Genomic DNA, 67,990 nt, shown 5'->3' with positions numbered 1-67,990 from the left:
GCGCTTTATAACAGCAAAGGGGAATAAATCGATATTAACCTTTGAGCAGATTCTGTATTTAGAAAAGCTCGTATTCTTCAGATGTAACGAGTAACACATCTGTAGAATCTGTCCAATCAGTGATAAACTCACACGGAGACCGGTAGCGGCGGGTTCTGGTTGGAGCGTGAAGGGGTGGAGGATGACGGCGTTCTAGACGAGCTCTTTCGGTTTTTGTGAAGCTTCCTTCAGGAGGCGATGTCAGAAAGGTGTTGTGATATCTGCTGTTAGGTGGAAGGAGGATACAGGAATAAACACGTCATCGGCGTAAATAAGAGATGGGGAAAGGTGAAGGAAGGGGAAAGTGCTTAAAGCTTTAAGAGGCTGATTAGAAGAAGGTTGTGAATTTAATTCCCAGAAGCGTAAGCTTTAATTACTGCGCGGCTGTGGTGAAGGGTGAAGGAGAGCTGCGTTTATTTCAGCTGATCATCTGCACATCATCTCATTCCCTCCCGTTCCTGCTGTCTGACCATCTCTGTCACTTCCTGATTCCTATCTTTCATTTCCTCTCTCTCCACTGCTCTCTCATTCACTCTCTCCACTGCTCTCTCATTCACTCTCTCCACTGCTCTCTCATTCACTCACTCTCTCTCTCTCTCTCTCCACTGCTCTCTCATTCACTCACTCTCTCTCCCTCTCTCTCTCCACTGCTCTCTCATTCTCTCTCTCTCTCCACTGCTCTCTCATTCTCTCTCTCTCTCTCCACTGCTCTCTCATTCACTCTCTCCACTGCTCTCTCATTCACTCTCTCCACTGCTCTCTCATTCACTCACTCTCTCTCCCTCTCTCTCTCCACTGCTCTCTCATTCTCTCTCTCTCTCCACTGCTCTCTCATTCTCTCTCTCTCTCTCCACTGCTCTCTCATTCACTCTCTCCACTGCTCTCTCATTCACTCTCTCCACTGCTCTCTCATTCACTCACTCTCTCTCTCTCTCTCTCCACTGCTCTCTCATTCACTCACTCTCTCTCCCTCTCTCTCTTTCTCTCTCTCTCTCCACTGCTCTCTCATTCTCTCTCTCTCTCTCCACTGCTCTCTCATTCACTCTCTCTCTCTACTGCTCTCTCATTCTCTCTCTCTCTCTCCACTGCTCTCTCATTCACTCTCTCTCTCTACTGCTCTCTCATTCTCTCTCTCTCTCTCCACTGCTCTCTCATTCACTCTCTCTCTCTCTCTCTCCACTGCTCTTTCATTCACTCTCTCACTCTCTCTCTCTCCACTGCTCTCATTCACTCTCTCTCTCTCCACTGCTCTCTCATTCACTCTCTCTCTCTCTCCACTGCTCTCTCATTCACTCTCTCTCTCTCTCCACTGCTCTCTCATTCACTCTCTCTCTCTCTCCACTGCTCTCTCATTCACTCTCTCACTCTCTCTCTCATTCACTCTCTCTCTCTCTCTCTCTTTCACTCTCTCTCTCTCTCTCTCCACTGCTCTCTCATTCACTCTCTCTCTCTCTCCACTGCTCTCTCATTCACTCTCTCTCTCTCCACTGCTCTCTCATTCACTCTCACTCTCTCTCTCATTCACTCTCTCTCTCTCTCTTTCACTCTCTCTCTCTCTCTCTACTGCTCTCTCATTCTCTCTCTCTCCACTGCTCTCTCATTCACTCTCTCACTCTCTCTCTCATTCACTCTCTCACTCTCTCTCATTCACTCTCTCTCTCTCTCTCTCTCGCTCCACTGCTCTCTCATTCACTCTCTCTCTCTCTCCACTGCTCTCTCATTCACTCTCACTCTCTCTCTCTCTACTGCTCTCTCATTCACTCTCTCTCTCTCTCCACTGCTCTCTCATTCACTCTCACTCTCTCTCTCTCATTCACTCTCTCTCTCTCTACTGCTCTCTCATTCTCTCTCTCTCTCTCTCTCTCTACTGCTCTCTCATTCTCTCTCTCTCTCTCTCTCCACTGCTCTCTCATTCACTCACTCTCTCCACTGCTCTCTCCTTCATTCTCTCTCTCTCCACTGCTCTCTCATTCACTCTCTCTCTCTACTGCTCTCTCCTTTCTCTCTCTCTCTCTCTCTCTCTCCACTGCTCTCTCATTCACTCTCTCTCTCCACTGCTCTCTTCATTCTCTCTCTCTCCACTGCTCCCTCATTCACTCTCTCCACTGCTCTCTCCTTCATTCTCTCTCTCTCCACTGCTCTCTCATTCACTCTCTCTCTCTACTGCTCTCTCCTTTCTCTCTCTCTCTCTCTCCACTGCTCTCTCATTCACTCTCTCTCTCCACTGCTCTCTTCATTCTCTCTCTCTCCACTGCTCCCTCATTCACTCTCTCCACTGCTCTCTTCATTCTCTCTCTCTCCACTGCTCTCTCATTCACTCTCACTCTCTCTCTCTCATTCACTCTCTCTCTCTCTACTGCTCTCTCATTCTCTCTCTCTCTCTCTCTCTACTGCTCTCTCATTCTCTCTCTCTCTCTCTCTCCACTGCTCTCTCATTCACTCACTCTCTCCACTGCTCTCTCCTTCATTCTCTCTCTCTCCACTGCTCTCTCATTCACTCTCTCTCTCTACTGCTCTCTCCTTTCTCTCTCTCTCTCTCTCTCTCCCCACTGCTCTCTCATTCACTCTCTCTCTCCACTGCTCTCTTCATTCTCTCTCTCTCCACTGCTCCCTCATTCACTCTCTCCACTGCTCTCTCCTTCATTTTCTCTCTCTCTCTCTCTCTCTCCATTCTGTCTGTCTCTCTCTCTCTCTACTGCTCTCTCATTCACTCTCTCTCCACTGCCCTCTCATTCACTCTCTCTCCACTGCTCTCTCCTTCATTTTCTCTCTCTCTCTCTCTCTCTCTCTCTCTCTACTGCTCTCTCCTTCATTTTCTCTCTCTCTCTCTCTCTCTCTCTCCCCTCACACACTTTCCCCTCCTCACACATATCCGGCAGTGCACTTCTTTCTGAAATCGTACCGTGCAGGTATTTGGGAAGTGACACTTCTCTTGTTTCCTCCAGCATGCTGGATTTGAAATAAAACCGTGACCATGAGGTTAAAAATTAAGGCCTGTTGTGATGTCATGGCTTTTTGTGGTCTGCTTTTAGGGAAACAAGTCTGATTTGGTATTCGTCTCGTAGCTGTCCTCGTGTCCTATTTGGATGGTATTACTTTCTCGGGGTGGGGGTGGGGGTGGGGTCGGTCAAAAACTTTAGATTGTGGAGACTTTCCAGCAAAAAAAAAAAACTTGACGTTTCCTGCAAACTTAAATGTTCAGGACCGAGTCGGTGACCACATACCTGCATCACGAACTTATCTGAAATATCCTGTACGTGCGTGTGTGTGTGTGTGTGTGTGTGTGTGTGTGTGTGTGTGTGTGTGTGTGTGTGTGTGTGTGTGTGCGCTTTCCTTCGAATGAACTTTCAAAGAGACAGCTGGAGATAAATTAACAATAAAAATAAACTACATTTAAGATGCTCTTCAAGAACTTCCACCGTTTTACGATTTCAAATCTGCAAGAATATAAAAAAAAACCCCAGGATGAATAAATACAGCACTTTGTAGCAACAAGAAACAAGACCTGCTTATGGAATTAGAGACGTACCGTACGTACTAACGTGACCAACACACTCTTACACCGCCACGGAGTTCAAAAATAAATCAATAAACGAACAAAGGACGGAAATTCCTCACGGATGAAGTGAGGAAAATCACCAAACGGCACCCCGACACTCAAATATGATCTCTAATGAAATAAAAAGATCTTTAATAGAGTTGACGTGATTATGATTTGCTTGTTAGAAATGTAAGACGTTTCTAGGTTTTTGTACTCATTTCGTTACTCGTGTCTTTTCCGCCCTTGAGGAAACCCATTTTTAAAGAGTGTGCATTTTTAAATAAGCAAGAACACACTGTAGAAGAAAACAAGGCGTGAAAAAGTGAATTAGTGAAGTAGAAACCTCAGACTGGCACTGCATCATGGGTAGGAAACCGAAAGGAAGTAATCGGAGTGTGTGAGAGAGCCTCCTTCGCTCTGTGTTTGTGGATGGACAGACTCCATCGTTTCCTTCCTGCGGCTCTGCCCAGAGACCAGAAAAACAGCAGAGTAACGACTTTGACTCGTAGACGGTACGTGTAAGTCAGGCTTCTAGAACATCATGCTCTGTACTAAAGAAGAGGATCTCAGCGTGGGGCCCGAGAAGAACAGCTAGGGGGTCTGAGATATTTTACCCCCGCCCCCACACACACACACACAATAAACCCACCACCACTTCTCACCTTCTCATCAGAGGACAGCAAGAACTTTCTTAGTGCTATAGAAAGTTCCTTTCGTAGTTAAAGGGGTCTGAAGAAAAATAGAAGAAAGACAAAAGAGCAGTCAGAACGTTAACACTAGGACAGTAAGAACTTTCTTAGTGCTATAGAAAGTTTTTTGGACAGTTACAGCCGTAAGAAAGAGAGAGAACAAAAAAGAAAAAAAAAAAACGGGGGCGGGGGGAAGAAAAATTGAACAACAACAACAAAAAACTTTAAGTAAAAAAAGAACAAACAAACAAACAAATAAATGCTATGCAAACGTTCACACGGTTTATCTTTTAAAATTTTGTTCCAGTGGTGAAAATCAGATGTATTTATTAATCATTTCTTATACTTCTCTTCTTAGTCTGTTTGTCTCCAGTCAGAACTGAATGGGTTTAATCCAAGCCATAAAAACAAACAAACTGGAAAACATATGGACAACATGGACCTACATTCAGGATTTAAAAGCTCTACAATATTAATAAATATTCCGAATACTAAATTTCAGTCTGTGCTGAAGAGGTCTGTGGATGAAGTCGTCTCTAATAAAACCACAATGTCTCTTGAAGCAGTCGCATATTACAGGAACGAGGGGTGTCGATGCAAGCCTTCACTCTTTGCGGCGAGTTATGAGCACATGATTTTAGACACACAGATCGGATAGATTGGATTTGCTAGAGCGCAGTCATGCAGAATTCACTCTTTGACGTCATCGTATTCTCATGAGCGGTTTTATCCAGTGGGAATGAAAACCCCCCGAGGCAAGAGCAAGAAAAATCAGATGTCGAGCAGCAGACAGTCAGCTGGCTCACTGTGATGAGAAGCAGGACGACACAAACCCAAACACGGAGCGGAAATTAGCAGAGATCTTTAGCTTTAAAAAAAAAAAAAAAAAAAAAAAACACACAGAAAGAAAGTTCAGGTGAAAAATTGAAGTAACACTTTTCTCCTGCCAAAATGCAGTCAGCCAGCGAAGACGTAATGTCTGATATCTGCTTCTTTAATTCTGCTCTGGAACCATGAGCCAATAACGGAAATACGAGTCTATAATAATGGCAAAGAATTTCAATGCCTAGATGCAGGGACGTTCTCGAAGTAGCTATAAGCAGGTGTTCATGACCCCCGAACCACCAGGGGGCTCTCTAGGAAAGCATGGTTTCTCTCTTCAAAAAAAAAAAAAAAGTCTATAATAATAATAATAATAATAATAATAATAATGTCTTGGATATAAGAGACAGTGATCAGTATTCCAGGACATTACTACTTCCACTGTATTTCTTACAGCTCTTACTAAAACTTATTTACTTACTTTGTATCTACGTCTATAAAGTACAAAACAAAACAAACAATAAATCAAATCCAGCTAGTGCTGTGAATCATGAGACTCCGTCTCAGACAGGTAACCAGTCTACTATGAAAAAAAAGGTTTTTGGGTTTTTTTTTTGGGAGACATCATTTATTAAACATTCGCAAAATCATGCAGGTGTAAAAAGTCAGCGTTTCACTCTGTTATAATGTTTAAAGGCTAAGATCAGAGCAACACGAGCTGGTCCTAGATCTGTAGAAGATGAACGACCTCTAGCTGGACCAACAACAACTTTAGCAAGCAGTAAAAAACAAACAAACAAGTTTACAGCTCTCTCTCTCTCACACACACACACACACACACACACACACACACACACACACACACACTCACTCTCTCTCACACACACACACACATAAATCTCAAGTACTAGGTGAGATTTAACAACAAAGTGCTGCCCTCTAGTGCTGATCATGTATTCATGCCACATTTAGAGAATGATGGTGTGAGCAGGCTGGGAGTCTGGGATCTGATGCTGTTTGAGTTGTAACCTACTCGACTTTCCCGCGTCTCTGTAGAGGTCACTTGCAGGGGGGAAAAAACAAAGTGTGCATCTGGGAACAAATTTTTCCACTAAATACACATGGACACAGAGGTTCAAATAATTTCCCTTAAACTACAACATGTAGAATACTGTCGGCTTGAGGAATAAACTAATCAGATTTCACCAGTCATCACGTATAGATATATCCACGTAGCAGACTAGGAGAGGTCCAATGTGTCTAAATTACATGAAGGTCATGTCCTCCAAATCCGCAACCAGATGTGTTTACTGCCATAGAACAAACAAAATAAACAAAAATCAAGTGCGACATCATCACGAACCATTCGTGTCTAACGTTACACCGCTTCACAGTTCTACCAATGTACAAATAAATACAAAAATTCATTATTATTTTTTTTTAATTATTATTGCATTATTTATTTGTCATTGCAGTTCACCTCCCAGGCAGCAGAGGGCTCTGAAATTACAAACCTCTCCTGTAATACGCACGACTCAATTTGAATACAAACGGCATATCTTTAACGACATAATTTGAAGTCAATTATTAAAGAAAGTCAAGATTAACGCTTGTACTTTAAATTTAGTCACGTACACATTACAAGAGCGGTTTGTAATATCCTCCAGGTGAGAACTCTTACGTGGGGTTCTGCTTGCCTTTGTGTTGTTGTGGGCATGCACAGATATCGACTCTAATCTATTCTTTCCTTTTTCTTTGTTTCCATCCATAGTGTTATATATATATATATATATATAAAGCCTGTAAAAAGATGACACTAAAATCAGAGACCACAGAACCAGAAAACCAAAAAAATCCAGGGTTAAATGGTCAGGAAAATAAGAGCGATTAGATGTTGAAGCAGAGGAAGGGAGTAGCAATGTCAAACACTTATCTGAATAAGATAAAGAAAATAACTGGTAGTGGAATCTAAATTACGAGTAACAGGACCACGTGAAAAGAGCTGTCTTGTACGAGGCGGCCTAAAATGATAAACATGAGTCCCTTGGATGGAATATGTAGAAGTAGTTTATGGGGAAATGAGTGCTTGACCTGGTAGAATGAATGTCAGTTTTGCAGAGAGCTCCGAGTTATAATCAGGATGCTGGTACTGCCACACAGATCAACTGATTAAACAGGTGGAATCAGGTGTGGCTTCCGCTTGATTGGAATGAAAACCTGCACCCACACCGGCCCTTTCCGGATAGAACCGGACACCCCTGCCTTAACCACCAAGTTACCTCTGCGAACCGCCTACAGTAACTCCCGTTATTGCCAAACTACATATGAACTCGCCAGTGACGAACATCCTGCTCTCGTCGTGCTTGTGACGGTGGTTTGGGTTCGGGTCGATCTTCCGATGCATCACTGTCAGACTCGGGCTCAAATCGAAGTTATTCATACCGAGCTGAAATTCGGATGGGGTCCTGGGCGTTTCCTTTCCGACGCACGCTGTAAGCGATAAACCAATCACAACAGACTGGGACATCGGACCAATCAGAGCAGAGTAGACTCTCTGAAAGGAGGAGTTTAGAGTGAACGGAGCGATCCTTGAGCGAATCGTTCGTGACCCTGAGAAAAAGAGGCGATGCTGCGATGAGCACATTAAAGTGATTCTTGACCTTGGATGCATGTAAACCTATCGTATGAGACTTTAAAAACAAAATTAGACACGTTTATATAGGACAATAGGGGCTCTTTAATCACAGTCACATTCAATTGTGCACCTCTAATTGGATCTGTGCTGGTTCCTGCTCCCTCCTCCTCCTCCTCCTCCTCCTTCCTTTCCCATTCTCGTTCAGAGCCATGTTCACCTGTTTGTCTACTTACTTACTTACTGTAGAGTAAGTATTAAACAAATCATTTTTAATTGCTGGGCTGGCTATCAAATATTATATGCTATAACGCGAAAAAGAACTGATGAATAGTCTAGAAGAAAATGATAAAAAAACATTTTTTACATGTGTACTTTGCCCCGTTTACACTCCAAGCTGATGATCATTTTTAAAAAAAAAAAAAAACACAGATTTAGCATAAACTGCTCTAAACGTTGGTGCACGGAGTCGGTCTTATGTTCTACAAATAAATAATAAATCCCTAAAGCCGATTAAGAAAGTGCGCGCCAGTTTCCTGACCCACAATACGACATCCCTAATTTGATTATTCTGATTAACCACAAAAGTGGAACAGCCATTAAGTTATGTAATTCTACCACACAGCCACACAGGGCCTTTGTGAAGAAAGACTGACACCCTGGTGCACTGATTAGAACATTTTAAAAAAAAAAAAAAAAAGAGAGAGAGAGATCATTTCTGTAAAGAGAATCAGTGCCTTTGTGTAAGTAAGTATTCACCCCCCCTTGACCTTTTCACCATTTTTTTTAGTGCCACACAGTGGAAGTAAATTTCATTATAAGTCATGAAGCTACACAAAATCTATATCGTTTGCAAAATTAATTAGAAATAAAAAAAAATAATAAAGTTTTTTTTTTTTTTTACGTTGCTGTGAAACCCCTAAATTAGTCCTGGTGCAGTCAGTCGCCATGAGACGTTATATAACGGTTTGAATGGAGTCACTCTGTGTGCACGTAATGTCACATGATCTCAATGTTTACATTTACAACATTTAGCACGTGCCCTTATCGAATACACCTGTTCCTGGAAGACCTCGGCGTTTGATAGAGAACAAACGCCATCATGAACACCAAGGAGCGATCAAAACAAGTCCAGGGACAAAGTTCTAGAAGAGCAGCGTTCAGGGATTGGTTACAATAAACCTCTCTTTCTAACCTTCGACATTAAATCCATTATTTATGAATTATCCGAAATGTAGTGACCGGGTAAATAGAGGATTAGGCAAAGAAGCAACCGAGAGATGAATGTAAACGCTGAAGTAGCAGGAGAGACCCACAGCTCAGATGGGTGAAGATGCTCACAGGACAACTCTACATGGAAAAAGGCTGTCTGGTTTGATGGGACCAGAATTGAAGTGTTTGGCCTTGCACAATGTTTGGCGGAGACTCATCACTGCTGATCAACCAAGCAGTGAAGCATGGTGGTGGTAGCAGCATCATGCCGAGAGAGTCACCTTTGGCCTCTTGGTTCCTCCTTTGACTTATCCCCCCCTCTTGACCTCGTGGCTGCGTCAGTGTACATGTGACTCCTAATGATCGATTTCCCACCACTGCGAAGCAGGCGCAGGAACAAACATCGACACTTAGCAAAGCTGAACATGAAGTAACAACAGTGCAGAACACACAGAGGAATGGGGCAACCTGCACGTAAAAAAAACACTGAAGTTTTATTTTTTATTTAAATCGGGAAATCAAACAAAAAGGTGCATGTTAAGTTACAAATAGATACTTAATCAGCAATAAAGAACAGGCACATTTGCATGTAAAAAAAAAAAAAAGCGCAAAAAAAAAAAAGAGACAGTGTCTCCTTATGTTGTGATATAACATAGGTTTTGATTAAGTTTGGTTTTTGTGGTACCGTTTTAAAACTGCGTCATGTGTTCGTTTGTTTGTTTTTTAACAGCTACGGAAAACAGACCCGAGTCACCGTATCAAAAGACGCGAGAAACCATCCGAACGGTACAAACACTCGGAGCTGGGATCAAACCGTTTCGCGCAAGCATAATCAGGTCACGTCTGTTATCGGATAATCGTCATACCGTGACTATAAAGAATCAATACAATTTGAATCGAAGTACAATTTGAATCGAAGTACAATTTGAATCGAAGTACAATTTGAATCGAATAACATTGGAAATGTTCGGTCTGTTAAGTGTTTTGCTAAAATAACGAGACCCAGGGATATTATTTAGAGCGTCTAGGGATGTTTAAGGGTTCAGAGAGAAGCAAATATACAAGTCACTCCTGTCCCCGTTGAAATGTGAAAGCGTATAAATCATATGACACGATCGCTGAAGTTGATCAGTATACGGACTCGGCTTCGTCCTGGTTTCGAGAACTGCAAGGTTCCACAGCCAGAACTCCAGTTGGAAAGTCTCACCGGTTCATAAATAATGGCAGATAAACCTATATAGTCTATAAATATAGTCATTTGTTTTAAACCATTTATTTATCTATCCATCTTGACGTGTAAACATTTTCTGTTTATTTTTTTTTAAATTTTTTTTTTATTTACAGCAAGCAGGCACAATGTGCAATATTTTGGTTTGTAGGTTTTCAGCAGTGAAAAACGACACGGCGTTTTAACATTCCACTCGAGCGCCATGCCAAAAGGAAAGAGGAATCCAGTGTCTTGATTAAAAAGGGAAGCAGGGTGTGATTGCAGCACCTGCCCAGCAGGTGTAACTCTAAGATAGATAAGACCTCTGCTTTGCCCTGGTGGTGAAAGAACAGCGAACGGAGCGTCGTGCTCACGCGTCTCTGGCAAAACAAACCCAGAGAGGAAACTATAAACAAAACTACATTGTCCGGTCTGGTTTCATTATCCAGTTGCGTAGGCACAGACAGATGAATACTGACATGGGAAAACGCTCTTTTCTTTTGAAGCTTGCTTCATCAGTGTTTTTGGTGTCGTACAGCAACCCATTCGAAGAGGTGAACGGAAATGATGTTGACGCAGCATGATGCATTTTTGGCTGGACAGACAATAACGTGTCGTCCTGATTAAATTCAAAGCATAAAAACTGACCGTACAAAGGAATAAATAACCTATCAATCATTCAGAGAATTTAATCAGTCATTACATGACCAAGGAAAAGTACACGCCACTTTCCTGACCTACAATACTTATTCTCTGACCTAAATTCAGCTAAACTGATAAGCACAACTGCAGTGAACTTGTTTCATTCTGCCCTGTCTGTGATAAAGCTCTTCGGGGGGGGGGGGGGGGGGGGATTCTTGGGGCAAATCAAACATGAGTGACACAGTGAACCTTGAAAGAAAAAAAAAAAAACCCCAAAAATCACAACTACACAACTAAACCAGCCAACATGTGTGAGAATCAGCACTCCCGGAACAACAGATAAGCCAAACGTTTCACAATACATTAATCACGTGGAGCTGATTACTGCAGGTCCTTTTTTTCCTTTCTTTTTTTAACGCAGTAACGCTTTAGTTTAACCTTCATGATTCAAGCTTTGGGAGGAAAAAAAAAAAAAAAAAGAAGCAGCACAAGCAGTTTTCAACAACACGTACTGTCCTATATCACACAGCCAAAACAAAAATATAAATAATAGAAGATGCTCGACTATAGTGATCGGGGTCCCCCCCCCCCTCCTGCACTGAGTTCAAACCAGCTGAACTTCCCATGATCCTATTGTCTTTAGCATAAACTACACCGGCACATAGATTAACGTAATAGAGCAACGTTTGGTCGATGTGTAAAAACCTGTAACACTATTGGAGATATTCATAAACTTGAAGAAATTTGAAACGTTCATTAGCTTTTGATTCACTTCGGAGACACGATGCACAAACGGGCCTAGCTCACGTCTCACACATGATCATTAATAATAATAATAATAATAATAATCTTAGCTGCCATATACAGACTAGCAACCCTGAGGTTGGTAAGAAGGCCTTGCGTGAAGTTTTACTGACAATTTAAAGTGGGGTCCTTAAGCCACGCCCATATTTTAATCATGTCCTGCGGACTTCTCGGGTGAACCAGCATCAGGCTCTTATAGGCACACGGGTTGTTACGATATTTCTCCTCAATGCCGAAAGTGCGAAACCCCTTGTGCTTCTCCGGGGCGAGTCCCAGCTTCCTCAGGCACATGCCCGTGTAGACGTCATCAATGGGGTACAGCGGCACCCTGTTCATAATCCCATGGAGTCTCTTGGCCACTTTTCCGGAGTAAAGGTACCCTCCACCACCTGCGTACGGTGGATAGCTCCCTACAAAAAAGTTCTCAGGGATGTAGTACTTAACCTTCTTGTCCCGGTGAGGTCCAGCATTCATTATTACATCCCCGACAAACAGGTCCTGCGCCTTGGTAGGGGACAGACCCTTGAGGAAGTCTATAATCAGGACAGTGTTGACGAAGACATCGTCGTCACCTTTGAATATGAAGCTAACATCCGGACAGCGAGTGTTGAACCACTCAAGGAAAAGGACCTCTTTAACAGTCAGGTTAAAAAAGGAGTCCCTGTAGTCCCACTGAAGGATGTCTCCATGCATGGAGCTTTCATACTCCAACATCGGCGATAAGTATGGGAAGTGGTCCACGGCAGTGGCGTTGCCAAGGAGGAATACGGTCACGATGGACTTGTTTGCGACGAGACTGGCTCGACCCCAGGACTCTCGTATCGCCTGACGCCGGTCGAAATGTGATTCCAACGATTTGATGGCCAGCAGCAGGAACGGCTGATCTTTGCATATCTGAGGCTGGTCCACGACCATGCGATAGGACCTGCATCGCATGTACAACAAAAAGTCTTTAAAACGATCTGGAAGCAAGCTGAAATTCCTCACTTGCGTCCTGACCCGAAAGTCCGGCTCGCAGGAGTCCTGAGCAACCGTGTCGTTTAGCCAGTCTGGCAGAAGGCCACCGACTGTGGCGTTTGGTCCGTTCAGGACCGGGTTGTTCAAATGGTCCAGTTTCTGCTGCTGGCGGTTCCAGAAGGCCTCCTTGGGGGACAGTTTGCCCCAGAATGGTTTGGTGGGGATTCGAATTTTGTGCCGGCCATTTTTATCTTGGCCGCCGCTTCTCGAAACTTCCACGATGATGAAGAAGAACGCAGTCATTATAGTCGTCACGACGACCTTCAGCTTTCTTCGAGGTCCCTGCATGGTACCAGCATTCACCACCTGGACAACAGAGATGCAGAGAGATGCACGTTAGATGACAGTCGACACAACGTAAAGCTTCATCACTGAACAGAAACAGGAATATATCTGGAAAACTAGACATTTGTGCAAGAAGAACGTGCCAGGCTCTGGGTCAGGTGGGCGTGTGGGTCTGGGATCAGACGGTCGGGGGTTCAAGCCCCAGCACTGCCAAGCTGCCACTGTTGGACCCTTGAGCAAGACCCTTAACGCTCTCTGCTCCAGGGGGCGCTGTATCATGGCTGACCCTGCACTCTGACCCCAACTTCCTAACATGCTGAGGTATGCGAAGAAAAGAATTTCACTGTGCTGTAATGTATACGTGACCGATAAAGACTCGTTATCAGTAAAAATATTATTGACATACAATTACATATCCGAGTATTTCCAGTGACATGACCTGCACTTTAGAGCTTGGTCTAGAGTTGTTCCACATGTACCTTGAGCAACTGCCTGAAAGTCAGTCTCTCTCTCTCTCTCTCTCTCTCTCTCTCTCTCTCGACCTAAGACAACCATGTCTTAGCAACCAGGCAGATAGGCTGTACCGTAGTTGCACTCATCACCCTGACCTCCCTATTGTGTGCAGTCTTCCGTTTCCCCAAACACAGCTAAACCGCACCCTATTTCCCTTCAACTCATTTTTAATTTTTTTTTATTTATTTTTGCTCACTTACCCGGTCTCTGCCTCTCTGTCTTGTGACTCTCTTTGCTGTTCTACTTCATAGAAAAAGAAACAAACACATTTTATAACCATCATGTGCTCGGTATTTTCAATCCCTCGTGGCAGAAATGCTTTAGGGACCCACTACAAATCCCATTTCACCACAAAGAGACTAGAACAGCTGAACACAATTACAAAAACAGGAGACAAATAGACCTCATAAATTACTGAATATATTCGGAATACGGTCTGTCCTAGAGCCATGTGTATTTTTTTTGTTTTGTTAGGGATTTTTCTCTTAAAAATATTAAAGCCTCAGTTTGTAATCCATGTTAACATCAATAGTGTTAAATATAAATAAAGATTTTTTCTTTTCTTTTTTTTTTTTTTTACCCCCCCCCAGAGGCTGAATTTCCCTCCCTACTTGAATCACGAACAATGAAATGGATTGTAAACGCATAATAAATATCCCCCACCCAACCGCTTGCAAAACGGGGCCAGCAATTGTTTCGGTTAGCGTCCGTTGAGAAAAGCGTAGTTCAAAGCAAAAAGAGGCCGAGACAGCCTAAAACAAGTCTAACATCTTCCCGCATAAGCAGGGTGTCGGTTATAAGCAGGACTTACGAGGAAAAATCTATATTTTCCATCAAAAATACCGTATGAATATTTTTTTTTATTAAACACAGTCCTAGGCCAGCCTGAGCACGATAAAAATAAACTCCACTTGCTCGTGTGTTAAAATCTTTGAAGGCTTACGGCTCCTACTCAACGTACTGCGCTGAACTTCCAGTGTATTACGATCATCCATGCTTACAGAAGCTGTTCGATACTTTACATGACAGGAAAGGTGCAGGACAATAAAAAAAAAAAAACAACATTTGCATTATATTTTCTTTGTTGGTGCAAATCTTCATTTGAATACTTTCTGCATGATGTGCCGGTCTGAAAAGAACAGACGGAAGTCGCAAGTTTAGCTTGACCATGGCTTGAAAAGGCGACACTTTTCCTGAACTGAGCCGTCAATAGGCGTATACTCAGCAGTGGTACAACTGTTCTCTGAGGATCGATTTATTAGAAAGTGGTGGCTTTACGTTCGTAATCTCGCCGCTGCTGCTAGTTTTTACATATGGAAATTATTCTCGGAAACACAAGCACTTATTTGAAAGCTTCCCGGTATGTATTAAAAACGATGCTACACTCAATCAGAATCGGAGGTGGGACCTGAGAAGTCACGCCCCTCTGTTTACTGTCACTACTACGAGCAGCCATGTTGATACGATGCCGCGTGCTGAACTCGGGGTCGAGAAGACCTTTCTGGCTTTCCAAAACGGAGGACGGGTTCTCTTTGTTCTTTCCGGGTTACGAGCTTCAGTCCAATGCAACACACGTAATGGGAGTTTTTGAAACCACTCTGAGAAACCCAAGGAAAGACAGACGCTTTCGATGTCGCTTCCTTCGAGTGTGACTGACTTAGCGTGCCACGCTTAGTTTGTGTGAAGATGACATCATCAGCTACACAAGCAGTGAGGGCGGGGTGTGCGATCTTCAAAGAACACCAGCAAGTCAGAAATGCAATTAAGAGATTTTAACATTTAAAGCTGACGGATGTAAGATTTCACCCTCTGTGGTAGAAAAATGCTCCTGCAAAAAAACAAAACAAAGGGAAGGCAAGAAAATGAGCGCATGAGACTCTTATTGTCTTGACAATACTAGTGGTGAGTTTAATGGCATTAAGGTTACATTTAAACCTCTAGAGAGCCAGAGTGACGTCTTTCCTACGTCACACACGAGGCCTCATTTTACTGGTTGTGCTTTAAAAACGGTAAAGTAAACCGGCTCAAATTTGCATGAACTTTCTGTGCGGCGTGAAGGCGTCGATCTACGAGGCGTGCTCCGTCTGACACGATGTTGCCTCTAGGCAAAGGAGCTATCTATTGGCAAACCACCAGCAGAAGTGTTCGTTTATTCCGGTTAATCATCTATCGTCAGTCTAAAAGAGAAACTAATTTGTGCTGCATTACAAACCAGTGAGTCAACCCTGCCACCCGATTTCACCATAAAAACTCATCTGATTATGTCTTAGCACGTCACGTGGGCCGGAAATCGAACCGCCGGCATTTCAACACAAGTCTGACTTACAGAAATCGCTCAAGAATAAAATCAAGCAACGTCAAATAATCTGTTATTTGACAGATGTTGCATTGAACTGTGTTCTCATTCGTTATGAAGTGTTACCTGTTGACAGGGGAGAGGCAGGCAGTGCTACGGGTGTATGTGGCCACTTCAAGGTGTCCACGTCGGTCTTTACCCCATCCTCATACGTAGGCGGATGAGAACTGGAACGAGGCAGCGATCTGTTGGGTGGGGAGAGAGAGAGAGAGAGAGAGAAAAAAAAAAACCTAAATCCTACATGTATTAACACACATCATCTCGTTTAGGGAATTAGAGGCAGCCAGAATAATCAGGGCGGCTTACTAATTATATAAGCCGGCCAGTTCGGTTTCACACGTGGCACTTACTAGGCTAAAGTGTGTATTCGTTCCTTAATCATGCTAACTAATCGAAGAGGTGCAGGAGTAATGATTCTTTAGTAATGATAAAGAGGTGTGGCCTCTTCTTTGTGGAGCAGGGTTAACGTTTCCCTCTTTGTTTGCATGGGGTCATGGGAACAGCTGGTGGAACATACTCAGTCAATCATACTCAAACATAATCACCATCTTTTCGCGCATCTTTCAGCACAGCCACTGTTCTTTACGTTGGATCGAGTCGCCTCGGCAGCCGAAAAAACCTGCCCCCTTCCGAAACCTCCATGCTTTAATGATTACTATTGCAAAATACACTGCATAATGCACGCAGATGTCTGGGGTACATTTTCGCCGGTTCTTTTCCGTCTTTATAAAGTATACCGCTAATGGAGTGGATACTTTACCACTCAGCAATCCAATTATCTGTACGACTGACAACGCGCCAAGAGACAGAAAAGGGATTGTTCCAGACAGACACGCCTTACGGCGATGAGGAGGAAAAACACCAGGCTATGTGGTCTCACACCTGAATACGAGCTCATCCTTCATACACACACCGAGACACACATTACAAGCTGTTAGCATGTACATCACCTTGGCACTTTAAGTTTATACAGCTTAAAAACGCAGTCTTTGTACTCAATCTACATCAACCTCTGATACCTGGAAAAGATGTGTGTGTGTGTGTGTGTGTGTGTGTGTGTGTGTGTAAGTAAACACAGGAAGCACTGAGCAGGGTTGTGTATACCGGATAATAAGAAGGATGGACGTGGAGAAAGTAAAGCACCATTCATCCTGGTGCTTGGAAACCTCCAAACACTTAATGTGGAAAGCTAGCATCAATTTTCCAAAACCAGCTCGGCAGGAGCCGTTTGGGCAAGAACCAAAATTTACACAAACGTTCCACTTGCCTCAAAGCGCCGGAGTTACATAACCTCGTACAAACTTGCCTACATGGATTTTTCTTCCGACGTACTTATAACGTACTATAAAACGGACACACGTGTGCAACCTTTTACTAGCACAATGCTAACTGGTAATCAGAAACATCCACCGAGACTATGTTAGCCTAGCCTTGTACAATAGAAGACACTTTCTTTTCGCAGCATTTTGTGGAAGATTGTGGTTTATGAATTTCCATGTAGGTTTTCTAGCACGTTCATCCTTTCATCTGTTCCCGTGTGCGTTTATATTTAATAATGATCCTAATACTTTCATTTACATTTGGACACCAAAAGATGTCTTCGCTGATGCTACATTATGAAACACGTATACATGAATTCCAGCCAACCAGAAGCTTCTTCTCACCCTCAGGGCCTTACAGTTGCTACCGAACACACAACAAATCCTGTTTCTTACTGCGAACGGAGCACGAGCCTCAAGTCCCGGACTGTGAGTCACCGAGCAAACTGTAAAAACACTCTGTTCACAGCAATGACTGAAGCTCCAGCTAAATATTTAGGCTTCGGAAAACTTTCATTCAGCGCCAAACGTCAAACAAACATTCTTCAAAACACGCTTGTGTGTACTGGAATGGCATGTTCGACCGTGCCAAACCACGTATCACGAGTACTTACAGTACGAGTGTGTGAAAGAGAGAGAAAAAGAGCGAGAAGTGTGAAGGAAGTGAGATATGCAGTGCACAACAATGATTGCGAGAGCAGATAGCATGCTCAGTTCCGCCATTTATTCTCACTCTCTATTAAGTGCGATAGAAAATGAGTAGTGCGTTATGTAAATTCTGACCAGTGACCCCATTTTAAGACCAACGCTTTAATCTGGTCCACGTATTACAAGTTGCATAATATTTTCATGAGCGTAAAGCCCTGGAGCATTGATTTCTGTGCGTTCCTGCACTGGTTTAGTTAATATCTGTACACACAACGCGTTACCACTGATGAGATTTTCACTGTGGCTTTTACTTTTAAGTTTGGACCCCCTTGTAATTATTATTACAACACATAAATGAAGTTGATATGTACAGAACTTTATCTCCTGTGAGCCAATTTGCATCTCAATTGACCACAAGGTAGAGGACCTACGCACCAATGACTCACACAAATGAATTGCATGCATCCTGCCGCAGTGAGTACATACAGTATTTACCCAGTCTGTACAGCAGAGCGCTCCTGATGGTACTGAGACCTCCGACACACACCCTGATAAGGCCTGGCAGCGAGAGAACATACCCTCACTGCTTAGAAACACGCCGCAACATCAAGACCTTATCTACCGAGCAAGACAGACTGCGAACTTGAGAGAATATTCTTAGGCGTGATCGTTTTTCAACGATTAGCGAGAGAACAAGCTGTATACCGAGGTTGGATTTTTGCTCTCAGTTGTAAACTGACTGGGTATGCGGTTCTGCGTCAACTCAACACCGCATCCTGCAGTCGTACAGGAGGATCAGGGCCTTCACCACCATCGCCACTTTCACAAACAACATAAATCCTTATCACGTTTAGGAGCCCTGTTTTCACAGTTAATTCAGGCGTGATGGACGGCTGATTTTCTTCATGGTGTACTTAACGTGCACACACACACACACACTCACAAGCATACAAATACGGCCCTGTTCTAACGAAGCTGGAATTCAAACGCAGCCTAAATGCGGACAGAAAGTAAAAGCTAGAGATTTCTGACACACAAAATGCATATTAGAAAAAAAGGAGATCATTTGGGTTTGGTGCCACAATGATGTAGACTGCAGTCTGGCACAAAATCTTACCATGTTATGTTTCATGTTAAAAGAGTAACCGTTACCACTTAAAGCGTTTTATTTCTCTTATACCGCAGCATTTCGTCAATTATCACACGTTTTTTTTTTTTTACTTATTAATGACAAAGACGCCATGCCTTCTATGCATTTATACTTCCATTCAACGTCGTGGAACGTCCAAAGCGTAAGTTCCTGTAATCGCTTACGTTATAACAGCTATAAAACACACCTTCCATCCCCAGGCAAGACAAGACCAATAAATAAATAACGATTACGCAGCTCGTCATGTTATTGAGAAAACCAGAAGCACAAGATTGTCTGTCTTGTAAACTATCCCGTGGTGGAAAAAATGACCGACGGTTACGAAACGCAGACACTCCCGTCTCTTGACGGAAAACGTCACATTCCTCTTTGTTAAATCGAAGCATGTTTGACGTCATCTGTTTATTAGTAGTTTTCAATTAAGCATGGCATCCAACACGCACATCCCTGTGTACGCTGTTACCTTAGAAACGATAACGCATTAATATGAGCACGTTAACTCAAGACGGCAGTGATAAGTAAACGCATAGCATGAAGACTTTATTAAGCCTAAGCGCACAAGACCTTAGAGACAGAAAAAGAAAAAAAGTGTCATATGAGCCAAGAGTCAAAATTGGGGTTTTCTGCCTAGAAAAGACTTTGACAATTTAATAAACCATAATGACAAAATGAACCATGGAAAGTTGGTGTTTATTTTTTTTTTAATCTTTTTGGAAAGATCACGACGAGGAAGAAGCCAGTTTAACAAACGCAGCGGAAACAAAAGTCAAGGATTGTTTAATGGTGTCCAAAACCTCATTAGTTACGTTGTTAGACCACGGTATTAAATAGTCACATGCTAATCAATTCTGATTTTACAACTGTCTGAGTGTCCGTGACGCTCAGAATGAAATCTTTAACTGTGATCTCACTCGGTTCTCACTTCTGGCGCTAAATATATTCATGTGGTTCGACATTACTTGCAGCTGAGAAGCTTGGAGGTCACCATGTGTGTACACACACACACACACACACACACACACACACACACACACACACACACACAAATATTGGCACCCTTGGTAAATATGAGCAAAGAAGGCTGTGAAAATTTCTCTTTATTGTTTGAGCTTTTGATCTTTTGTTAAAATATTCTGCTCTCATGGATATCAAACAATTGCAAACACAACACAGGTTTATCCAAAACAAATAAATCATTGTTAAATATAGGTGTGCAACAATTACTGGAATACCTATGAATTCAAATGAGAAAAATGTATTCGAAGTATATTCCCATTGATATTTTACAAATTTTATTTATTTATTTATTTATTTATTTTTTAAGTAGACCTGGGTGACTAGGAACAAGAAACTATTTAACCATGACTTCCTGTTTCACAGGGGTATAAATATGAGGTAACACATGGGCCAAAATCCATTCATAACACCTGACTGTCTCTGCCAGAAAGCTTCAAATGGGCCGTGGTTGGATCTTCCAGCAGGACAATGATCCAAAACATCAAAATCAACACAAAAATGGATTACTGACCACAAAATCAAGATCCTGCCATGACCATCCCAGTCCCTTGACCTGAACCCCATAGAAAACCTGTGGGGTGAACTGAAGAGGAGAGTCCACCAGCGTGGACCTCGAAATGTGAAGGATCTGGAGAGATTCTGTATGGAGGAACGGTCTCAAATCCCTCACCATGTATTCTCCAACCTCATCAGGCGTTATAGGAGAAGACTCAGAGCTGTTATCTTAGCAAAGGGAGCTAGCACAAAGTATTGACTAAAAGAGTGCCAATAACTGTTGCACACATTTAACAAAGTTGTTTTTTTTTTTGTTTTTTTTTAAATAAACCTGCATTTTGTTTGCAAACATTTGATATCCATGAGAGCAGAATATTTTTGTGATTTTTTTTTTAACAAAAGATCAAAAGGTTGAACAACAAAGACATTTCTCACAGCCTTCTTTGCTCATATTTACCAAGGGTGCCAATATTACTGGAGAGCACTGTGTGTGCGTGTGTGTGTGTGTATATTTTATATACACACACATATTCACATTTATGTATATCACCATGTGTGGGGTTCTCCCAGACCGCCACACAGATTTTCAAGTATTACATAAGTACAGTGTAATGCCGATATGCTATTTATATCCAGCTGCAACAAGTGGTCTGGTTCCTCTATCCCCTGCTGAAGTTTCATTTAAAGGAGACAGACATGGATAAACACTGGATCTAGTGGGAGATCTGCTGGAGAAGCATTAATGAGGTTTTTAATCATTAATCATTAAACAGGACGAAGGCTGCTCCCATCAGTCATCTTGTTTTGGCACAGTGCACTATGACTGGATTAGACACAGCTCACACAGCAATAACACTGATGTGTTATGACCGAAAAAGGTGAAGAGAAACACAGTGAGTAATCCTAAACTGTTCAAGCAAATATCACCGTGTTTGCTAGGACTGACAGGCATGACGAAGATGTCGAACAAGCCACTCACCCACACCAACGCAGCAGACAGTACGTGGGCTGACCAACACACAGTCACCTCTTTCCACAGCCAGTGTCAGCATCGCGTAGATCCTCCACTTCTCTGATCACTGAACAGTCTGAATAACCTTTAATGCTGAAGTGGAAAGTCTGAAGATCGCAACAATGCTGCGGGAGTATCTTACAGTTACACACCGCAAAAAACTGGCCGTCCTTAAATGGCGCAATTATATAGCGCTGTTATCCGAAGCGCTTTACACTGCGTCTCATTCACCCATTCACACACACACACACACACCAGTGGTAGCAGAGCTGCCATGCAAGACGCTAACTTGCCATCGGGAGCAACTTGGGGTTCAGTGTCTTGCCCAAGGACACTTCGGCATGTGGAGTCACGTGGGCCGGGAATCGAACCGCCAACCCTATGGTTAGTGGACACCACGCTCTACCACCTGACCCACAGCCGCCCCTGTCCTTCTATTCGACAGTCACACGGCTTCGTCTGTTTCAACAACTATCTCAGTCTTGTACACGGCACAGCTTTCCAAGCCGTGGATGTACACTCACACGATGGAACTGTGCAAATATTAACCAAGAGCAGCACCCGAGTGGAAAGGAACATTCGTATGAAAAGGTTTTACCGTGCCAGACTGCCATGGATAAGTTTCTGAATAATCTACAAACAACAACAATAATAATAATAATAATAATAATAATAATAAAAAGTACTCTTTTTTTTTTCTTCCTTAAATGGGTAACATGCAAAACTTTGCAAAATCGAACAAATCAGATGCATTTACCGTTCAAAAAGTAACAAACCCTCCAAGTTACAGCTGATCTCCAAATCACTAGATCATATGTGATCAAAAATGGTGAAAAAAAAATATTATTTTTCTGGCAGAATTACACTTGTGTTTATTACTCACGAATAATATTTTTTTCAACCAAACGATACAGAAAGTGGTTCACGTGCTGTCTAATCATGTATAAGCCATTACCAGTATTGGTATCGTCCTGCAGTGCGCTCCAGTCGTGCCGTTTCGGTGTGAGTAGCCCTGTGACGGTGACAGATATTTACCACCGCGGTGGTACGGTTGTCACAGACACAGTCGCAGCCCTAGGTGTGACAATATAAACCTCCCTGCTTGTGCGTGTTATCCCCTGCTTAAACAGACATGGCACTTGTATTTGCAAGTTAAATTTCATCCGTCTACTGAAGGCCCTTATTTTGTTGACATTTAAATGCATGTATCCTTGACATCATCAGCTGGACAATGCACAAAGCCTGAACAAGTGTTCATGGCAATACTGTGTTTGTTCAGACCATCAGACAATTATCTATGTACACTTAACACTGATTAAAAACAAACAAAACAACAACAACCTTATCGATGCTTTCATGGCAGTTTATCATGGGCACACGGCTCCATCGGTGTCAACAGCCGTCTCACGCTTAAAAGCTTCCCAAGCCTTGGGTATGAAGTCACGGGTCTGAATACTAACTGAGGACATCGAGCAGGACGCCTAGGAACGCGCATAACCACTGTAAAATGAGTCATTAAGAAAAACTGCTTCAATAACTGCTGGTGGAAAAGGTTGCAGGAGGACATCCGTGGTTGATGTATAGCTTCCCGTTCATTTATGATGGTTCCGTACTAATGACAGGAAAGTTGAGTATTTTAATCGCCGGAGAGCAAGAATCTTAAGCACTAACTGCTCAGTTGTGCTCAAAATATCTGCCGCATGCCTGAAATAGAAACCCAACTGAAACCAGATTCTTACTACATTTAACCAATATTAGTTAGAAAATAGGACAAATGATGTCACGATGTTGTGGTGTGTAACTGAGACTCAACAACTACACAGCAAGTATGTGAGCTTATTTTAATCTGACCACATTATTTTGTGGGTTGTTTTTTTTTTTTTTTTTTAAATCCTGTAAACCAGTGGGTTTCAGTTCCACTGACGGACAGATCCGTCTATTGTGTGAGAACAACGTTGTAACCGCTAGTAGAAATTCATCCCGGGCTATAATACAAAAGACATATCGGGTGATACGGGGTCACTGAACTTTGTGCGCATGTAACTGAATTCTGCAAATCATAAATTATTCTCGCTATCTGCTACACTTCACCCGAGTATGAGCGACTCGACTAGGCGTCAAATTCTACTAGTCATTAGCTTTCAGACATAGAGAGTAAGGGGTATGACGGTACACTCACGATTGGACTCACGATACTGGCTTCGTGATTTGACTCGATTCTCGGGAAATTGTGAATGACGAAATATTACGACTGAAAAACGCTCCTTTTTCATTTCTAAATCACGAATTTTTGTCTGAATAGAACTAAATAAAATCAAGAATTGCTATGTGTAGAGGTTTAATATTGTAAAACAAAAATGTACCACAGGTTCACTGTATCTTAAAACGTACATTTATAAATTCTCCCAAACATTTAATTGACTAAATTAAAGTATCTGACCTGGGAAACAGGATAGATTGAAACATAATGAGCTCCGTAGCATTTACCGGAGTGCCATTTTAACCAGAAACAAGCCCAAATTCCGTGACTTCTTCCTTGGGCATTGTGGATCGCAGCGGCGTGTGACTGGTGTTATTTGAAAGCTACCGAAGAGCTATTTTTAACTGTTATAACATGTTCATATAATCCTATAAGGTATAGTGTGTGAAAGTGTGATCCTTAGCGATCAAGCCCAGCGCGCACTCATTATGGTTTGTACAGAATGGGACCTCTGGTGTTTAAAAATTCCTACAAAATGAATTGCACATTCCCATGGTGCACTTCGTCAGTCATATGACATTTTCACGTCATGATGCATCATTACACGCCTAACAGTCAAAACTGAGAAGCTTTAGAGATAGTGACTCATGTCTAGATCAAGCATCTACTCAGCCTCATGAATCAGAGAAAGCAGAAGTATGCAAGGTTAAAATGTTGAACTTTACCTTAAATTTATAAGGACTTTCTGAGACAGTTTCAGTTTCACCTTACTGGAAGAAGGAATTGTAAAACGTTACTGTAACCTTCCATGAAAATGCAAAAGTTGAAAGAACCGTATACCAGCGTGAATTTTTCAATACTGTTCCAGATCTGGCAAGAACATATGGGTGTAATAATACATGGGGGTATTGGTTTACAGCGTGTCAATAATACAAGCAATTTTATGCTGAAATGTTACACTTTGAAATATACATCCACATGCGTGCATCCCAGGGATCTTGAGGTTTTGTCACCCGAAAAAGGCGGAAAACGAGCTCAATTAGATGGAAAGGGAGGAAACTATTAAAGAAAAACCCTTTCAGGCATTTGACCATGGCCTGTTTGGATCCAAAATCCAAACTCTACTCTTCCAAAAATCTGTAGGATACAATGATACCTAAATATAAATCCTACAAACACTCGACCACTCGTTCATGAGATATCGCGCTACGAGTATCTCGGATGGACAACCACCACCAAGTGGCCGAGGCATCAAGTAATCGGACGGCTTTTTCCTATTTTGTTTGTTGATCTCATGTCCTCATTTCAGTTTGTTGTGTTAAAATGTTCATTCTTTAGACCGGTGGTTCTCTAACTGGGGGCCGTGGCCTCCTGGGGGCCGCCAGATGGCGCTACGTGGTGCTGCATAGAAATTCCAGAACATTATTGTTTTTTTTTATTATTATTTATTTAACCTGTATACAAGTCGGGATTGCCGACCTCCGAACTATGATTAATGAGAAATATTAATCAATTAAATCAATTATACACAGCATACTAAGACACTAAGTTGATCTACTACTGTACTGTTAGCCGCACGCTGGTAAAACCCAAGACTATTTATAACGGATAAGTTCTTAGATAGAGGACGTAGTCTCTTAGCTGAGAAAGTTAATACAGAAGAGCCCAACGTGAAAAAAATGAAATCGTGAAAATCTGACGACTCTAGGGGACCACAAAAGGGGTGCACCCTACACAATTGGGGCCTCCATCACCATCTATCATATAGCTAGCTTCAGTTCCAAGTTCATCCGTCATGTGCACGAGATGTCGGTGACAGCTGTACATTCAAACGCTTGTTGTGAGGCTCGGGTACTCCATAGCCGTGCAATACCAAAAAGATATATATACACACACACACACACACACACACAAGATAAAGGGGGGAGTGGAAAGAGGAGGGGGGGTGTGGAAAGAGGAGGGGGCGGGGGGTATTTACAAAGCAATCCGTCATACATGACATATGAAAAATACATTTTTTTTTAAAAAAAAAAAAAAAAAAGGGGGGGGGGGAATCACTTTGCAATGTAAGTCTAAGGGCAGTTGACTTATGTTAATACGTGATTATGTTAAAAGGCACATTTCTGTGGTGTACTTTATTTAGTATTTATATTTGTGGTTACATTGCTAGTAAACATGGGAGTGCCTTGGTTTCTGCGCAATTTCTCAGGAACACCACAGAATCTTATGGGCAGCATGAGTAACCTGACGTCATTAGGACGTTGTTGTTCCAGTTTTGGAAAGTTTGACTGGACTCAACAGCTGCACTTAGATTTCCAGGACAAGCAAGTTTGAAGTAAGCAGCATTCCTGTTCGTTTCTCAGTACAGGGAACTGTCGTGGTGACGTTCCTTTCCGAGTCGCAGCTTTTTTGTTCTTAGACAGTCGTTGGGAACTCGCATGAGGAATGATATCGGAGCTATGTACTAACCAACACAATCACGTGACAACACTGTAGCCAGGAGAGACTGGCATGCCACAGTGAAGTGCCACCAAAGGAGAGGAGCCCGATATAGATTAAGGGTCAAAACTCAAACCACAACTATCCACAGGTCTGCTCGTAGCAGCAATTCAAAGCCACAAGATCTACAACCAACATCTGAAGAGTTTTAGTTCTACCGAACAGACACAGACTTGAAGGTAATGACTAAAAACACGAGTGAAAGCGCGTGTCTGGGCACCGGACGGCATCATTCCTCACCATTTGGGTGGTAAATAGGGATGTGCGATATGACTAAAATCAGTCTCATGATTCATCATGATTCTCAAAGGCATTTCTACAAGAGGTCGACCAAATGATGGGTTTTTCCGAGTAATTGGCACCAATAACCGATTGATGGAACTATCAGAAATCGGCAAATATCCACACCGATAGTTTTTCCCGGTTGCGTCTGAGAAGGGTCGTTATACAGTACGAGAGCAATAAAAACCTCACTGACAAATTTCGTCGTGTTATTTGAAGTGTTTTTTGATTCATTTTGGATGTCTCAATTTTTATTTATGTTATTTGGATTGTTACTTTATGAATAGTTCATATATTAATATTTATTTCATTTTTAAAAATTACCGTACACTTTCATGGTGCGGTCACTACTTTTGTAATAAAATTCAGCAGGTGTTTTACCTTGAGCGTTATGTTTCCATTCAGCATCGATTTTAAAATCTATCGGTTCATTAATGGGTTATTAGAAGGTGCTGCCCAAGTTAGCTATCGGAAAACTCTCATTTCTACGATACATGATGTGCAACTTTTTTTCTTTTTTTTTCTTCTTTTCAGTAAATACATTTCCAATGAAATGAAATTCACATGAAACTTTCACCCGACATCAGCATTAGCGCAAGAAATCTGGACATATAAAGAATTCACAACATTAAAGTCTATAAATAAAGTAACGTGAAAGACAAACGTTGACGCGTCCAGTAGTTATTTCCCCCCACTGTATATTTAACAGGTAAATTCATAACCTTTTACAAAAATTATAACCTTTTACAGTTTTAAAGAAAGTTTGTAATTATTATTTTTTTTAAACATATAAAATGTATATATTAAAAAAAAAAAAAACAAAAAAAAAACACAATATCACGAAATATCTCTCAAAGCATACTGTGACAATTTATTATGATATGGATATTGTATTGTCCTATCGCCCAGCTCTATGGACACCTTTTGGGCCTTTGATGTATATTTATTTTAACTCATTTTAAGTTTCAGATAAATATAAATAAATTCATATCCAGTTTTATTCAAATAACTAATAATGGTACCACCCCAGTGTTAAGGAAAAGTACTGCTTAGTACTATATTAGCTGAAAGTATAGAGGTAGCATAAAAGCTTATGCTTTTATTTATTGTTAAAAAAAAAAAAAAAAAAATCTAATGATTTAACACTGAACAGGAGGATTTTTTTTATTATTATTTAAAATAAAAAATAAAAAGCTACGATTAAATTTTAGATTATGTTTAAAATTTTCAATGCAATTGAAGAAAAAAAAAAACGGAAAAAAAAAACATTTAATGTTATAAAAAGATATTGCCATGACATCAAAGAAAAATGTTACAATTTATCATGATATTGATATTATATTGTATCATCCCTAACCACATATCTCTCTCTCTCTCTCTCTCTCTCTCTCTTTCTCTCTCTCTCACACGCACACACACGACTACCCAAGCTATGTACATTACTTTCACATCGTCACAGATGTGCATCACACACGGTGTCGAAATGGCCAGGAATTTCCCACCACTTCAACTTAAAACTGATGAAGTTCCCCAGAAAAGTTCCGATCACTTAAACTTTCAAATGATTTCAGACAAACTTATTACTACTAAATTTCAAATCATTAAATGTTACATTCGCATCAAAATGATCATAACATTCTCATAACCGCTGTAACAGTACAACACCAACCAAACACCTACAGGCCTGTTGATAACACTCAGCAGTACTGTAATTAAGCTAATTAAATATTTGTGGCACATATTTGAGTAATAGTTCTAACTGCAGCAAGTGAGTAAAAGCATGATCACTTCCTTACGATCGAGCGTTCATGATTACACCCGATCCTGTAGCGCAAACGCTGCGTAACATTTCACAAAGTCGCTTAGCTAAGTCAATTTCAGCATACGTAAATTCGTGTTTTAAACTACAAAGTGAACACGCACAGAAATAGACAACGCGCTCACTATAGATCAGTCCTGTGTGTGTGTGAGAGAGAGAGAGAGAGAGCGCGCGAGTGCGCAAGAGACTGTATCTATGTGTGTACTTTTCAAGCTTTGAAAAGCCTCGGAGTCATTTTCCACGCCGGTGGAAAATGAGAGCGGCCCGGGGCCTCCATGTGGAATTTGGTAGCTACGAGTGTGACATCACAGGATTCCCCTGAAGCAGGACTGGAGGGAATTTAACATGTTCCCAGTCACATGCTACCCAAGAAAAATAAATAAATCGTGCTAATTAAAAGACACCAAAATGACATATGTAGAACGTCTGCCACCGTAGGCTGAAACAAAACCACAGCGGTGGATACGTGCTCTAGTACGAGAAGAGCCGAGCAGCACGAATTTAGGGACTGGGTCGGGTTTGGTTGTCGCTAGCAATTAAAATTTTTTTACATTTATTCCAAAACAATTAAAGTGAGCTGAGCAGATGAGAAAAGGTTTGCTCAAGGGCCCAACGGTAGGGCCGTTACAGTTCCACCGTTTTCACGGTATATGATTGAGTAATTACTTCACCGTTGAACTTTCCAGTGGCTCTCATCCCTTTTGTGTGCAATTTTACAACCTCCTACCTCGGGACCCGCCTAAAACCATAGCAACCTCTGTTTATCTGCACCAGGGATGCATCTGCACTGAAAACCTTTTCCTGTATAATCTTCTACTGATGTAATCATGCTGCATTGCTACCCCCTTTCCAGTGTAATCTTCTACTGCTGTAGACACGTTGCACCGCTACTTCTGCAGCTACTCTTAATTAGAAAGTATGCTTCACTTTTTACGGGTACGCTAAGAACAGCATACAATACGCGTGACGCAAATTCGGTCATCGGCAGAGTACGTGCGTACTGCATGCGCGCCGCACGGTTTTTCTAACCGCGCACAGGTCGCATTTAAGTCTTCTGCATTATTTAGTTGTTCCACAAGGTGGCAATAGTGACCCAGGGCCGTTGATTCTCAAGGTAGTCGAAGAAGAAGAAAAAAAATGGAAGAGACGGAAACTCTTGTATGCCAGGAGGGGAAGTGCAAGCTGTCATAATGCGCAGGCATCAAACGGAGTATACTTTGAAAGGCTATGCGTACGATTGTACGAAGTATAGTTAAAAAAAACAAGTATAGCAGAGTATACAAACAAGTATATTCCTAACATTATCATACACAACCCACAGACGAACATGGTATTACTGACCAGAACTAAACCAAACAATTATCTATTTATAAGTAGTGCGGCACACTGCTCATTTTCTCATTGCACCGCCTTTCCTCACAGCCATTCTCTTTCAGCTTATAACAACAACATGATAAATAATGACAACGGGCTTCTTTTTATACAAACAGATTTATTCGTAGATCGTTCGTATGAGCATTTACACACACACACACACAAAAAACGTTCTTACCCTACTCGTGCTCCTGAATGTGTGTACATTCATGCATAAGAAGACTAACTACCGTAAAAAAAATCGACTTGACCGACTTCAAATCATACAATTTACACGGATTACTGCACTTTTACATTCGGAACATACTGTGGGATTTTTAAATCGCCTGTGTTTATTACGTACACAGTATTCAGCAGACGCCCTTATACAGAGCGCCTTATTGGAGTCTCAATCCAAAACACATCCTCATGCTAATTCACTAGGTCAGGGACAAAGAGAACCACTGAGGACATTTTCATTTATATCGCTGGCGTTAATTAAAGAATATGAAAAAGTACAGAAAGTGACCCAACGCAAACCCAGAAATGAAGACAAATAAAACTAATCATTCAAAAAAAAGATTTAGGAAGATTTAGCACTCACTTATTATTATTATTATTATTATTAAATATCTGAATGGACATTTACCCCGATTGTTCATTTCATGTTCCAAGCTGTCTGTGCACTTGAACTTTTACGGAGTGTTGTGGGCGTCACTACATGCAAACGAGCTGTGTGGGGAATGTGCTGTTCATGTTATGGGTCATCAACATACACGCGCGCAAGTACAAAGTAAATCGGTGCTCCCAAAACTCTTGTAAATCCTCGTTTGGAGTTCATTTTCAGTATTTATGGTGAATAACCTTACATGAAATGATACCACTCGATCTTTCAGCAAAATACGCACAACTGATGTTTTTATTCGGGGTACACTAGACCTGAGGAATGTAATCAGGATAGATGCTTGATTACTACAGTGAGACTGTGATATTTTTTAGACTAGGTGAAAGTTTAGCAGTAAATCACAAACTTCCAGCCCTAACTGTTGATTCAACACTGCTTCTTCAAAGTGATTTAAAAAAAAAAAAAAAAAAAACCACAGACACACACACACACATCACACCTAGTATCATCCCCCATGTTTATTTCTTACCTGTGGGAAGCATTGGTTGCTCATTAGCGTCACAGCTTAGTTCAAACACAACTAAAAAAAATATCATGCCTGGAGATGGATCCTGAGATTTGTAAGGTAGCATTTGCCCGTTTAACAGTTATTCCCCCCCCCCCTCAAAAATGTTCCCAGATCGCCGATGTAACATTTGGTTACCCAACAAGATCCACCGCAGCGGCAGAACCCGAAGAGAAGACGCAGAATCCACCTGACTGGATTTTGTCACGCTCAAACGAACCCACGCCAAGCCAACAGTCAACACCATATAAGGTTTAACTATGATTACGTAATTTGGGTATTAACATAAAATCTCCTGCTATATGGTAGGCTACAAATACAAATTAATATTGCAACTGTTATTATTATTATTATTATTATTATTATTATTATTATTATTATAATACTTGTATACAGTATTAAGTGTTGTACTTTGAACTTGTCATAGTGCCCACACAAACATTATTGTGGCGTGCTATGCGACACCAACGCACGTGACAAACTACCACCATGGTCATGCTGTTGTCACAGCCGCCACCACAGCCCTATACACCAGCGAGCAGAACATCACCAAAGGAAGGAATTAGGAAGAAAAATGTTGGCTACAAGCCAAGATCTCACTTGTAAGCGTATTCATCCACCCTAACGTTGCCTAACAAATACCACAGGCTGACAAATAACTGCCTGCTCAACCATTCTACTAGAGATAATATTCTTCTTGCATACTGTGACACATTGCATAATCGCTTCCAAACTCTGCTCAAAAAGATGCACCCGGAATTGGAATTCCGTTCGCTGAAGCATTGGCAAAAGATTCAACAGCGCACATACGGGCTTCACAGCACAAGCGATAATCTGCCGGAGTACTCCTGCCGCGCCCAAGGCTCATTCGAGTTCAGATATGCTTGAGCAAACTCAGAAAACAGGAAGGTAGGGTTTCCCAAACAGGGCTTCATTATGGTGGCATTGCTGGGGGTTTGAGAGAGTGATGGAAATGGGTTCACAATGACATGTTAAGTTGAATTTTCATTTAAATTTTTATATTATATATATATATATATATATATATATATATATATATATATATATATATACACACACACACACACACACACACACACACACACACACACACACACACAGTGGGGTAAATAAGTATTGAACGCGTCAACATTTGTTTCAGTAAATATATTTCCAATGAGGCTATTCACATGAAATTTTCACCAGACATCAGTATTAACTCAAGAAATCCACACATTAAAGTCCATAAATGAAGTTGTGTGTAATAAAGAGGAATAACACAGGAAAAAACGTATTGAACACACTAACTAAAATATATTTAATACTTAGTGGAGAAGCCTATGTTTGTAATGACGGCTTCAAGACGCTTCCTGTGTGAAGAAATTAACGTTCCGCGGTATTCAGGTGTGATTTTGGCCCGTTCTTCTAAACATATTGTCTTTAAATCTTGTTCAATTGGGTTCGAGTCAGGTGATTGACCGGGCCATTCTAACACCTTGATTTTTTTCCTCTGAAACCAATGGAGAGTTTCCTTTGCTGTACGCTTTGGATCGTTGTCCTGCTGGAAGCTCCACCCACGTCTCATCATCATCATCATCCTGGTGGCTGGCAGCAGATTCTTCTGAAGAATCTCCCGGTAAAGGGCTCCATTCATCGTTCCTTCAATTCTATGAAGTCTGCCAGTACCATGTGATGAAAAACAGCCCCACACCAGGATGCTTCCACCTCCAACTTCACTGTTGGTGTAGTGTTTTTAGGGTGATGTGCAGTGTCATTTCTTCTCCAAACATGGTGTGTAGTATGACAGACAAAAAGTTAAATTTTGCTCTCGTCTGACCAGACTACACTCTTCCTGTATTTCATAGGCTTATCCAAAGGAGTTGTAGCAAACTTTATACGAGCTTCGACATGCCTTTTCTTTAGTAATGGAGTCTTGTGGTGTGAGCGTGAGCAGTGGAGTGCATAGTCTATTGTTTTCTCTGTGACGATAGTACCTGCTGCCTCCAAGTGTTTCTGGAGCTCTTTCCGAGTGGTCCTTGGCTCTTGAGCTACTCTTCTGACTATTCTCCTGACTCCCTGGTCAGAAATCTTGCGAGGAGCTCCTATGCGTGGCCGGTTGATGATGGGGTTTACTGGAGGATTCAGACATTTTGAAATACATCTGTATCTGTTTCTATCATGTTTCGCAACAAGAAGGTTGTGAAGGTCTTGGGAGAGCTCTTTGCTTTTACCCATCATGAGATATTTCTTGTGTGACACCTTGGTAACAAAAAGCCTTTTTAAAGACCATCAATTTACTAACCTAGCTGATAATAATTTGCACAGATAGGGGGTATAATTACTTACGGATTTCAGCCTTGCCTTGGAGAACTGCTTATTCTTAGCGTGTTCAATACTTCTTTCCTGTGCCATTCCACTTTATTAAACATAACTTTATTTATGGACTTTAATGCTCTGAATTCTTTATATTTCCTGATTTCTTGAGTTAATACTAATGTCTGGTGAAAATTTCATGTGAATAGCCTCACTGGAAATATATTTACAGTAAAAAATGTTGACGGGTTCAATACTTATTACCCCCACTGTGTGTGCGCGCATATAAAGTCAGAATCTAATTTACTACTACATTAAATCATATTGTTTAGCTAGCTAAATCATTCTTCAACTCCTTGAAAAGCACTTCAAATGGACAGACACTAGAATTAAATCACAAGACGATAAACCTACAAGAACAAGTTAGGCAACACAAATCTCTAAAGTGGAAAAGGTACAGCTGTCAGTACAGCCAGGGGGTATTTACATTTCGGATTTATGTGCACGGACACTGACGAGGCCAAGCTCTCTCCCAAGTGTATAATATATTTGAAACAGCTTTCTAATTAAAATACGGAGCCAGCGTCCTAAAAAAATAAAATAAAAAAAAAAAGCCATTTTAGAGACAAAACATGACAACCAGCAACAAGAACTGTAAACTCCCCCCCCCCCAAACAGGCAAATTTTCACTTAACATTCGTCTGAGTAACATCCAGGGATACTTGATGCAAATATATTGACCTGATGCAAATTTAGATTGAAAAGGTTCAGGAGACAAAAGGTTGGGATCGACTGCGTCTGAGGAATGAAAGAGAACAGGGTTCAACCTCAGGACGTCGTGTCTTCTATCGATCATCACTTTCACCTTTGGAGAGGTGTTTCCCCTTCAGGATGGTCAATCAAAGCAAAAGTCTGCAAGTGAGCTTTTTCCAGTGGATAACCCAGTCACGACTTGCGCTTCAGTTAACAGGTGTTAACCTTCTATGCAAAACAAATGCAAAAGCCTTCAACAGTGGCAAGGAAAAAACACCAATCTCTTCTCGCAGGAGGTTTCATCAGAAAGTAGCTCATTTCCATGAGTGTGAAAGAGCTTATTTCACAAACTACCAGTACGCGCATGTATGAAACAACGGCCTGGGCCTCATCACGAGAGAGGGCTTTCCTGTGCGGATTGCTCACGTGTTATACATTTATAATATCTTGAATTTTATTTTTATAACTCTATATTACTTCCCATTTTCAAAGAGTTTGACGTTAAATGTCATAAAGTACGGCAGCGGCAGTGAGAGTAAACATTCATAAACTCATTTATACTAGATTACCTTTTATAACCACAGACTTCACACATCACTCAGCCTTCACTGGTTTATTAACGATTTAGTTCATAAGCGTCTAGTGTCACATTTCTCTTTTTTAGTTTTTTTTTCTTATTTTTTTTTTTTAATTATTACCTGTAGCATAAAAAGTGAGAACATTAAATTAGGCTGTTTTAGCACAGAAAATTAGGAATTGTCTGAAACCATGATCCATCGTGTCTGAAGTGTCTATATTACTTTGACGATTAAATATCCATAATTTGTTCCTTATTTCAAGCCTTTTCAGACCTGCACAAGATCCATGGGGTATACAACAACAAGCCGAGTCCTTCTTGTTACTAATTCGCATGCCTCAAATACCTGTAACATACCCCTTGAAAATGCTGAAAGCAATACCAAAATGTAATCAGCTCATCAGATTGTAGCAAGGACAAATCCAGACAAATCTTACATTTAACTATTTACAGTGCTGTGAAAAAGTATTTGCCCCATCCTGATTTCTTCTGTTTTTGTGCAACTCTCATACTATATTGTTTCATAAATTAAAACAAAATCTAAGATAAAACAAAGGCAACCTGAGTAAACACAAAATACAGTTTTTAAATGAGATAGATAGATAGAGATATATATCCATCCATTTTCTATACCGCTTATCCTTCAGGGTCGTGGGGAACCTGGAGCCTATCCCAGGGAGCATCGCGCAGAAGGCGGGGAACACCCTGGACAGGGTGCCAATCCATCGCAGGGCACAATCACATACACATTCACACACCTGTTGGTAAACTATGGACACTTTGGACATGCCAATCCGCCTACCATGCATGTCTTTGGACTGAGGGAGGAAACCGGAGTACCCGGAGAAAACCCACACAGCACGAGCAGAACGTGCAAACTCCACACACACAGGGCAGCGGTGGGAATCGAACCAACCCTGGAGGTGTGAGGTGAACGGATTAACTACTAATATAACACAATATAATTTTATAGGCTTAAATGAAATAATCTAAATATATATATATATATAAAAAAAAAAATGAATGAGGCTTTTTTTGAGCACTTCCGTCACTGAAACAACTCAATACAGCCTTGCTGTGTCATGTTGTTGCAATGAGAAACAGCCTGAGGGCACTGTGGGATACGCTGTTGTGACTGCACAGAAGGGGAGAAGGAGAATGAGTGGCTATTAAAGAGATGGAGTTAAGCACGGTCGTGCGTTTCTCTGACGAATACCTTATTTCTTTGACAAGCGTAGTATCCCACAAGCCTATAAAACTTTGAAAGAAATACCAGTAGGACGGTAACCTAAATAATGTGTTAAAAATCTAAATATTAAATTAAATTTTCAAAACGCGGCTGGGTGATATGACCACCCCAGAAAGGTTATACAGTACAGAACAAAAGGTGACACCACCACCGCGGTGGCAAACTACCACCACGGTGGTGCAGTTGTCATGCCCACCGTCACATCCCTAATCATGACTTAATTTTCTCACGATCTCGACATAACAAAATAGTTGTTTCCTCATGATAATGACTTCATTTTTCTGCGTACGCGTCATACCCTGTTGCTTTAATTGTTCTGGAGGCACTAAAAGCTTAGCGCAGTCCCTCAGCATCACGGATCAACCAGTTCGTTTTAACTCTGATCAGGGAGCCGGAACAGCTCTGTGTCCGTCGGCGACTGACGACTTCCACTCCGACACTTGAGAAGGAGGCTTTATCACCGAAGACAATATAGCGACCCTGAACGTGTACTCGGTTTCACAGCCAGCCGACTTGAAGGACCGCGATGTCTTCGTGGCTACAGAAAGACGCCGTTTAAACAGCTTTTTGTCATGTCAAGTTCCCGAGAACACGACTACTTTGTTATTTCGAGATCATGAAAAAAAAAGAAAGCATAATAATAATGATAATAATGATAATAATAATAATAATAATAATAATAATAATAATAATGATGCATGGCTTCTCTTAGGGCTTCCGTACAAACCTCATGCTTCTCAGGCAAAACAACTGATTTTCTGACTATTTCCAGAGCTTTCCATAGCTCAGTTATCAGTATAACAATTTAAGACTTTGTCATCACGGTATACCTTTACACCGGTATATCAAAACACCTCTTAAAGTAAAAGTAGTTAAACAAAACAAATAAATGACGTCTGAGTGAATAAAACCGCTCCTGACTATTTTGGGACGTTCTAGTTATGACTAATTAAAGGGGGGGGACGTATTTTCCTGAGTATGTACTCCTTTAACACCCCTCCCACATGGATTTTCAAGAGGGGAAAAGAAAACAACCGAGAAGTTTAAAAAGCTTCGTGAAACATCCGCTTTAAAACACACAACTTTCAATAGCGAAGAAAGAATGTGAACACGACTTCAAGGCTGAATCGCAAACGGATTCAAAACGCACTAGGTAGGGTGTATTAGTGCGCGTGACTTCGTTCTAAATGCAGCGCACCTATGTAGGGAACGGAGTGAGATTTGGGACACGACCAACGCCTTGGTAACAGAGCTGGTTGACTTGGGAAACTTTTGCGAAAAAGATGATATCCTGAAAATATGAGAACAAAACCGGGTATTAGACATCCGCTATGATAACCAAGGGGGAAACGTGCACTAGTAGTAATATGTATAAAAGAAAAAATTATTAAAATTTAAACGTCAGCCGGTAACAGATGCTAGCTTAACTTTTCATCTCAGCTCCAACGAAAGATAAAATAGTGCGTTCGCGTCTAGTGAATGTAAACATGGGAATAAAACCACACAACACACCGAAAAAGTCCTGTTATAGAAGACGTTTTCGCTTCGTGTTACACTTTGTTTATTTAACAAAACCACCACCAACAACAACAAATAAGAACAATTACCTTTATAAACAGAGGTAGAAGTGCCTCCTTACATCCTGTTGCTGTTGTCACAACCTGTCTCTGCTCCGTCGTCAATCTAGCTGCGCGCGCTCGCCAAGGCACTACCAGATGTCGCCTTCGTTCTATGCTGGATAGACCGAGACAAAAATGACATCCCATTCACTCAGCGTCAGCCAATCAGAAAGCCGAATTCAGAGGATTATGCTAATATTGAGTTTGTCTACCCTGCATACACGCCTCTAGTCTGAGCGAATCCTGGGGCTCACCTGGGTGGGAGGTGATCCTACAGAGCTAAAGTCATTGGTTAATCACTTACAATGGTCACTCTTTAAAAAAAAAACATTTTCTAAGTAATTTAACTCGGTTTAACTTAGTGTGTGATGTATGAAAAAATCCACCCTGAATAGCATGCGTATCAAACTTTGTAATTAACATTTAACGGTCTTCGGTAGCGTCCAAGAGTTTTGTAATGAAATTCCTAGTTTGCTTTATTTTTTAAAACTAGAAACTGGAATATTGGTTAACTTTTCGAATACTTGCTGATACTGGCGTTAGGAAGATCCAGCGCTTCATGTCTGGCTGAAGCTACGTTTGAGGATTTTCTTGCTGCAAGCCGCCAGTCGTTGTACTGTGAAGTTGCCGGTAGTCATTCCTACTATTGGCTGCCAGAGTAACACAGTACTGTGCCTTATAGAGAGGGAAAAGAGTGATGCAGCAGTGCTTTAGTCTTTTAGGCTGCATTTGCACTGCAGGTCTTGATGCCCGATTCCGATTTTGTCAAACTATACCCGATTTTTTTTTTGACGACCCGCTTAGATCGTCTTTTAAAAGTGACCCGTCCCCGATATCTGCATTTTCACTATACACTTCGTGAAACAACCCACCTGTTCTTTCCTTTTACTCAGAGGAAGTAAAAACGTCGCAAATTTGCAACGGACGCAGACAAAAATAATCTATAAGCTTTTCCTTTCCGCACTATATTTAAAGGTAAGCAAAACACTGGATTATTACGGCGGAGAAAAAAAAGAAAGAAAGCCCTTGTTGAGAGTTTTTCGCGGTTGGTGTCCAAGTGATTTGACGTCATTCGCCGCCTTTGCTTTTTCTACCATATATATGTATGTATATGTCCGTGTTTGTGAGTGTGCATTAGTGTTAGGAGCTGGAATAGGGGCCATGAGTTCAGGGTTCTGATGGCTTGGGGAAAGTAGCTCCTCTATAGCCTCTTAGTCCTGGCCTTGTGGTCACAGTGGCACTTAACTGACCACAGTCACCATAACAGTCCGTTGTTGGGGTGTGTGGGATGTTTGAAGATCTGGACCTGCACTGACTGGTGTAGATATCCTCCAGACCGGGCAGTGCTCCTCATCTGTACACTCTGTACGCTCAAACAGATAAGCTTCCAAGGCTTCAACTATCAAGCTGATACCACCATCGACACCACTGTATTCACAATCTTGTAGATCTCTAACTAGCCGAGCTGAATATACCGTGTCGTTGCATTGTGTCACGTTGAGTCCAGAGTTTGCTGTCTACGCTACTTCTTCATTAATGTGACATTCACATACAAAAATGTCCCTGAAAAATATTGAGGGAGAAAAGAAGCTCTTGCTCTTGTTTTTTGGAGCTAAATATTTTCTCCAAGCAACAAATTAGCACCATTAAGCACGTCACAAATATTTTAATATGAACCTATTTAATGTGTTTCAGGGTAGAGGTGATCAAAGCCATCTTGTTAGGCCATAAGGTGAGCACATACTTAATTATTTGTTTGTAAATAAAATTTCCTTCCTTCAAAATTTATTTGTAGTACAAGTTGTAGTTATAGAATAATACAGCATAGAAGGGAAACCTGAAAAACGCTGATATACCGTGATATACCCACTGATGTACCGTGAGATAGCGTCAACATTATCTCTCATTGGTGAGATTAGTGAAAGTGGCAAAACTAGTTTTACAGCCAGCTATTCAAATTCTGATTGTCTGTCTGTTGCTAAGCATCTAGCTGTAATATTCTAACACCGCGTTGTTTCATGCTGTACATGTTTGGCACCGCAATACGGGGTTAACGCAGCAAAAGTGGTGCTCACCCTGATTCGGACCAAGGGTTCATAACCTTGGGTAAAAAGCGGTGCTAACCCCGCTTCTAAATTACAAGTGTGAAACGTTCCTCTACCCGGGTTTAAAAGCAGGGTTTAGAACGATCATAGCCCAGGGTTAAGTGCGGCGTGAAAAGCTCTTTAGAGTACACACAGCATCAGAGTGCTTGTGAGTCAGCTGTCTTCCTGAGAGAAACCCGACACACACACACACACACACACACACACACACCGGTTTTGTTTATCCAGACTGCTTAGCACAGAACAACACTTGAGTAAGTGACACTTGAGTAGATGGACACCCCCACAGAGCTCATCGCTTATCTTGTAGAGACAGTAATTACAATTCTTTTTGACTTGTTGATCTGTTAAAGGGAAAATCAGACTATTCTTTAAAAAACAGCTGACACTGTTGGGCCTTGAGCAAGGCCCTTAACCCTCAACTGCTCAGTTGTATAAATGAGATAATTGTAAGTCACTCTGGATAAGGGCGTCTGCCAAATGCTGTAATGTAATGTAATGTAATGAGATATATATATATATATATATATATATATATATATATATATATATATATATATATATATATATATATATACACACAACATTAACAAAGAAATAGGTGAAGTGCATACATGTATATTGCTATATAGATTGTGTTTGGCTCAAAGCAGATGTGGAGGATGATTATCTCTCTCTCTCTCTCTCTCTCACACACACACACACACACACACACACCCCTTCCCTTATGCTTCTCCTTTTCACATTGTGCAAGTGAAAAAAAACCGAACCTGGCCTCCCACAGACCACTTCCTCCATCCCTATGTACGTCTTTTTTCACTCTCTCTATGCCTCTTAAGAATCCAAATTAGAAATCCTTCTACAGTCTGTCGGAACATAAAAATAAACTCATCTATGCCAGTTCAATTTTCATTTATACAGCGCTTTTGTAGAGGAGCATTATGAAAATAATGCCTCGGTGCCTGCTGGTCTGCCACGCCTTTTATCATCACATTTGCGGGAACGAAAGAGAACACAGCTCTTCACCATGGGAGAAACACAACACAATGGAAAGTGAACCAAAATGACACATTGCTGTATCTCTGCAAGGATGCAAGGATCAGAAAGACCATACACCGAAATGTTGATCAGCCAAGATCTACTTTGGTGTCTGAAGTTTTTTTCATTAGACTGTCAGTGGAGCTACGAGGCTGAAATCATCACACAGTCTCCTCAAATCACACCATGTTGTTCAGTATCTTAACCGCACGTGCACAGATGTGGTTTCTGACACTTAATGACAGAGTAATCTATTCAAATAGGCAAAACTGCGCAAAAAAGCTGAGAAAATCAACAGGAAGTGCATTTTGAAGTCAAATCAATTGATTCAAATAGATATGTATATGAAATGTTTTAGTACAGTGCTGCTTCTGTGTTACTGAGTCAGAAATAAGCAGGGTTTGAAATAGTCCACTACGCACTGTTCCCTACACTGTAAAATCAGATTCACTACATAGACATCGTTATATGGAACATTAGCTAATGAATGCGCTATCCAAATAATTATCTTCCTGTATCAATCCTAGCACCTGAGATAATTATGAACCGAACCAGTATGTGTACATGGAAAGCCAACTCACATGTATTGTATAAGCAGAATAGTTTTATAGAAAAAGCAGTATAATGAGGAAGAGCTACTTGTTGAAGATGTACTGTATGTAGTCAGTATTAGAGGAGGCCATCAGTTTTTAGGGGAGGCATGGTGGCCGCCTCACACCCGAGCTCGAGGTCCAAAACCCTAGTGGAGAATACCCAGTGCACTCTTTTAATCCCATAATGCACTGCAATATACCGTACATTGTAAAAACATTGTACGGCCCTTCAGAGCAGTGATGGGAATTCTGTCTGTTTTCACGGAGATCGTTTGGTTCAGCTCTTAAACAGCTCCTAAAAATTCATTCGATGAGGGATTTTTCTTCTTTGCCTAACCAAGGTTGAAATTTCGTCATGGAATCATTACTTTGCGTTGCACTTTATAGAATCTATTTAGATTATTGTGAAATCAGAAAGGCATAAATAATGGTAAATGGTCTGCACTTATATAGTGCTTTTTTTTTTTTTAACCTTAGCGGTTCGTCAAAGTGCTTTACACTGTGTCTCATTCACCCATTCACACACACACACACACACCAGTGGTAGCAGAGCTGCCATGCAAGGTGCTAACTTGCCATCGGGAGCAACTTGGGGTTCAGTGTCTTGCCCAAGGACACATCGGTATGTGGAGTCACATGGGCCGGGAATCGAACCGCCGACCCTACGATTAGTGGACAACCCGCGCTACCACCTGAACCACAGCTGCCTAAATAATGCCTAAATCTGAAAGGTTATACAGTACAAATGTTCTTTGACAGATATATTACTGCATTAAGGTTACTGTGCTGGTGTCTCAGTGCTTTATTAAGATGATATATTTCCATATATCTTCATAACTGATTTATTCATTCATGTTCAGAAAATGCTTGGTCAGGGTGATCGATCCAGGGCTCATCCCTAGTGCACTGGATGTGAGGTCGGCAGACACCCTGTATGTGCTACACTCATTCACACATTCGTTCACACCTAGGGGCAATTTATCATAGTTAATCCGCAGTGTGAGGAAACCAGAGACCCGAGAGTAACCACACAGAAACCTGGGGGTGGGGTAGAGGGTGTGGTAGTTGGGAGGTTAGGGTTAGGACTACGTTGGATCATTTCTTTGGTCATAAAGCTTCCGTCAGCAAACTGTGGTTTATACTCACCATAAACATGCAGGACGCTTCACTCCTTCAGAAATAATTGGCAGTAATAATAATAATAATAATAATAATAATAATCATTCGTGCTTTTTGAAAGAATTCAAGTAATTACATAAAATGTGTATGGACAATAATTTCATAATGAGTATTAACAAGAAAAAAAACCTCAAAAGAATTGTAATACTATTCATGATATTAAAATGTTATACTTAAAGAACACACCTTGAATGCACCTTGTAATTTATTATTGCATCTTTTATCATGCAGCTATCATTTATTTTAAGGCACCTATTAGGTAAAGTGAAAATATTTTTAAAAAAGTTATTCGGTTAATAAATATGGCTTCTGACTATCTACACGATGCCTTCAAAACTTCTTAACCTTTTTTGTCTATCCATCTATCCATCTTCTATACCGCTTATCCTACAGGGTCGTGGGGAACCTGGAGCAAGGCGGGGTACAACCTGGACAGGGTGCCAATCCATCGCAGGGCACAATCACATACACACTCACACGCACTCATTCATACACTACGGACACTTTGGACATGCCGATCAGCCTACCATGCATGTGTTTGGACTGGGGGAGGAAAGCGGGGTACCCGGAGGAAACCGTGGCAGCACTCCAAACCCCCAGCCCTCAAAGTGTGAGGTGAACTAACCACTAACCACCGTGCGCCCCCTTGTTTTCTGACCAATTATTATTTTGTCAGTGGTTTATAAGCTCACTTTGCAGAGGTGTAACAGTTCGGCTGGTTCTCACACCCAAAGTGTACAAACAAATAAAAACAATCCTCTTTTTAGATCTGCACCACTCTGTGTTTTCACTGAGAGAGAAAAAGTAAGAAGGTGTGCATTATTAGTGAATGATGGACGAAACAATAGCAGCCGGCAGCATGATGATGAGAGGCTCGTTACTGTGATTAGATTAATCAGCCGCTGTCCTTGTGGAAGAGGATTGTTTGTGTGATTAGGTTAATTAGATGAAATCAGACAGGGTTTCTCCTTTCTCTCATTTCTCTCATGTCTCCTTCCTGCTAATGGCTGATTTTGTTTATGTTTCATGTTGACAGAGTTAAAACTACTCATCATACAGACCTGCAAAAGCCACAGAAATGTTCAGTTCAGTGTCGTTGTTGTTTCTTTAAATTACACACCTGATGGTTTTCATGTCCGATAATAAACCGACGAGCTGAAGGTGGTGTGTTCAAGCGTGTTAGTCCAGGACTAGATGCCACTGTAAGAAGACAGACGGAGTTTCAGGTTATGTTACAGAAACAAAACAATAAGAACACAAATAGTGCTCCTCCTATTCATATCAGTTTTGGTTTGTTTGTGTCAGATTGTCTTTCGTTCTGAATAATCTATCACTGGTATGCATTGCATATGTATTATCATGCTGTGTTGTTTTGTGTCTGGATATCATTTGCAGAAATCTCAATAAATGTAAATCTTACATCATGCTATAACCTTTTTACCCTGAAATACAGCGTGTGAAAATTGGTTTGAGCGGTTTTGCTTTTGCATGTCAAATATCTCATCTATTTGCCTAGTATAGTTTGCCAATTCAGGTTAATTTCAACTTACAACAAAACTTGTTGTTGTTGTTGTTGTTGTTTGTTGTTTTTTGATAGTTCAGTGGTGGAGCAAAGAGACAGCAATCGAAATGCAGTGACAGAACAATCCTACCTACTGCAATGCACAAAATAGGTACAGAATAAAACACTTAGGGAGACACTGAAGTGAAGAGGAGTTACTCTTACTCATCAGGAAGGTTATTCATTTCCAAAGATGGCATGCACCGAAGTGTTTTATTCCTTTTATAGCACAGCCGATTTGACAACACTAACAATGATTTACAGTATTTAGATATAAATACTATGATGTTTGTGCCATGTGTATCAGCTACGGGGTGTGTATTCCACAAATTATTTAACTACACAGGTAATTAAACACTGATTGATAAAATTAGATTTCGGACTTGACCCCCTAAAACTCCCAGCAGCCATCAGCAGGTCCAGACTTACATGCTTCTCTCTTATTCTTGCCAGTTTGTTAGTCACTGAATAACCCACATATTAGTTACTGAATAAATGGTAAATGTCTGCATTTATACAGCACTTTTTTAACCTTAGTGGTTCCAAAGTACTTTACGGTGTGTCTCATTCACCCATTCACACACACACTCACACACCAGTGGTAGCAGAGCTGCCATGCAAGGCGCTAACTTGCCATCGGGAGCAACTTGGGGTTCAGCGTCTTGCCCAAGGACACTTCGGTATGTGGAGTCACGTGGGCCGGGAATCGAACCGCCGACCCTACGATTAGTGGATGACCCGCTCTACCACCTGATCCACAGCCACCACAGGTATTATAATAATACCTTCATTTTATTCATCTTAATAAAATTTGTTTATAGCCAGTAACTAAGTGACTTTTAGCATGATCTGATGCGTCTGATGTGAGCAGGGCATGAAATTGCGAGCAAAACATGAAATCAGTTCTTTTTCCCAGTCATATCTATTTAGGTCTTCAGCTGGGATATGGAAAAAACCCCAGCATGCTCAGTGTGCCAGAGAGGACTCCTGGAGCATATGCTGCGTTGCTGCCTGAAGGCCCTGAGAGATGGGCGCTATCGCTGGCACCATGACAAGTTTTTCATGGTAATAACAGATGCCATCTGCTCAGGGATCATTCGCAGTGAGCAACTACATGCAGCAAGACATCCCATCGCTTTTGTCAGGGCAGGAGAGAAGCCGCAGCCACCGATATCCAAACCAGGCAAACTCCTTTCTACTTATTACTACATGCGATTTCCCAGACACCATCACAGTAATAACATTCAGGCCAGACATTGCCTTGATGTCAAAAACTACAAGACACATGATCCTACTGGTGCTCATAGTTCCCTGGGAAGATTAAATGGAAGAAGCCTATGAAAGGAAGAGGTCAAAGTATAAATGCCTGGTAGGTGAGTTCTGGAACCAAGGATGGAGGGCTCGATGAAGGACTTTTTTTAAAAGCCTTTTTTGATTAGACGATTGCCTCGCCTGTTTCACATCACCTTCTTATTTGAACTTCTCACATCGCTATTAGTCCTAAATTGTCCCTGTTCCAAAAAAGTTGGGACAGGGACAATTTAGGACTAATAGCGATGTGAGAAGTTCAAATAAGAAGGTGATGTGAAACAGGCGAGGCAATCGTCTAATCAAAAAAGGCTCTAAAAAAAAAATCCTTCAAGAGCAAGGACAGATGCATCAGCGAATAATCCAACACTCTGAGAACAACATTCCCCAAAGACAAATCGGTAGAATTTTGGACATTTAACCATCTACAGTGCACAATATAATTAAAAGATTCAAGGAATCCAGTCAAAGGTCTGCCTGGAAGAAGAGATTGTGATATCTCAATGGGATCTTCCTGGTTAAATGAAGGATAAACAAATCTTGGTGCGTAAAGGACAAGGCCGAAAACCACTTCTGAATGCGTGTGATCTTTGATCCCTCAGACGTCACTGTCTTACAAACCGTCATGAGTCTGTAATGGATATCCTGACATGGGCTCGGGAATACTTTGGTAACCCTTTGTCATTCAACACCATTCGCCGCTGCATCCAGAGATGCAAGTTAAGGCTTTACTATGCAAAGCAGAAGCCATACCTCAACACTGTCCAGAAGCGCCGCCGACTTCTCTGGGCTCGGTCTCATCTGAGATGGACAGTAACACAGTGGAATCGTGTTTCATTGTCCGACGAGTCGACATTTCAAATAGTTTTTGGACAAAACAGCCGTCGTGTTCTCCGGGCCAAAGAGGAAAAGGACCACCCAAACTGTTTTCAGCGTCTGGTCCAAAAGCCAGCGTCTGTCATGGTATGGGGGTGGGTCAGTGCCCATGGCATGGGTATCTTGCACATCTGTGAGAGCACCATTAATCCAGAAAGATATGTACACATTTTGGAGCAACATACGCTGCCATCCAGACATCGTCTTTTCCAGGGACGTCCCTGCATTTTCCAGCAGGACAAACCACCTTCAAACCACATTCTGCCCGGATTACAAGCGCATGGTTGCGTAAGCAGAGAGTGCAGGTGATAGCATGGCCTGCTATAAGGCAACGAAGGCCCCGTGCAGAAATGCCGAAACATTTACATCACAGATAATGCGTCCAAGTTGCATGGTAAGTAGAATAAAACCTGGTTTTAAATCTGATTAAAATCTCTCAACATGCAACTCTGTCATTTGGATTACAAGTAGGTTTCTTTTTTTTTTTTTCCATTTGGTGTAGGCCGCATCTTGACGTTGTCACGTATTCCACGTAATGAAGGTTAGGACGCATGCAAGTGCAGATAAGAGCTTTTAATAAAGAGAGGCAGGCAGTCAAATCCAAATTATGAGACAATGGCGCGGTCAAAAAACAAGCAAGGGGTCAGGCGATCTGCAAACAGGCATAAACGAGGCGAGGCGAGGCGAGGCAAGGCCAGAATCGAGAACGAGAAACAAGAAACAAGATCAATGAACATGAAACAGGGTGCAAACGCTTGGTACGGTGAGAACACTCAATACTTCGCAAAGTCATTGTGTTCAAACAGTCTATACTGTTTCGTGAGTACTGTGAATTTGATGCAGGTGTGTGTGATTAGAATGAGTGTGAGTGTTCTGGGAATTGCAGTCCATGGCGGCCATGTTTGTAGGCCGCAGTACAGGATGGGAAATGTAGTCAGTGGTTTGCTGTGATATGACAGATGTCAAATATCTGCAAGAAGAATACATTAAAGAATTAAACAGCATGGAGGGCCGAGTCAGAAGAGGAGGAGGGCGTCTGGGAGGCTTGTCTTTTTAATTTGTTTAAAAAAAAAAATAAAAAAAAACATTTTATGTTGCTGCTGTCTGCAGCAAAGAACCATAAGTAAACGTTTCCCTTATATAAAAAATAATCCATCAGATGAACTTTGCACTGCTTTCCAACTAGCCAACTGTCATGAATCTGACAGCACATGCCCTCCTGTCTGGTGAAATGTGCAACACAGACACTAAAAATCTGATTTAAAATAAAGCACTCTCCTTCCTGATGTTTTCCTTCATGTGTGTTGCTGTTGTCATACCCACGTTAATTAATGCACTCGTTCTCTGTCCCATGAACTACATATCTAAAGACTCACCCACATGAAAGTAAAAACCTTCTACTCACATGGTTTTTTTCTTGCGTCCTGTGAGATCCTAGTCCTGATGCACACCTCTATTGTCAACCAGATCTCTGGCAAGCTTTCTTAAAAAAAACAACAAAAAAAACCCAAACAACAACAACAACAAAAACGAATAGTGCTCCTCCTGTTCATTATCTGCCTATTCTGAATAATTAATTAATTTTCAGTTACTGTACTTATTCTATGCAAATGCGTAGTCCTTTACAACACTTTACGTAACATTACAAAGGCTTGCAATGATCTTCACACTGACTAGATCCTTGAAGAACCTGTTTGTAAGTCAGAGCTGCAGGCACATTCAGAGCGACTGTACCGAGTTTCAGGGAAAAGCCGTGCAGGTAGTTTGTTAGAAATGTGAAGTCAACCACAATCTCAGATCGTTTGTGCGACACTGTGGGAGTGCTTCTCAGAAATGGCAAAACATACAGTATCTAAACCCTCACGTCTAGGTTTTCGTTCTGGTAAAGCCGTGAACAGAACACGTGCGTGTTCATAACTCTGGCTTCACACTGGGGCTTGATTAGGGCTGCATTTTCAAGCACTTGGATTGTTCTCACATTAAGCGAATGATTCACGGCAACCAGCGACACAGCTCAGAGAGGAGTTTAAATGATTCCAGGAAATACCAGGAAAGATTTTCTTTCTTGGGAATTGCAATGTTGGGAATTGGGAGTGAACTAAAATGGAATTTACTAGAAACTATGTTGATGTGGAAAAGTACAGTATTTTGCAAATACCTTAGGCAAACTTATATATATATATATATATATATATATATATATATATATATATATATATATATATATATATATATATAAAATTGAAAACAGTTTTAAATGCAAAGAAATTAATTTTTGTAGTAGTAGTAGTACAGTAGTAGTAGGCAGTTTTACTGGTTACTGCTGATATAGTCATTCCTTATGACACTATTTTTGTGTGGGTCTTGGCAATCGTCTTATACCCTAGACCATCTTTATGTAGAGCAACAATTCTTTTTTCAGATCCTCAGAGAGTTCTTTGCCATGAGGTGCCATGTTGAACTTCCAGTGACCAGTGTGAGGGAGTGTGAGAGCGATGACAACAAATTTAACACACCTGCTCCCCATTCACACCTGAGACCTTGTAACACTAACAAGTCACATGACACCGGGGAGGGAAAATGGCTAATTGGGCCCAATTTGGACACTTAGGGGTGTACTCACTTTTGTTGCCAGCGGTTTAGACATTAATGGCTGTGTGTTGAGTTATTTTGAGGGGACAGCAAATTTACACTGTTACACAAGCTGTACACTCACTACTTTACATTGTAGCAAAGTATCATTTCTTCAGTGTTGTCACATGAAAAGATACAATCAAATATTTACAAAAATGTGAGGGGTGTACTCACTTTTGTGAGATACTGTATATGTATTCTGTGTCTTCAGTCTCTTATCCGTGGCCTTTGAGCTACTTGAAGTTGGAGATGCATTGTTCTGGAACAAAGGACAAGGATTAAAGTTATATTTAATGAGAGAAGACAAGAAGATCTAATCTTTTGTTACTAAAGGATGTAACAAAATAGGCCTTTCATATCTGTGTTTTTAGGACTAAAGCACCACATAGAACGGAAACATGTGACCGACATTTGTTTCTTGTTCTATTGTGAGGTACAGGGAGAGGAATAGGGAAGACCACTTTCAAATATGCAGCGAGACTGCAATATTCTTACGCGACTATTCTTTTCAGTATTCACACACATTCTAATTTCTGCTTATCTATAGAAACACCAGTACATGGTGTCACATACTAGGCGTAAATTCGTAGCAGTTATACAGCAGATTATCAGCTTATTAGTGCTTTATTTAGTGCTCTCATATTATTTCTTTGAATTACACACGTCACCTGTTTCTTAATAGTTGCTGTTTCTGGAAATACTAATATTTACCAATATTTTTATTTGGTCATCTGCCATTTCCTACATATTTCTGACCACTTCCGCCCACCAGCTAGTTCTTTGTTATTACATGACGGCAACCGGGGAGATTGAATACTGACACGAGCTTCTTCTGAGACACATGGAGCCAATCACATATCCTTTCAAACTCCTGATCATGTTGTCAGAACACATACAAAGGAAAGTGCTATCTACCCTCTTCCACATACATGAGCTCATAGACGCCGCTGCTGAATTCTCAAATCTGATTGGTCAGAAGGTGTTGATTAATGTTCTCTAACGACAACTCTGAGAATAATTATCACATCTGGAAGGCAAATCACCAGTTTATATTAGTTTCAAATATGTCATTGTTTCTACAGCAACAACTACAGTGTAAGGTGGATACTCCACATGCTGTAGTATAACTAATAATAAACAAATAAACATTTTCCCCCGTAATTTTCCATTTTGGAAGGACGTCAGCAGTGTCAACACTGTGAAGTTAGAGATGCTGTGGAGCCTTTCAGAAAGACTCTTAAATCTTAAGATGCCTTGGATAAAAGAAGGTACTTTTTTCTTACTGTACCATCTTGTTAATACCTCTCCTTTCCTTTTTTTTGTATGTCTGAGTTACCCTGCGCTCTGACCCCAGCGTCCTAACAAGCTGGGCTATGCGAAGAAAAAGATTTCATTGTGCTGTAATGTATATGTGACCAATAAAGGCTTCTTCTTCTTCTATTTAATCAGCAGCTTAAGTCACACACAGCAGTTCATTGTGAGATCTTTAATCACTGAAAAAAAAAAAAAAAGTTAATATGCTACCTGTTTCCTATTAAGCAACAATAAGTAAACGGCAACAAATGACTAAAAGGTATTAACTCTGGGTTTAAAAATTGAAAGTAACTTTAGAGGTCACTGGAGTTTCTGGAGCTCTGTTAGATTTAGTTCTAAGACAATAACCTACTGTGTCTCTCTGTGTGTGTGTATAAATAACTGCGGCTTTTTTTTTTTTTTTTTTAAAGAGCAAAAAATATTTTCTTCTATAAAACATTTCCTTAAACTAGACTATCTTGAAGGTTGACACGTTGAGTGAATCCATTATACAATATATAATATTGAACCTCAAAGCATTTGTTCTGACTTTAGACATGATTTCTGTCCTGTAAACTCCTTTACAAGACAACAGAGAAGAGTGGGCTGGTATCGCGTAATATTGAATGATTTTAGTATTTATGTTTAATATTTATGTGTGTTAATGAAATAATTTTACATGAAATAATTAACATGGATGCAAAAGACACGTCTCGTTATCTAATATATATTTACAGTGCACTCTGTGTATCTACACTTTACCAGTTAACATGTAGGTCACTTTGACGGTATCCAGTTACCTACTTTAGCCCATCTAGTGCTCTTTTGTTTGTGAGCCGCCTCTGCGGCACTCATCGGTGGCCCAAAAATATCCATCCGGTGCTGTGGTTTAACACAATGACTAAAAACCAAAGACACAACAACACGACAGTAACTGTGAGCATCTTGCTATCTGATTCAGGCCAGGTTTTAGCTATGTGTACTGCAGTAAGCATGCACACACATAATGAAAGTCTCTATTCGGTTATATTAAACATTAAAGTGACGAAACGCAGTTTACAAATGAACCCAAACACGGCCATAGAGAACAATCCCCGTCTTACTCCGTTGATAAATTAACGAGGACAAACAGAGTCGATGATGTAAAGCAGCAGCCTTAGAGAGTGGCCTGGAGCACACTCCGGCTGAAACGCGCTGATCTATGTCAAATATTGATGTGGTTGGCCTGGATATTTCTATATGAGATCACTGAAGCCTGCCTTTATTCAAATGTGGCAGTTGTTCTGCTTAAAAAAGCAATGCTGTAATGCTACGGGAAGAACTAAAATAAAGAACGGCTATTCTGGCTGCAGGCTTTCATTACAGCCAAATTATGAAGGCACGTTTGATAGTTAGTTGGAGATTAAGAGGAACTGAGAAGTGAATATTGCAAGAGAGAGGGAAGAGGGAATTATGGAATGGATCATGTCTATATGTTAGAAATGCATGTGCACCATGGTGACCTTGGTTCCCTACACAAAAAGACTTTGGGGTGAGGGGTGAAAAGTGGATGAATTTTTTTTGGCTAGGTCTTTTGTATGGTTTTTGAGACATAGTTATGCTGGAAATTTCTACTGAAACCTGGCAACCCTGGTTGATGATATTAGCTCTTACTACGTTTGTCTTGCACGCACAAAACTGAGAAGTGCATTACGGGATTACCCCTAAATATCGCTATATAATAGACTTTAGCATACGTCAAGTGTGATAGCGTCACGTCAACTTCATTTTGTTTGAGGCCGTATCATTATTTATGTCCTCCTGTCCCACCAAGATCTATAGTCATGAGCCTCTGTTGAGATTAAGGTCATCATATTTCTTAATGACCTATCCTAGTACTTGTGTTTTGCCTGTGTGTTTTAATTTTATAGCAGCACAAGCTGAAATACGTTTGAGAAATACTCGATATGTTGTCCCTTCTTCGCAGACGACGTGTATGAAGAGAGACGTTACTGGAGCTAAAATTCAGATCACTGTTAATCTCAGGATGACCTTTAAAACATAATGTTTCAAAAAAGAAATATTAGTCCCCAGTAATATAAGGGTTGAACATGAGGAGGACAAGAACATAAGGCCAGAGAGATTAGTCCTACAGGATAATAACAGTAATGTAGCCCTGTCATGTTGAAATGCCACTGCTCCAGGGAAGATAATTCAGAGGAAGGACATTAACATTAAAGGCCAATCAGTGGCTATAATGCAATCTGCGCTCGGGAACATGTCAGTGCTCACGTAGACAAATTAGGCTGGGTTTTTTCCTCCCCAGAAATCACAATTATTATTATTATTATTATTATACATTATATAGACTATATGGCCAAAGGGTTATGGACACCTGACCAACGCCCATATATGGTTACCTACATTCTGATCATTGACCCAGAGCCTTTAGCCTTTAAATAAATAAACGTGCTAGTGTCTTAATAGGAAAAAAAATCTAAAATATACTTTTATTTACTATTTTGATTACAATCCAATCCTGTAACAGCCCAGTGTGTGGAGTTTGCATGTTCTCCCCGTGCTACAGGGTTTCCTCCAGGTACTCCGGTTTCCTCCCCCAGTCCAAACTGTGTGCGTGTGATCGTACCCTGCGATGGTTTGGCAGCCTGTCCAGGGTGTGCCCCACCTTGTGCCCCGAGTTCTCTGGGATAGACTTCAGACTCCTATGGATGGATGGATATTTAATACCATTATTAATTAATTGTTCTTTGTCTCAATCTGACATTTTTGATAGCGCTGTGAAGCACTTCTTCTATAAATCGAGCTGGATTAGGGCATATGCAAAATGCTGTAAACGTAAATCCCTGTGTTTTGATGTTAAAGTTACAACTTTGTTATCTGTCTATCTCTTTGACATTCTTGTCTCGTGGTGATGAGTGTACATATTGTATGTGTAAACCCCAAATAAAAAGACATATCCTTCACATCTAACTCCAACCCAGCAGTCTATAGTTTAATGCGTTGTATGGGAGTTCCCCTCTTTTCCCCCGCTGGCACAAAGAGAAACGCAGTAACTGAATATGACAGCTAGTCTATATAAACAGTTATAAAGAGTGACAGTGTGTTTTTGCCAACAGAAACACAACTGTCCCTATGAGACGTTCAGTATATCTATTTATACGCTCTATTTACATTCCGTCCCTATTTTCACACTGGCACCAATCCTTACTTTACAGTAGCAGCATTCACACGATACTTGTATCTTCCTCCTGTCTTCCTGTATTCGTGACATCTCACGGTGTGGTCTCACTGTCTGTGTAAAATGATAGCTAGATGTTAGCAAAGGGAAAGATCCTGGCTGAAGTGTCAAAAGTATCACAGCTAACTAAGTGTAAAAAAAATATAAATAAATAAATAAATAAATAAATAAATAACAAATTCAGTTCATAGGTCACGTTCCCTACTATGTAGAAGAAACAGGTTACAAGATCTGTTTTTAATACTTAATTCAAGAAAATTGTATCTACGGCAGTTCATTAACTAGTGTAACATTAGCTGTCTAGCCTGTTAAAATGGAAACTAAAACTATGTAGGCTGATAGGAAAGCTATCTGATTATACTGCTTTGCCAGATGTTCATTTGTCTCTTGCATTTTGCTCGTCATGTCACTTCTATTAATAATTGAAATGAACAATAAACGGGCAGTGATGAATCAGGGGGAAATGGCAGGTGCTCAAGCCTGAAGATTTGCTCATGAACCAGAAAAATAAAGGCAGAGTAAATATCACAGAACAAAGAAACACGCCTTTCCTGTGCATTGCTAATCAGTAACCTGTCTTAAAAAAAAAAAAAAATGTATAGTTCTCCATTTATTCCCAATTTTTACTTGTTTACTTCCCGTTTTCAAGCCTCTCTATCCAGCTCTGGCAGCAACGCCTGATACTATATCTGTTCCTCACATCTGTCCTTTGAGATCTTATTACCCGGCACACTGGGAAGTCTGGCTTGTGTAAATGCTTCACAGTCTACTTTCTTTTCCCTTACCATTGTATTAGAAATATGATTATGGGTTTACCGTGTGATGATAATCACATATGCATGTGGTTTAGATGATGATTCTTATTACATCCCGGGGTCTCCACATTACAGAAACCAGACCAAGACTAAGACAGTGTTGCAGCAGAAAAGTCCCATAACCGTATTTCAGTAAAACCGGTGTACAAATTCATTTGTGTTGTGTGTTTGTCCGTCACCTATCCGCGATGCAGAGTCAACATTGAGCCTTTGTGTCTTGTTGACTCGTGTGTGAGAGCCTTTGAATACAGTACAATGTTTAATGTGGTGTGTAACTATGGAAACAAAAGGGGGTAATAATTTGGAGAAGGACAAAACAGCAGAAAACATAATTAGGAAACAGATTTTATTATTTTCTTTTGGTAAAAATGTCACAAATGGTAGTTTTATACCATACTATACTATACTATACTAGAGCTTTCCTATACCATTGTATTATTATTATTATTTTAAATTATGTCAAACATTTTAAATTGGATCGCAAGAAATTCATCCCACTGACATACTATACCATATACACCAATCAGCCATAATATTAAAACCGCCTGCCTAATATTGTGTAGTTCGTCCTTGTGTTAGCAAGACAGCTCTGACTCGTCGAGGCATGGACTCCACATGACCTCTGAAGGTGTGCTGTGGTTCTGGTACCAAGACGTCATCGGCAGATCCTTTAAGTCCTGTAAGTTGCGACGGGAGGCCTCCATGGATCGGACTTGTTTGTCCAGGACGTCGTACAGACGCTCGATCGGATCGAGATCTGTGGAATCCGGAGACCGAGTCGACACCTTGAATTCTTTGTCATGTTCATCAAACCGTTCCTGAACTGTTTTTGCAGTGTGTCAGGGCGCATTATCCTGCTGAAAGAGGCCCCTGCGATTAGAGAATACCGTTGCCATGAAGGTGTGTACTTGATCTGCAGCAATGTTGAGGTAGGTGGTACGTGTCAAAGTAACATCCACATGAATTCCAGGATCCAAGGTTTCCAAGAACATCATTGCTCAGAGCATCACACCGCCTCCGCCGACTTGCCTTCTTTCCACAGTGCATCCTGGTGCCATCTTCAATGCTGATGCTCACGTGCCCATTGTAGGAGCTTTCGGAGGTGGACAGGGGTCAGCATGGACACTCTGATCGCTCTGCAGCTACGCAGCTCCATACGCAGCAAGCTGTGATGCACTGTGTCTTCTGAGTCCTTTCTATCAGAGCCAGCATTACCTTTTACAGCTCTTTGTGCTTCTTCTGTGGGATCGGAACAGACGGGCTAGCCTTCGCTCCCGACGCACGTCAGTGAGACTTGGGAGCCCATGACCCTGTCTCTGGTTCACCGGTTGCCCTTCCTTGGGAACAGCCAAGGGAACATACCGGGAACAGCCCACTAGACCTGACATTTTGGAGATGCTCTGACCCAGTCGTCTAGCCCGTCGTATAGCATGAGGAAAAGATTTTGATGAAGAATTACAAAGCAATTCTTCTGTAAGTCACTCTGGATAATGATTCCTGATTAATGCTGTAAATGTAAATACAGAATAAGTCCATCTGTTTGCAGTTAAACTGTTTTCTGTCTATCTCCATGGCCTGCTTTCAAAATACTACAGAAGTTTGTTTTTACTACATTCTTTTTAAATGAGTTTGTGAATGTGTGTATACATGGTGCTTAGTGATCCATGGGGTCCCACTTAGTGTGTTTTCCTGCCTCACACCCGATTGTTTCCCAGATCTACCACCACAACAACCAGGATAAAGCGCTTACCAAACATGAATGAATGAATCTTTTAATATCTTCGGGTCAATCAAATAGATTGTTTTCTTTTATTAAATAATTATACATCTTACAGTGTATAGCAACGACGGTCATTTTCATCTACAGTTACAGCATTTAATCAGAGGGGGTTTCCTCATGCGTTCTGTGTGGGAAAATTACAAACAGAATCTGGCAGCCTCGGTTGTTCCAGAAGCTCTTGGGTTTGAACTTGGACTCACACTGATTGGGGGTATGTTTGAAACAGGAAGTCCACTGATGCTAAGATAAATGCAAGCCTTTTTTTGTTTGTTTGTTTTAATCGTGATGATTACTTCTTGCAAATACTTAGCTAGTGGATAAATTTAGCTGTTTTAAAGTTACTTCATTCATTTTGTTTGTACTGTATCTGCAGAAACTGACAAAATTGTTATACAAGAGATTTCTTTGTACATCTCCAGTTCCTAGAACATCTGTTTACAGAAGGAAAAAAAGCTTATGTACAATAGAAAATGTCTTTTATATATAACTTAACTTGCTTTTACGTTTGCTCTCAGATTCGTCTTACAGATCATAGTGATGCAGATACTTCACAAGAAGTGGAAAGGAGCCAGCAAGATAGTGATCAAAATGAGCAGGGAAAGAAAGAAGAAAGGAGACAAGGTGTGACATCTGGAAAAGAAAGAAATTTTGGGAAGAAAGAACATGAAAGCATAGAAGATGATGGAAATGAACAAAAGGACAGAGATGAAGATGATGGAAGTGGACTAGAGGAAGGTGAGGAAGATGATGGAATTAGACATAAGGAGGGAGAAGAAGATGATGGAAATGGACATGAGGAGGGAGAAGAAGATGATGGAAATGGACATGAGGAGGGAGAGGAAGATGTTTAAAGTGGACATGAGGAGGGAGAGGAAGCTGTTAGAAGTGGACACGAGGAGGGAGAGGAAGATGTTGGAAGTGGACATGAGGAGGGAGAGGAAGATGATGGAAATGAACAAAAGGACAGAGATGAAGATGATGGAAGTGGACTAGAGGAAGGAGAGGAAGATGATGGAATTAGACATAAGGAGGGAGAAGAAGATGATGGAAATGGACATGAGGAGGGAGAGGAAGATGATGGAAATGGACATGAGGAGGGAGAGGAAGATGATGGAAATGGACATGAGGAGGGAGAGGAAGATGATGGAAATGGACATGAGGAGGGAGAGGAAGATGATGGAAATGGACATGAGGAGGGAGAGGAAGATGATGGAAGTGGACATGAGGAGGGAGAGGAAGATGATGGAATTGGACAAGAACAGAGGACAGGAGAAGAGAGGAGCCAAGATGGAAATCAAGATTTAAACCAAATGAAGGTACTCTGTAATTAGAGATTATCTGTGCATGCTGCTGGTTTATGTTGACTGCAAACCATCTGTCTTAACAGAACAACACTGTCAGTGCGATTTCTTCTTATGTTTCATATTGTGTTGTAGGTGTGAATGTGGTCAGTCTGGTCTTTTATTACAGAAACAACATGATGATGATCCTTTATACCCTGGTGCTCCCCTCACAAATGGACAGAGTCTACACTTACTCGTGTCATATATATACTGAGGCACAATTTGACACGCGTAGCTCTTCAGGATCGTCTTACAATGTTCAATGAACATTTTCCTGGCTTGGTACCAGCAACCTCATATCTTTTTCATAAAGCCTCATATATTGTTCATAAAGTAATAACGTTCAGATATGGCCAATCCAGTGTCAAATCATAGAGCTGTCACCAAAAGATCGTCAAGGGAACATATGCATACCACGTTTATGTGTTGGTAACAGCAAGGCAAATATGATTTCATTTTTGACTGCTTTTGTGTCACAGCTCAAAGAACTGGAACAGGTTGGATTTCAATGGACGGACTCTAAAAACATTCAGATTCAGTTACCCGCCCCCTCTTGAGAAATACAAAACTGTTCAACGTCAAATACGGGTGTGACTTCTGCCTCCACTATGGTGGTGGCCCATGTCTGGGAAGCCACCGAACCACCTTTAAGGACAGAGGACAGAGACAGATCATTTCTGACACGCTATGCTGGCAACACCTGCTAAACCAGTAATGCGTGTGAAAGGCCCATCCTCTTTGAAGCAACTTGAGAGCTTCAACATGATCACTGGATCCGTTCCGGAGCACCAGCACAGTGTCTGCCTGGTGTCACTAAACAGATTACATCTCTGTGGCTAGAGAGTAAGCACCTTAATGAAGTCCGGTACCTGGGCTCCAAGATCAGTTACACAGACCAGGGATTGATGGCCATTAACCCACTTGTGGAGGTCACAATGGCACCAAGATCAATAAAGGACATAAAATTCTGGAAAGGTTCTGAATGGAGGTCATTTCTGTTGTTTTATGCTTTGCCTGTTTTGAATGGCATTTTGAAAAAGAAGTACTAGAGTCATCTTTTTTTTTATTTTATTAGTTTTTGCAATGCACAGTCTTCAAAGATGCACAGTTCAAGATGCCTTCAAAGTGAGCCATGTGGATATGGCAGAACAAGCTCTTTGAAAGTTTGTGCATAGCTTTGAGAAACTTTATAATATTTCTTTCAATGTGCATTTGTTAATACACTTGGCCGCAAGTGTGCACAACCGGGGACCACTGTGGGCAACATCCACATTTCCATTTGAATCATTTAATGGGACTTGGCTTAAGTTTTTCAATGGAACAACACATGTGCCAGCTCAAATAGTGAAGAGATTCCTTAGGTGGAGGGGTCTCTCTCTTTCTCCAAAAAAAAAAAAAAAAAAAAAGCAGGGACTATAAAGGCAAATGCTAATGACAACATAAGGAAATTATCTGACAAACTCCAAAGTAGATCTGGCTAGAAAAGAAGTCAAAGGAGTTTCAGGATAATATGAGAGGTTCGGGCTGACACACATCTGTGCTGCAGAGGATAGCTACTGAACATTTCACAGGTTTATTTTATGAGCGTTTCATTTGTATCAGTGTTGTTTATCATTCTTATCATAACACGACTCTTACAAAGAGTAATATTTCTGTTGTACAGTTAAGTGATGGAACATTGTGTGAAATTATGACCCTCTTGGATTTCACTTCTGAAGACAGGGCCTTTTCTGGATCTACCACAAATACATTCTGTGTTTTAGTAAAAGAGCTTGCTAAGCGGGCGCACGGTGGCTTAGTGGTTAGCACGTTCGCCTCCAGGGTCTGGGGTTTCGATTCCCACCGTGGCCCTGTGTGTGCGGAGTTTGCATGTTCTCCCCGTGCTGCGGGGGTTTCCTCCGGGTACTCCGGTTTCCTCCCCCAGTCCAAAGACATGCATGGAATGGTAGGTCCATCCGTTGAATGTATGAATGGGTGTAATGTATGAATGGGTGTGTGAGTGTGTATGTGATTGTGCCCTGCATTGGATTGGCACCCTGTCCAGGGTGTACCCCGCCTTGTGCCCGATGCTCCCTGGGATAGGCTCCAGGTTTCCCCGTGACCCTGAAAAGGATAAAGCGGTATAGAAGATGGATGGATGGAAGCTTGCTAAGAGTGGAGGAAAGGTTTGTAGTGATGTTCAGCTAAATATATCCTCTACATTTATAAATGAAGTGTCTCACCCCAATAATGTATTTGCATCCTCAATCACTCACATGTAAATGTGTAATGGTTTGGCCCAAGGACAAAATGTATGTCATTCCACTTACAAACAACGTGTCCTTTACCCACGATGTGCCGATAACAATTGTTTTAACTCTACATATGTTCTCCAAGTTGTTGTTGTTTTTCACTAAGCCTGCTTTATTTCTCCCTAAAAATAATAATGAAATGTTAAAATTTTTGAACACTGATTGTGATTCTAACGTGTCAATGCGGTGTGAGTGAACTTACTTTTTTTTTTTGTTGCATGCAATATATCCACCGTTTATTTGTCTGTTATAGTGTGGTTGAACTTCCACTTGTGAAATAACAATCCAGTAACTGCCACTTCCTGTCCAGTAAAACAGTCAGTTTCTCGCGTGTACCTATAGTTCTTAAGAGTGCGTACTTACTTGCTGTATTTAATTGTTTATCGTGGATTTGTGTGTACGATCGTACCATGATACTTCTCTGCCGGTATAGCTAATTAAACATACTTACACTTAAAACACAATCACAAGTGGAACCATTTGTACATTCACGCATTAGTCAGACATTGTAATACTTTCTGAAAGAAATGTCCAAGTAATGAAGAGCATTCCAAGCATGAATAAGTAAACTTAAAAACTGCACTCGAACTTAACTTCAAATATACTACTACAACTTTTTAAAATAAGCTTTCCGTGCATTGATACGATGATCATTTTGAGCATACGGTTTACAATATATGTAAAATATATTTTTAAAAAAATAAAGTTCAAATAAGTACACTTTTAAAATGACACAGAACTTTCACTTTATTTTAGAAAATAAGCGACATTACAATTATTTTAAAGTGTGTTAAAAGTTTTATTGTGAAAATAGGTGAAAGCATGACGTTAATATACTTTTTTTTAAAAATATATATATATTTAAAGACGGTACAATTCTTTGTTAGTATATTTGCAATGTACTATTGAAAAAAGCTAATACATTTGAAATACAATAAAGTATATATTTTGTTCACCAGGGAGGGTATTAGGAATGTTTATTACGAGTGAATCTCGATTTCTGGTGACCACGACAGAGCTGTATAAGAGTTCAACAAGTAAACCCACTCGAACGCTCGGCTTTTTCTCAGTTAACATGATAGTCACCATGTCTGCGTCTCGGAGGGGTTTTTTCATATGTGTGTTCACACGATACGACTGTATCGTTCACGTGAGGTCATTATGTGTTCACAACTATTCAATTCAATTCAGTTTTATTTGTATAGCGCTTTTAACAATGGACGTTGTGTCAAAGCAGCTTTACAGAAACATATAAACACAGGATAGAGATTTTAAGCGTGTGAATTTATCCCTATTGAGCGAGACGGTGGTGACGGTGGTGAGGAAAAACTCCCAAAGATGAAATGAGGAAGAAACCTTGAGAGGAACCAGATTCAGAAGGGAACCCGTCCTCATCTGGGTAACGACGGATAGTGTGAAAGTAAAAGGAAGTTCATTATGGCTTTTATATGAAGTCTGTCCACTACTAGTACACAACTACCGTACAGTAGTTTTCGCTACAGTATATTGAGCGATGCTATTTCATACAGACCCACGCAGAACTTTACAGTTTGTTAAGATCACTGAGCGGGTCAGTGTCAGGTTGGTGTTTGGGTCTAGTTCAGTTTAACTCACCACAGTGTACGCAGGACATCTCAGAGCTCATCTAACACTGATGATCTTGGTGTGTGTGCAGACAGAGCTGAGATTGTAGCATCTCCTCATTCCCTTCAGCATTTCCTATAGAGGTCCAAATGGGAGGAAATTAGAGTCGGTTAATGTGTTTCCACATTAACATATAATTGAATAAGAAGGTAAGAAATGGCTGGAGCAGAGACAGTAGCAATCACTAGCTGTAGAAATGTTTACCATATATTATACTGCCAGTAAACAGCTGCTGAAGCCCCATCTGCATGCTTTATTAACATTTTTGTTTAAAGTTCAAAACTTCAAGTAATGGATTCAATGGGTTTGTTTACCTTAAACGTGAGAAGTGTATGACTTAATATTATTGTGGGGGAAAAAAATCTAGAAAATGATGTTCTGAAACAGTCTAGTCAAACACTTGTAGCAGATAAACTTAGATTTGAGTTACAGTTGATAATTAATTACACTGTTAAAATAAAATAAATAAATAAATCATAGAGCAATGTATTTAAATTAAGGGCAGAATTTTCACTTAGGTGAAATATGTAAGTTCAACAAAAATATTAATAGGTAAATAGAAAGACTTACATTTACAAACTTAATTTATTGTAGTACAATTAACATTATATCAGTATGTAAAAGCTACCTATTTTACTTAAGTGGAAATTCTGCCCTTAATTTAAATACAGTGTGTTGATCCGTTAAAAAAAAAGGGTACGACAAATCTCGGCTTGAGATGAACAAGTCCTTAAATACAATGATGTAGGTATTTATGGAATATTGGTATTAATGGAATATTTTGGATTATTTAATTGGCAGTAGAGATGGCACAATACCACTTTTTCTTTTCCGATACCGACACTGATAACGAAACCAGTCAGACACTATACTGATATCGATACTCATCTTACATATTTTTCTTTAGAAACAGATAATCTTTAAAGCTTGAGTTTGTTTTTGTTTTTGTTTTTTGTTTTTTTTAAAGGAAAGCACTTCGCTTAAAAAATGCTGGAATGATAACAGCTAAAAACATGACTTAGATAAAACTGCAGACTTAGATATAGACAGTGCCCTCCACAAATATTGGCACCCTTGGTAAATATGAGCAAAGAAGGCTGCGAAAAATTGTCGTTATTGTTTAAACTTTTGATCTTTTGTTCGTAAAACTTACAAAAAATGCTCTGCTCTCATGGATATCAAACAACTGCAAACAAAACAGGTTTATATATATAAAAAAAATAATAATAAAAAAGTTTCTTAAATATGTGTGCAACAACGTTCGGTTTTTGTAGGATACACTGCTGTCTCATTTGTTTATGGAGACTTTGGGTGTGGGAGTTTGGAGGATTGTGAGAGTAAGCAGAACATGCCAGTGCTTTGAAGGATGTAATGTTATTTAATTGCGAATCTGTTTTTAGAGGATTTAAACCTAACATGGTGAACAAATTATATTATAGAATTCAGGCAATTTTACTGGGGTTATCTCATACAGTGTAGCAAGTAATAATCTGGAAGGACCTTTGTAATATCACCGTCTAAAACTGGATTTAAAGAGAAGCAAATTAGTAAATGAATCACATGAAAATGTATCACTTGAATATGAATCACATGAAAATGAATCTCATGAAAATGAATCACATGTAAATGAATCACATGAAAATTAATCACATGTAAATGAATCATACGGAAATGAATCACATGTAAATGAACCATATGAAAATGAATAAATAAATTAGACATAATTTTTTTTTTTTTTTTTTAAATGTGTGCAACAATTATTGGCACCGCTATGAATTCATAGGAGAAAAATATATCTGAAGTATATTCTCATTGATATTTAAAAAAAATTTTTACACTGCATACTCTATGTGAAGTTTTAAAGCTAGCTTGTTTAGCTAACTTGCTAATTCATCAGGCAACCAAAACTTGCCAGTTGCTATATCAATTGTTTTCTTTTAAGTCATTTTTTCTTCAACAATTTTAGTGTCTTTAGTTGCTGTCCTTAGGGTGTTTTACACACACACACACACACACACACACACACACACACACACACACACACACACACACACACATACCTGCCATCAGAAAGACCCCCACTCATGGGAAGAGATTTGGATGTCTATCACTCAACAGTTAAGGCTCTGGGTTACTGATCAGAAGGTCGGGGGGTTCAAGTCCCAGCACTGCCAAGCTGCCACTGTTGGGCCCTTGAGCAAGGCCCTTAACCCTCTCTGCTCCAGGGGGTGCTGTATCATGGCTGACCCTGCACTCCAACCCCAACTTCCTGGCATGTTGGGGTATGCAAAGAAAAGAATTTCACTGTGCTGTAATGTATCTGTGATCAATAAAGGCTTCTTCTAAATAGTTTATATTATATAGCTACTAACTGATATTGCTAGATGTTGGTTACTTAAACACAAATTGTACTGGTATCAGGTTTAACAGACTCTCAGAATTAATATTTGTGTGTTTTTCAGCCTGCACTCCCTGTTGTTCTTCAGGACAGGAACTACACATAAATCTAGATGTGGCGTATGAAGCTAACTGCGTTTTCATTCATTCATTTGTCTGGATTTTGTATTACAGATAATTGCTTCTCATATGCTTGCTTTATTTCTCCTTCTCCTCATTCATTACCTTGTCAGGCCTCGCCCTCTATCCGGCTGCATCAGGTGACACAAACAGTGCTGAATAGGCGGCACTGTTCTGAAACACTACACCTGCACCCAGCAACGGCTCTGTGGGGACATGTACACGCTGACAGAACCTTCCGGACTAAACCACAAAGAAAAAACTGCGATTCTTTTCCTTTTGAAGCTACTCCTGTATGCTCTCCAAACATTATATTATCCCTACTTTTTATTTAGATTCATAGTAAAAAATACTTTCAGCATCAAATTCATGTTGGCTTGTATTTCTGAGCTACAAACTAATGCATAAGCATTTGTCAAACTGTTCATCACTAACTGGGACTCCACATAAAGGAACTAATAACAGAATAAACTTTCACTTTCTACCAAATTTGTGACAGCTTTTTTTTTTATTACAATTTTTTTTTTTAAAGACATTGATACTCAAATCATGATCATGTGTTTGGGAGAAGTGCTGATATACATCCCTTATCCCCAAGGCAATCTACAGAAAAAACAGAAGGTTATAGATCAGAACAAATAATGTTTCATCGTAAATAGGCTCATCTGAAAATAAATCACATGGCACCAAGATAACAAGAAAAAAGCAAGAGACAATGTTGCAAAATAAAGGTAAAAAAAGAAAAAAAAAAATTGTGTAAAAAATTAAATAATGAAAATGGCATATAGAATTAGGGACACTGCAAAAGAAAATCAGGGACAGTGTAAAAAAAAAATAAGAGGCAGTGTAAAAAAATCAGGGACAGTGTAAAAAAAATAAGGGGCAGTGTAAAAAATCAGGGAGAGTGTAAAATAAAGTCAGGGACTGTATAATAAATCAGGGACAGTGTATAAAAATTAGGGACATTGTAAAACAATCAGGGACTGTGTAAAATAAATAAGGGGCAGTGTAAAAAATCAGGGACAGTGTAAAAAAAAAAATAAGGGGCAGTGTAAAAGAAAGTCAGGGACAGTGTAAAATAAATGAGGGACAGTGTTTAAAAATCAGGGAGAGTGTAAAATCAACCAGGGACAACGTAAAAAAAAAAAGACAAAAAACAAATCATGGACGGTGTAAATTTAATCAGGTAGAATGTAAAAAAAAATGAGGGGCAGTGTAAAATAATGACTGTGTTGTAAAGATAGAACTCAGGTGGTGTAAAGTAAGGACAGATTGATGGCCTGGCTGTAAAATAATCAGTGTTGGGTAAGGTATTCAAAAACAGTAATCCATTAAAAATGACTCATTTCTACTGTCAAATTGTAATCTGATTACATTACTGATTGCTGCATGTAAAAAGTCATCAACTTTCAAGTTACTTTCAAAACCTATCAAGCCTACAAAAACAAAGTGAAACTCATAGTTCTTTCTGTAATTCTGGCGCGCGTTCTCCGGCGATTCACTAAAGCGCATGCTCATTGCTCGTTAACTCAGTGGATTTCAAAGTGGGGGCCTCAACAATTTGGTGTGAAGAATAAATTCTCACTCTCAGACAACCACACACACACACACACACACACACACAATCAATTCCTAATGTAATGTAATGTAAAGATGTAAAGATGTAGTTATTAATAAAAAGGGGGATATATTCAGAAGTCTGTATTTTCAATGTGTTTTAAAGACATCTTGCAAAAGGGGGGCCTCGGTGAAATGTTAACGCCATTTGCGAGGCCTTGCCCTGGAAAAGTTTGGGAACCCCTGCGTTAACTGACGCGGCCGCCGCGCAAAAACGTGACTTCTTGTAAAAAAAAATGTATTTTTACTTAATATTGTTTTCTTAACAATAAATTTGTAACGTAAGTAACGTAATTTTTTGACATCTGTAACTGTAATAAAACGATATACATTTAAAATGTAATGCGTTACATTACCGCGTTTGTAACAGATATGAGAAAAACAGGAAATAAAATTGATTGTTTTTTATTTGTGTGTTTGTTTGTTTTTTATGGCATGTGTTGCGCTGTAAAATTGATTCATTTCACTAAAATCCTTCACGGTTATTTAATAGTTTGCTGTTCTTGGTGTTGGGAGTACTTTATTTGTGTTATAGCGCTCTTTGCTGATTGGTAGCGGAAGAGATGCAGATTGGAAAACAAAACATGACACCAGAGAACTTGCTGGGGAAAACATCTGGGTTAATGCACCGCCCCCCTAATGAACTATTTAAAAAGTACTGGTACAAGTGAGAGAATTTAGTAATCTATAGTACGAATAACGGGTATATAGCTATTTATCTCTTTATTTTCTTTTATTTATGCAGTATTGTTTTGGCATTATTATTATTAGTGTTTTTTTCTATTTAATTTTAGTATTATTATTAAAATTATTACCTTTTTCATGATTGCTGTGGGCGCTTGTGTATTCCTTTCCTTCATAGAATGTATTTTTTTTTTTTTGCTATGCGCCAAGTGATAAATGTGCAGCAATATAATCATTATTTGTGTTAATATGTAATAAGTTAAAAAGCTGATTGTTATTAATAATATAATTGTATGTCATAGAACACAACGTAATGACGTTTGTTATTTGTATCTTTTTGTATTTTATTAACATGTTTTGAGTTAGTCTCACGTTGATAGTGAGTCGGCGTTGAGTTTGACTGCGAGAGGTGTGTCGAAGATAAATCCTGTATGACGACGTTTTGCTCTCTTTGAACACCGAATAGATGTTGAGCTTGTCTGTGGGACGAATAAACCCGAGTTCAACAAGATACGGCGGTGTCCAGTGTCTAGTGTGCACCAGAACACAACGCGGTGTAGCGGACCGGTTACACGTTATCAGAAAAAGTCATTAAATTACACTACCACGTTACTGTGTAACGCATTACACCCATGAATTTCGAAGCCTATATCTTCCTAAACTCTCTAAAAACTCTCTCTCAATTCAATTCAACACGCTTTATTGGCATGGCCGTATACGTGTATTGCCAAAGCAAAGCAGTAAAGAGAAGAACTGTTTTTAATGCACATCTGTGGTTTTGTGGTATTGAGTATCTGTATAGAAACACGGAGATGGGAGACTTTAAACAGCATTTCAACATGGGGGATTTTGTTCAGGGGATTTTTGGAGTCTCTCTCTCTCTCACACACACACACACGTACACTAGTTCCATCTTTGTCTCATTTTCAAATCATTAAAACTACAAGATGTATAATTTTGGTAGAAAAAGGTCATGTAAAGCTCATTAATATTGATGGCAAGCAAAGCATTTTCATAGTATAGTGGCATTCTACTGTATTTAGTCTGGTAGTATGCAATTTGGGACAACAGTCCTCATGGTGATTGCTCAGTATTACAGAAACGTTATGAGAATAAAATCATTTAATTACGTACATGAATGTGACGATCATAGTTACTGATTGCCAGGCACATACGACGCCAATACCTCAGCGTGCCTGTGCTCGTTTTGGACTACAGCACACAAACAGACAGACATACTTTACTGATCCCTGATAAGAAAAATAGCATGAGGAGATACCTTATGTATCAAATTTCCTGCCAATTTATTGTCCCGTGACAACCGTTTTTTTTGTGGGGCAGTGGAGGCTCAGTGGTTAAAGGCTCTGGGTTACTGATCAGAAGGTCAGGAGTTCAAGCCCCAGCTCTGCCAAGCTACCACTGTTGGGCCCTTGGGCAAGGCCCTTAACCCTCAAGTGCTCAGTTGTATAAATGAGATAAATGTAAGTCGCTCTGGATAAGGACGTCTGCCAAATGCCATACATGTAAATTTATAATAACATTTTCATTTTCTTCGAAATACAGCCTGTTACATATACATTCATTCAGATTCCATACAACCATAAGATTGCTGCATTTACACACAAAAAAAAACATCAAACAAAAGAAAATAAACCCCACTCAGAACGAGAATGCACCTCCTGTTTTAGCAAATGCTAATCCGTTCATAATTGACTATTATAATCCTAATGAATCCAAAATTAAACATATATCTTGAAGAGTATATCGGTTCTACAAGGTCGGAACCCGAATTGTCCACAAAGATTAGTCCGCTAAACCACTTCTTCATGTTAAATCCAAGTCCTTAATATAACCAATGAAAGGGCTCCGTATGTTTTCAAATACTTACTGTTTAGCCTTTAATATGTAAGTTATCCTTTCTAATGGAAGGCTTGACAGCCTCTGTTATTGATTGAGTAGTACACTTTATGATAACGCGTATATTACCTAATATGTGAGGCCACGAGTAAGCACTGCTGTAAAAACAACGAACAAGGGCGGTTTAAAGACAGATTATGGAGTTCTGTAAAGACAGTGTGAGTGTAGAAGCATGTAGGCTTCTGTAAACACCTTGGATGGAGTGACGTCAGACTGAACCTCTGTATAATAACGTCTACGTTTTGAACAGGAATTATGACTCGTATCTGTTCCTGATTTAGGTGTAAAAGTGAAACTAAAGGT

The 67,990-nt window shown here is 40.4% G+C and overlaps 1 protein-coding gene across 3 annotated transcripts; it reads right to left on the bottom strand.

The window, feature by feature from the left end:
* Nucleotides 1-7,274: 7,274 nt before the first annotated feature.
* Nucleotides 7,275-61,027, bottom strand: b3gnt2b (UDP-GlcNAc:betaGal beta-1,3-N-acetylglucosaminyltransferase 2b). 3 transcript variants are annotated; one of them, XM_053632680.1, is made up of 7 exons: nucleotides 60,923-61,027; nucleotides 52,339-53,133; nucleotides 48,723-48,807; nucleotides 43,290-43,369; nucleotides 37,243-37,369; nucleotides 15,826-15,944; nucleotides 7,275-12,911 (listed from the first exon to the last, which is right to left on the bottom strand). In XM_053632680.1, exon 7 carries the CDS (start codon nucleotides 12,891-12,893, stop codon nucleotides 11,694-11,696), a length of 1,200 nt encoding a protein of 399 aa, XP_053488655.1. In that variant the 5' UTR covers nucleotides 12,894-12,911; nucleotides 15,826-15,944; nucleotides 37,243-37,369; nucleotides 43,290-43,369; nucleotides 48,723-48,807; nucleotides 52,339-53,133; nucleotides 60,923-61,027; the 3' UTR covers nucleotides 7,275-11,693. The 3 variants fall into 3 exon arrangements, with proteins under 3 accessions (XP_053488655.1, XP_053488653.1, XP_053488656.1); XM_053632678.1 differs by lacking the exons at nucleotides 48,723-48,807; nucleotides 52,339-53,133; nucleotides 60,923-61,027 and adding an exon at nucleotides 47,320-48,006; XM_053632681.1 differs by lacking the exons at nucleotides 15,826-15,944; nucleotides 37,243-37,369; nucleotides 43,290-43,369; ... (1 more) ...; nucleotides 52,339-53,133; nucleotides 60,923-61,027 and adding an exon at nucleotides 13,604-15,814.
* Nucleotides 61,028-67,990: the final 6,963 nt, after the last annotated feature.

Source organism: Ictalurus furcatus, chromosome 9 (assembly GCF_023375685.1).
Source record: "Ictalurus furcatus strain D&B chromosome 9, Billie_1.0, whole genome shotgun sequence".
NCBI lineage: Eukaryota > Metazoa > Chordata > Actinopteri > Siluriformes > Ictaluridae > Ictalurus > Ictalurus furcatus.
Note: the sequence above shows the minus strand (reverse complement) of the source record. Positions and strands in the feature narration are given on the sequence as shown.

Bases quoted from the DNA above. Each gene is read 5' to 3' on its own strand.
- b3gnt2b (XM_053632680.1), bottom strand. From the start codon at position 12,893: ATGCAGGGACCTCGAAGAAAGCTGAAGGTCGTCGTGACGACTATAATG.